Source organism: Lepidochelys kempii, chromosome 11 (assembly GCF_965140285.1).
Source record: "Lepidochelys kempii isolate rLepKem1 chromosome 11, rLepKem1.hap1, whole genome shotgun sequence".
NCBI lineage: Eukaryota > Metazoa > Chordata > Testudines > Cheloniidae > Lepidochelys > Lepidochelys kempii.
In genome coordinates, this window is record NC_136390.1 from 78,130,894 (window position 1) to 78,192,744 (window position 61,851).

General features: G+C 53.8%; 1 protein-coding gene across 2 annotated transcripts; it reads left to right on the forward strand.

Moving 5' to 3' along the window:
• The first annotated feature begins 19,109 nt into the window (after positions 1-19,109).
• SLC19A1 (solute carrier family 19 member 1) lies at positions 19,110-59,725 on the forward strand. 2 transcript variants are annotated; one of them, XM_073306910.2, is made up of 7 exons: positions 19,110-19,262; positions 27,313-27,413; positions 34,874-35,195; positions 50,954-51,698; positions 54,153-54,345; positions 55,447-55,588; positions 57,783-59,725. In XM_073306910.2, exons 3-7 carry the CDS (start codon positions 35,019-35,021, stop codon positions 57,969-57,971), a joined length of 1,446 nt encoding a protein of 481 aa, XP_073163011.1. In that variant the 5' UTR covers positions 19,110-19,262; positions 27,313-27,413; positions 34,874-35,018; the 3' UTR covers positions 57,972-59,725. The 2 variants fall into 2 exon arrangements, with proteins under 2 accessions (XP_073163011.1, XP_073163010.1); XM_073306909.2 differs by lacking the exon at positions 27,313-27,413.
• The last annotated feature ends 2,126 nt before the right edge of the window (positions 59,726-61,851 follow it).

A 61,851-nucleotide genomic window follows, 5' to 3' on the forward strand; every position in this document is an offset into this window, starting at 1 on the left:
GCCTTGGGGGAAGGGGTGGAGAGGTGGCAGGACCTGGGGCAGAGCAGGGGGTTGAGCAGTGAGCACCCCACAGCGTATTGGAAAGTTGGCATCTGTATCTCCAGCCTCGGAGTCAGCGCTGTGCAAGGAGCCGCGTATTAACCTCTGACGAGCCGCATGCGGCCCCGGAGCCCCAGGTCGGCCACCCCTGCCCGAGGGGAAGGAGGCACCAACCTGTCATGTGCGATCAAAGGAGCAGGAAAAGAATCTGGGAATTACCTTCTGTAAAAACTCATCTTTTGTCGAAAACCTGTGGAAAAAGCTGATGCAAGAAGTTGTTGACAGAGGGATAGTCCGCGTCTCTCAGCAGCTCCTTGGGTCACCAGCCGTTGTCAACCAAGGCAGTTGGCAGACTGAAGGCAGGGCAAGAATGCTGAGGCCGAACAGTCTTTGCTGTTGGCATCCGTGACCTCACAATCAACTTAAGCATCAACACACACAGACCCCCCCCACCCAGAGACACACGCACACACAGAAGCTGGTAACATTTACAACATGGAGAGATGCACCCAAAATCTCGAGGACTTTTGATTTGGGGGAGGGCATCATTGGCGCTGACTGCATGGGTGTCCCGAGGCTGGAGCACCCATGGGGAAAAATTAGTGGGTGCTTTGCACCCACCGGCAGCCAAGCTCTGCCATCCCCCAGAGCATCTCCCGCTGACCAACTCCTCCCCCACCCTTCCAGGGCCTTCTGCCCACCACAAAACAGCTGTTTGGCTGCATTCAGGACGCTCCCATTTGGTGGGGGAGGAGCAAAGCCATAACTCACCCAGAGATGTGATTTTATTAAATGGTTCGGAGGCTCAGAAACACGTAGAAAATGTTCCAAGGCCCTGAGCTAGTGAAAGTGCCAATCACCCAGAGAGCAGTGGGAGCGGGTCCAAGATGTAGCAAAGAGGGTTTCCTGCAGGGAGAAGGGAAGCAGGGAGATTGCAGCTCTTTGGGACAGAGACTGTCTGTTTGTTCTGTATGTATGCAGCACCTGGCACAATGGGGCCTGATACCTGAGTAGGGCCTGGACACAGTGCTAATAAAGCAAGGGCATTTGTTGAATTACTGAAGTGCCCTGAGTCCCCTGAGTGGAAAGGTGGCAGGTGAAGCGGGGCAAACCCTAGACAGATGGGATCTGCCCAGCCTGGGGCAGCATGTGCGGGAAGGGGGAGGGGAAAGGCCATTGGGAGTGTTTCCACAGAAGGCAAGAAATCAGGGCACCAGCCCTAGCATGGCTGAGTGAGGCTGTTTCCTGGGATAGATCTCCACAGACAGCATTCGTGGGCAGGCTGGGAGGGATGGCCTGGATTCACTTTGGAGTGGATCCAGTGTAAATGAGACTAGACTTGTCCCAGAAGGGCCCAGATACAACAGTGACAGACAGACACTGTGGGTGGAGCCTGTGAATAAATAAATGAGGTGCATTATAAAACAGTAGGAAAATAATCCCCCTGCTCTGTGACCCCAAGTCTGACCTTGTACCTGTCAATGGGGCATCATCACTGAATGGGGGAGCTGTTAATGAGGCCCCACAGGGATTGGCTGTAGCCCCCTCACGTCTCAACCTTTTAATTAACGATCTGGAAGGAAGTATAAAATCACTGTGGCTAACACAGCTTGGAGGAGTGGTAAATAATGCTGATGATGGGGCCGTTGTATGGAGCAGCCTGGATAGTTTGGTAAATTGGGATTAGTAAAACAAATGCAGCCAAAAGCAAGGCCCTATAGCTGGGAATGGAGACGGGTGGCCGCACCTAGAGCCTCGGGAACGGTAGCCTGGAAAGCAGTGACTAGGAGAAGGATTTACGTGTCACAGAGGACAAAGAGCTGAACACCGACTCCCATTGCTAATGTGATCCTGGGACGTAGAAACAGGGGAGCAGCCTTGGCTTCTTTGTGTATGTAATTAAATCACCTCTTCGTTTCTTTAAGTAGCTGGTTGCTTGTTTGGGGGCTTTTCTGGGGGCGCGGCTTCTGCTTTGGTTTTGTTTTTTTTTAAATTTCCCGCCGGTGAGGGAGGTTGGCTCCTGGTTGTGCAATCGACTCAAAAAAAAAGATTTCAAGGGCTGCTGGCTAGTTCCTCTGCTCAGGAAAGTGCAGCCGGACCATGGCTGCCGGGGACCTAGCTGGGAGCTTGCAGGACGAAGTGACTTGCTCCATCTGCCTGGAGTATTTCACAGACCCGGTGACCATTGAGTGTGGGCAGAACTTCTGCCGGGCCTGCCTCAGCCAGTGCTGGGGGGAGCCGGAGCCAAACTTCTCCTGCCCCCAGTGCAGAGAAAGCGCCCTGCAGAGAGACCTGCGTCCCCACGGGCAGCTGGGGAACCTGGCGGAGCTAGTGAAATGCCTGAGGCTGCAGGCGGGGCCAGAGCCCGAGGGGCAGAGAGTGGGTGACAGGCACCAGGAGGCTCTGAAACTCTCCTGCGAGGAGGATCAGCCCCCCCTTTGCTTGGTGTGTGACTGATCCTGGGCGCACCGCACTCGCACGGTGGTTCCCATGGAGGAGGCTGCCCAGGAGCACAGGGTAGGGAACAGTTATCTGCATGGTTGGAGTTACAGGGGCAGCTTCTCTGCAGCTACAGAGCCCCCCCGTGTGTCTGACCAGCCCTGGGTTAGAGCCAGGGAGCTGCCTAATAATGGGATTGTTGTGCAGTGGGAATTTTTCATAATAGTTTGGATGAATATTGTGTGTGCCTCAGTGTCCCCTATGTGGTGCATGTTTAACACCCACAGACCCCTGTTGTCGTCAGCTGGGATCAAAGAGGGGGACCTGTGGAGCTTAATGGACGAGCCTCTACTGCGTGAGCTAAAAGACCTGTTCTCCTCTCCAAGACTGTAGGAGGTTCACACATCTTTAGTTGGTCTAGGTGCTGCTGAAGGGGGACAGAGCGCCACACCAAGCAGGCATGGGTTACACATGGTTAAGGCTATGAGTTTTTCACAGAGGTTGCAGAAGTCACGGAATCCGTGACTTCCAGAGACCTCTGTGACTTCAGCTCGTAGCTCCAAGCGAGCCCCCACAGCTGCCCAGCCACTGTGAGCGGTGTGGGGACCCCGCAGCTGAACTCCCCGTGGACAGGTCACGGGCTTCTGTGAATTTTTCTTTATTGCCCGTGACCTGCCGTGACTTTTACTAAAAATATCCCTGACAAAATCTTAGCCTTACCCATGGTTAGGTAGGTGAGAGGAGGGCGGAAAGGTGTTACTCGTAGAGACCCAGAGATACAGGCATGAGGGACAGCTGGCTGCCTGGGGCCCCATGCCCATGGAGTGTCCCAGAAGACAATGGCCATTCCAATTGCCTGGACATTTGGCACCAAACAATAAATGACCATGGACGACCCACCCTCCATGGGAAGCCAGCCAAGTGTGCCCAGCTGGAGGACAAAGGACTAGGCTGGGGTTCTAGGTGTGGGCTGCTGGAGGCAGGAGAGCAGCTTGTGGGCTCGGGCGACAGAGGGGACAGAGGGCTCTGGGACTGACCTAGATGGACCTTTCCATTCTCTGTCTTCACTAAGCACTGTCTGCGTTGTGTTCCAGACATGTCAAAAAATAGGGAGAGTCAATTATTTTTTATTCAGGTCCAAATTTCTTGGTCAATGCATTGTCAAGGTCCAGACTTCAGAGAAAATAATACAAAATAATAACAATCATGATCATAATAAAATAATAAAAAGATTTCAGGATCTGCTCAAAAGCATCTGGTGGTCCAGATTTGGCCCACGGTCTGCCTGTTGACTGCCCGTGTAATAACCCCCCTGCTTTTACAGTGCTGGTTGAGAGTCACTCCAGGGTAAGGAAGTGGGGGTACATGGCTCCCTGGGGGCCTACAAGTCTCCCTTGGGTGTCCAACTCAGGTGGACTTGCTGACGTGAAGCAGGGGTGTTGAAGGCTCTGAGATTCAGAGTCAGGAGGCGGTGAAGCCAAGTGACTTTCCTCATTGGAAAAAGTGTGACCTTAAGGGGGTTGCCACACTAAAGAGCTCCTCCCAGGGACTGTTCAAGAGCACCAGACCTATGGCAGGGAAACAGCCTGGAGATGATGGTGCTGGGCCGGAGCGAGCCCGGCCCAGCAGCTCTGCCGGGGAGATACCTTGGAGCTGAGGTCACTTTTTCAGAGGGTTGGAGAAGGGGGACCTGCTCCCACAGCCTCACTCTGCTCAGTGACGATGTTATCGCTGGGCCCAAACCAGTGACCCCAAACCAGCCCCCAGAGCCATTGTCTGTTTGCAGGAGCAAATCCCGACCCGCCTGCAGCATCTGTGGGAGGAGACAGAAGAGCTCCTGGGCCTGAAATCCGACTGGGACAAGGAGAGGGAGAGGCTCCTGGTAGGTGCCCTGCCCTGCCCGGCCGCTTTGCACAGGGGTGTCAGCAACAGCAGCAGGGGGTCTCTGCGCTGCTTGGGGTCTGGGTCATTCAGAAGGTTAAAGGGTTTCCAGGGTCGCTACAGGGAGACAGGTCAGGGCCATTTTAACCAGTGCAGGGCAGACTCTGCTCTCAGGTACCTGGTGTACATCAGGAGTGAGCCCACCGAAGTCAGTGGGGTCAGGGTCAGACTCCTCTGGGACCCTGCTGTTAGTTCCCACTGGGGTCAATGGGTTTACACCAGGGTAGCTGGGAGCAGCCTCTGGCTCTGGCTCTCTCGCGCTGGGAGGGGGGGCGGAGGGAGAGGCCAGTAAAACACTGAACAGGCGCAGATGTGGCAGGGGTCAGGCGGAGCAGGGGGAGACTTTTGCTGATCCCAGGGTTCGAGTGTCAGACGTCCCAGTGATGCCATTGGGCAGTTTGGGAAGCACCATTTGCCACGGCCTGGTCTGCACTTCACTCTGGTGCTGGGACAGTGGTGGGGACGGGCTGGGGGCTGGTGATTTTGGGTCACGTTTTTATACTAGCAAAAGCTCTCATGTAGCCACGGTTACTCTGGCAAAGAGATGGAATGAAACGCTCTGGGGAGCCCGGACAAGGCTTTGTACCATTTCCCAAGACACCCGCTCTCCCCGGGTCCCTGCCCTGCCCCTGCGTCTCTCTGTGCACCCCAGAGGCAGACGGAAGTGGAGCGGCCGCTGGTGGTGTCCAAGTGCGAGGGGCTGCACCAGTTTCTGGCCGAACAGGAGCGCCTCCTCCTGGCCCGGCTGGGAGAGCTGGGCGAGGAGATTGGGAGGAGGAGGGAGGACAATGCCACCCACCTGGGTGAGGAGATTTCCCGGCTCAGCGCCCTGATCACGGAGCTGGAGGGGAAGCGTCAGCAGCCGGTGCTGGAATTGCTGCAGGTGAGACAGTGTCGGATGCACCCAGAGCCCAGTGCAGGGAGGGGACGGCCCCTGAGTCACTCGGGCTGACAGGGTAACTCAGTGCAGGGAGCACGGCCCGGGGCGTCTGCAGGGCCAGGGGCCCAGGGCTGCAGAGAGACAGGAGTTTGGGCTGTCGGGGAGGTGGGGGAGGCTGGTGAAAGGCTGTTCCAGCCCTGGGCTCAGCACAGAGGACCCGGCCGTCCCGTCCCTGCGGAACATCTGGTGTGAACGGGGCTCTGCTCCCTCTAGCACAGCCCTTCAGAGTCTCCACCCCACTGGGGGAGCAGCCTGTGGGGCCGGGCTGGGGGAGCAGAGTGACCCGTCTGGGGCAGGGGGCCGGCTGGGCCATGGCCACTGACTCTCTGCTCTGTCTCTCCTTCCCCTCTGGGGTGTCAGAAGTGCTGTGAGCAGATACACCCGGGCTCCGTCTGCCCCCAGGCCTCGTTGTGCTGGGAAGAGACTCAGAGCCCAGGCAGCAGACCCAGCATCCCGACCGTGGGACGGTCTCACCCTCTGGATCCAGCCCCCCTCCATCCCCATAGCCCTGGGGCTGCTGCCGCTGTGTCTGTGTGACCCACCCTGGGAAGGGGAGTGCCCCACAGCTCTGGGCTGGAGAACCCTCCCTGGGACCAGGCTGGCTTGGGGGATCATTAATGGGGCTGAGAGCCTGTCACCCCGAGGGCCCAGCTAGGACCTGGCCCCAGCTTTGTCATGGCCCAAAGCCTGTCCCGTGTGAGGGGGGCCCAAGGGCCTGTGGGGAAAGAGCTGAGTGTCCCAGCCCAGGCCCTCGTGGGGCAGTGTCCCGGTCCCAGAACCCCCACCCCACGGGGAGTGACCAGGCCCCTTGGAGGCTGAGAGGAGAAGCTGAGAAGAAGCTGGGCCTGGAGAATGAGCCCCTCGCTCATCCCCGGGAGAAGCCCCTCCAGGCCCTTGTAGGGAACGTGGGGCTGGGCCAGGTGTGAGGGGAGCTGGCCCTGCCTGGGCTGGGTTTTCTCTCTGGATGGAGAGAGGCCCCCAGTCTCCAGGCTGGCCCCGGCAGATCGTGCAGGCAGTAAATTCCCTGGGCAGCAGAGGTCACGGCCCCGTTAGCCCTGCCTGTGGCCTAGCTCCCACCCACTCCCCATCTGGCTCTGGGGGTCAGGAACTTAGAGCAAAGGAAGGGGAGGAATAAACACGCTCATGTCTCTGCAGGGATGAGAAGGCCATGTCTCCGCATCCGGTGCCCGAGTCCCGAGCTGGAAAAGAGAATCCGGGATTTCCCTCGAGAGAACAATCTCCAGGAGGCTGTGACGGGATTCCTGGGTAAGGGGCGCTGCTGGGGGTTTCTCTCATTGTATTCGAGCAGGGCAGGGGGAGGGATTTGGCCCAGCAGGTTGGGTTATTATCAGTTCCTGTGTGCCCCTATTACTCGTGGATCAGAGCTTCATTCAGAGCACTGTGACTGCCCAGCCCAGAGGGGCCCAGATCCTGGGAGAGCCCTTGGGGTCCCAGCTTCCCTGGCTGCTCAGAGCAGAGCCCAAAGGGGAAGATTTCAGGAGAGCAGATAATTCATAATCATGAATCTGTGCGCCCAGTGCTGTCTCCTGCTCTCTCCCTGGCTATCTGAGCACAGGGGCTGATGCTCTTGGTTAACAGGAGACATTATCACGGATTCTCAGCCTCCCTGACTGACACCAGCTGAGCATCAGGGCCCTAGTGTTTAAGCACTTTGGGCCACACTTTCAATGGTATTTAGGTGTCTGGTGGGAACCTCCAAAGCACGTAACTCCTATGGACTTGCGTAACCTGCTTCAGCCCTTTTGAAAATCCCATTCTCCAGGCTGTTTCCCTGCCATAGGTCTGGTGCTCTTGAACAGTCCCTGGGAGGAGCTCTTTAGTGTGGCAACCCCTTAAGGTCACACCTTGATTATCATGCACATTGTCACTTTGGATGAGCTATTACCAGCAGGATAGTGAGTTTGTGTGTGTGTGGTTTTTGGGAGGGGGGTGAGGGGGTGAGAGAACCTGGATTTGTGCAGGAAATGGCCCAACTTGATTATCATGCACATTGTGTCGAGAGTTGTCACTTTGGATGGGCTATCACCAGCAGGAGAGTGAATTTGTGTGGGGGGGTGGAGGGTGAGAAAACCTGGATTTGTGCTGGAAATGGCCCAACTTGATGATCACTTTAGATAAGCTATTACCAGCAGGACAGTGGGGTGGGAGGAGGTATTGTTTCATATTCTCTGTGTGTATATAAAGTCTGCTGCAGTTTCCACGGTATGCATCCGATGAAGTGAGCTGTAGCTCACGAAAGCTCATGCTCAAATAAATTGGTGAGTCTCTAAGGTGCCACAAGTCCTCCTTTTCTTTTTGCGAATACAGACTAACTCGGCTGTTACTCTGAAACCTGTCATTATGCAAGGCACTGCATTTAGCCGTATGGAGTGGAAATCTATCAACTGCATGAAAAAACTTGTACAGATACAGACAGACAGACATCATCTTCCTTTCCAAATGCAAACAGATGGACATCGTACCAAAAGGACTGAAGGTAAAAAATCCATTACAATCTACATACCACACAGACTATGCGGACAGCTTGTGCCCCACGCTCTCAAAGAAACTGCGGAATCACCTGATCAACATCCTCTACAGCAAACAGGGAAAGATTAAGAATGAGCTCTCAAAAATGGATACTCTCATAAAAAACCAACCTTCCACACAAACTTCCTCGTGGCTGGATTTTACTAAAACTAGACAAGCCATTTACAGCGCACACTTTGCTTCTCTACAAAAGAAAAAGGACACTAAACTTTCTAAACTACTACATGCTACAAGGGGCCACAGCAATGGTTCCCTCAACCCACCTAGGAATATTGTTAATCTATCCAACTATACTCTCAGCCCAGCAGAAGCAGCTGTCCTATCTCGGGGCCTCTCCTTCTGCCCCTCCACCCCCACGAACATGATACAGTTCTTTGGTGACCTAGAATCTTATTTTCGACGTCTCCGACTCAAGGAATATTTCCAAAATACCTCTGAACAACATACTAATCCACAGAGGTCTCCCTACCAACACTACAGAAAGAGGGATTCTAGGTGGACTCCACCTGAAAGTCGAAACAGCAGACTGGACTTCTACATAGAGTGCTTCCGCCGACGTGCACGGGCTGAAATTGTGGAAAAGCAGCATCACTTGCCCCATAACCTCAGCCATGCGGAACGCAATGCCATCCACAGCCTCAGAAACAACTCTGACATCATAATCAAAAAGGCTGACAAAGGAGGTGCTGTTGTCATCATGAATAGGTCGGAATATGAACAAGAGGCTGCTCGGCAGCTCTCCAACACGAGTTTCTACAAGCCATTACCCTATGATCGCACTGAGAGTTACCAAAAGCAACTACAGCATTTGCTCAAGAAACTTCCTGAAAAAGCGCAAGATCAAATCCGCACAGACACACCCCTGGAACCCCGACCTGGGATATTCTATCTACTACCCAAGATCCATAAACCTGGAAATCCTGGGCGCCCCATCATCTCAGGCATTGGCACCCTGACAGCAGGATTGTCTGGCTATGTAGACTCCCTCCTCAGGCCCTACGCTACCAGCACTCCCAGCTACCTTCGAGACACCACTGACTTCCTGAGGAAACTTTATCTAAAGTGATCTTCAAGTTGGGCCATTTCCAGCACAAATCCAGGTTTTCTCAGCCCCCCACCCCCATACACACACAAACTCACTCTCCTGCTGGTAATAGCTCATCCAAACTGACCACTCTCCAAGTTTAAATCCAAGTTAAACCAGAACATCTGGAGGGGGGTGGGTTGGAAAAAACAAGGGGAAATAGGCTACCTTGCATAATGACTTAGCCACACCCAGTCTCTATTTAAGCCTAAATTAATAGTATCCAATTTGCAAATGAATTCCAATTCAGCAGTTTCTCGCTGGAGTCTGGATTTGAAGTTTTTTTGTTTTAAGATAGCGACCTTCATGTCTGTGATTGCGTGACCAGAGAGATTGAAGTGTTCTCCGACTGGTTTATGAATGTTATAATTCTTGACATCTGATTTGTGTCCATTTATTCTTTTACGTAGAGGCTGTCCAGTTTGACCAATGTACATGGCAGAGGGGCATTGCTGGCACATGATAGCATATATCACATTGGCGGATGTGCAGGTGAACGAGCCTCTGATAGTGTGGCTGATGTGATTAGGCCCTGGGATGGTGTCCCCTGAATAGATATGTGGGCACAGTTGGCAACGGGCTTTGTTGCAAGGATAGGTTCCTGGGTTAGTGGTTCTGTTGTGTGGTATGTGGTTGTTGGTGAGTATTTGCTTCAGGTTGGGGGGCTGTCTGTAGGCAAGGACTGGCCTGTCTCCCAAGTTTTGTGAGAGTGTTGGGTCATCCTTCAGGATAGGTTGTAGATCCTTAATAATGCGTTGGAGGGGTTTTAGTTGGGGGCTGAAGGTGACGGCTAGTGGCGTTCTGTTATTTTCTTTGTTAGGCCTGTCCTGTAGTAGGTAACTTCTGGGAACTCTTCTGGCTCTATCAATCTGTTTCTTTACTTCCGCAGGTGGGTATTGTAGTTGTAAGAAAACTTGACAGAGATCTTGTAGGTGTTTTGTCTCTGTCTGAGGGGTTGGAGCAAATGCGGTTGTATCGCAGAGCTTGGCTGTAGACGATGGATCGTGTGGTGTGGTCAGGGTGAAAGCTGGAGGCATGCAGGTAGGAACAGCGGTCAGTAGGTTTCCGGTATAGGGTGGTGTTTATGTGACCATTGTTTATGAGCACTGTCGTGTCCAGGAAGTGGATCTCTTGTGTGGACTGGACCAGGCTGAGGTTGATGGTGGGATGGAAATTGTTGAAATCATGGTGGAATTCCTCAAGGGCTTCTTTTCCATGGGTCCAGATGATGAAGATGTCATCAATATAGCACAAGTAGAGTAGGGGCTTTAGGGGACGAGAGCTGAGGAAGCGTTGTTCTAAATCAGCCATAAAAATGTTGGCATACTGTGGGGCCATGCGGGTACCCATAGCAGTGCCGCTGATCTGAAGGTATACATTGTCCCCAAATGTAAAATAGTTATGGTTAAGGACAAAGCCACAAAGTTCAGCCACCAGGTTAGCCGTGACATTATCGGGGATAGTGTTCCTGACGGCTTGTAGTCCATCTTTGTGTGGAATGTTGGTGTAGAGGGCTTCTACATCCATAGTGGCCAGGATGGTGTTTTCAGGAAGATCACCGATGGATTGAAGTTTCCTCAGGAAGTCAGTGGTGTCTCGAAGGTAGCTGGGAGTGCTGGTAGAGTAGGGCCTGAGGAGGGAGTCTACATAGCCAGACAATCCTGCTGTCAGGGTGCCAATGCCTGAGATGATGGGGCGCCCAGGATTTCCAGGTTTATGGATCTTGGGTAGTAGATAGAATATCCCAGGTCTGGGTTCCAGGGGTGTGTCTGTGCGGATTTGATCTTGCGCTTTTTCAGGAAGTTTCTTGAGCAAATGCTGTAGTTTCTTTTGGTAACTCTCAGTGGGATCATAGGGTAATGGCTTGTAGAAACTCGTGTTGGAGAGCTGCCGAGCAGCCTCTTGTTCATATTCCGACCTATTCATGATGACAACAGCACCTCCTTTGTCAGCCTTTTTGATTATGATGTCAGAGTTGTTTCTGAGGCTGTGGATGGCATTGCGTTCCGCATGGCTGAGGTTATGGGGCAAGTGATGCTGCTTTTCCACAATTTCAGCCCGTGCACGTCGGCGGAAGCACTCTATGTAGAAGTCCAGTCTGCTGTTTCGACTTTCAGGTGGAGTCCACCTAGAATCCCTCTTTCTGTAGTGTTGGTAGGGAGACCTCTGTGGATTAGTATGTTGTTCAGAGGTATTTTGGAAATATTCCTTGAGTCGGAGACGTCGAAAATAGGATTCTAGGTCACCACCGAACTGTATCATGTTTGTGGGGGTGGAGGGGCAGAAGGAGAGGCCCCGAGATAGGACAGCTGCTTCTGCTGGGCTGAGAGAATAGTTGGATAGATTAACAATATTCCTAGGTGGGTTGAGGGAACCATTGCTGTGGCCCCTTGTAGCATGTAGTAGTTTAGAAAGTTTAGTGTCCTTTTTCTTTTGTAGAGAAGCAAAGTGTGCGCTGTAAATGGCTTGTCTAGTTTTAGTAAAATCCAGCCACAAGGAAGTTTGTGTGGAAGGTTGGTTTTTTATGAGAGTATCCATTTTTGAGAGCTCATTCTTAATCTTTCCCTGTTTGCTGTAGAGGATGTTGATCAGGTGATTCCGCAGTTTCTTTGAGAGCGTGGGGCACAAGCTGTCAGCATAGTCTGTGTGGTATGTAGATTGTAATGGATTTTTTACCTTCAGTCCTTTTGGTACGATGTCCATCTGTTTGCATTTGGAAAGGAAGATGATGTCTGTCTGTCTGTATCTGTACAAGTTTTTTCATGCAGTTGATAGATTTCCACTCCATACGGCTAAATGCAGTGCCTTGCATAATGACAGGTTTCAGAGTAACAGCCGAGTTAGTCTGTATTCGCAAAAAGAAAAGGAGGACTTGTGGCACCTGAGAGACTAACCAATTTATTTGAGCATGAGCTTTCGTGAGCTACAGCTCACTTCATCGGATGCATACCGTGGAAACTGCAGCAGACTTTATATACACACAGAGAATACGAAACAATACCTCCTCCCACCCCACTGTCCTGCTGGTAATAGCTTATCTAAAGTGATCATCAAGTTGGGCCATTTCCAGCACAAATCCAGGTTTTCTCACCCTCCACCCCCCCACACAAATTCACTCTCCTGCTGGTGATAGCCCATCCAAAGTGACAACTCTCGACACAATGTGCATGATAATCAAGTTGGGCCATTTCCTGCACAAATCCAGGTTCTCTCACCCCCTCACCCCCCTCCCAAAAACCACACACACAAACTCACTATCCTGCTGGTAATAGCTCATCCAAAGTGACAATGTGCATGATAATCAAGGTGTGACCTTAAGGGGTTGCCACACTAAAGAGCTCCTCTCAGGGACTGTTCAAGAGCACCAGACCTATGGCAGGGAAACAGCCTGGAGAATGGGATTTTCAAAAGGGCTGAAGCAGGTTACGCAAGTCCATAGGAGTTAGGTGCTTTGGAGGTTCCCACCAGACACCTAAATACCATTGAAAGTGTGGCCCAAAGTGCTTAAACACTAGGGCCCTGAGGCTCAGCTGGTGTCAGTCAGGGAGGCTGAGAATCCGTGATAACGTCTCCTGTTAACCAAGAGCACCCGCCCCTGCGCTCAGATAGCCAGGGAGAGAGCAGGAGACAGCACTGGGCGCACAGATTCATGATTATGAATTATCTGCTCTCCTGAAATCTTCCCCTTTGGGCTCTGCTCTGAGCAGCCAGGGAAGCTGGGACCCCAAGGGCTCTCCCAGGATCTGGGCCCCTCTGGGCTGGGCAGTCACAGTGCTCTGAATGAAGCTCTGATCCACGAGTAATAGGGGCACACAGGAACTGATAATAACCCAACCTGCTGGGCCAAATCCCTCCCCCTGCCCTGCTCAAATACAATGAGAGAAACCCCCAGCAGCGCCCCTTACCCAGGAATCCCGTCACAGCCTCCTGGAGATTGTTCTCTCGAGGGAAATCCCGGATTCTCTTTTCCAGCTCAGGGGACTCGGGCACCGGATGCGGAGACATGGCCTTCTCATCCCTGCAGAGACATGAGCGTGTTTATTCCTCCCATTCCTTTGCTCTAAGTTCCTGCCCCCCAGAGCCAGATGGGGAGTGGGTGGGAGCTGGGCCACAGGCAGGGCTAACGGGGCCGTGACCTCTGCTGCCCAGGGAATTTACTGCCTGCATGATCTGCCGGGGCCGGCCTGGAGACTGGGGGCCTCTCTCCATCCAGAGAGAAAACCCAGCCCAGGCAGGGCCAGCTCCCCTCACACCTGGCCCAGCCCCACGTTCCCCACAAGGGCCTGGAGGGGCTTCTCCCGGGGATGAGCGAGGGGCTCATTCTCCAGGCCCAGCTTCTTCTCAGCTTCTCCTCTCAGCCTCCAAGGGGCCTGGTCACTCCCCGTGGGGTAGGGGTTCTGGGACCGAGACACTGCCCCACGAGGGCCTGGGCTGGGACACTCAGCTCTTTCCCCACGGGCCCTTGGGCCCCCCTCACACGGGACAGGCTTTGGGCCATGACAGAGCTGGGGCCAGGTCTAAATCAACAAAGGGGGTGTCTTTACATCAAGGAGTATTTCAGGCAGGACTTCACGGAGGGTTCCAATAAGAAATGGCGCACCTAAGTTATCGTTCTTATTGGAACAAGGAGGTTAGCCTGGCCTCTGATTGATACATGGCTAGATTTACCTCTCTGCACCTTCTCTGTGAGTGACTGCAGTGTGACCTAGAGGAATGAGTCCCCTAGACAGGGGAGGAGGCAAATGAGTACAAAACAAATCTGGTCTATTTCTTGTTTTGATCCACTCCATCTATCTTTTACATCTTTGGCTGGCAGCAGACGGTGCAGAAGGACTGCATGCCATCCACATCTCATGGCTGCTCGGCAGAAGATGGTACAGTATGACTGCTAGCCATCCTCATCTCTTGCCTGCCCGGCAGAAGATGGTACAGTACGACTGCTAGCAATCCGTATCGCCTGCCTGCTCACCATAAGACGGTTCAATAGGACTGACTGCAGGACTAAAGAGAATGACCTGGTCAAGTCACTCCAAATTTAGTCCCTGCGCCCATGTCTGTCCAGGTGCTCCCAGCCGACGTGGCCAGGAGCACCTCGGACATGACGATGACGGCTACCAGTCGTATTGCACCGTCCGCTGCCAGAAGGCAATGGGTTGCTGCTGCTGTGTAGCAATGCAGTACCACGTCTGCCAGCACCCAGGAGACATACGGTGACGGTGAGCTGAGCGGCTCCAGGCTTGCCGTGGTATGTCGTCTGCACAGGTAACTCAGGAAAAAAGGCGCGAAACCATTGTCTGCCCTTGCTTTCACGGAGGGAGGGAGGGAACGGGGGCCTGACGATATGTGCCCAGAACCACCCGTGACAATGTTTTAGCCCCATCAGGCATTGGGATCTCAACCCAGAATTCCAATGGGCAGCGGAGACTGCGGGAACTGTGGGGTAGCTACCCACAGTGCAACGCTCCGGAAGTCGACGCTTGCCTCGGTCCTGTGGAAGCGCTCCGCCGAGTGAATGCACTTAATGCCCTTAGAGCATTTTCTGTGGGGACACACACACTCGACTATATAAAACCGATTTCTAAAAAACCGACTTCTATAAATTCGACCTTATTCCCTAGTGTAGACATACCCTAAGATAACTGGGGTGCTGGTAGCATAGGGCCTGAGGAGGGAGTCTACATAGCCAAACAATCCTGCTGTCAGGGTGCCAATGCCTGAGATGATGGGGCGCCCAGGATTTCCAGGTTTATGGATCTTGGGTAGCAGATAGAATACCCCTGGTTGGTGTTCTAGGGGTGTGTCTGTTTGGATTTGTTCTCGTGCTTTTTCAGGCGCTTACCCCAGCATGTCAGAGAAGGTGTAGAGTCAAGCTCACTTCATGTGATCGCTATTCCCCCGACTTGCCTTAGTTATGCTAAGCCCTGCAAAGGGCTACTAAATGACTAAATGCAACAAGCAAATATATATAGATAGATAGATAGTCCATCCCAATACTTGGTAGTGGCCTGGACACCCGGCTGGTTGCTAAAATGCCGCTCTACACTGGGACCTAACAATAAAAGAAACAATCCAGTGCAGGTGTCTCCCTGAGGGGAAAACTCTCTTCTATCTGTACACATCAACTTAATCTAATCTGGGACCCACAAACTCAAATGCCTTAATCACAACTCAGGGGTGCCATTTAGGGAGGGCGGTTCAGGCACCCCCCGCTTCATATCACATTTGGGTGAAGTTTGCAGCAGGAGGGAAGATGCTGGTCCTCCCTGCTGCCCTGCTATGGAGTCCCCGCTAGCCAAGTTGCTTGGGATCAGAAGTCTCCCTCCTGATCTGCTGCACAAAGCTGGGCAGGGGCTGATGTTGGGGTGCCCATGTACCTGGTCTCTGCTGAGCTGGGGTGGGGGGATAGGGAGCCTATCTGTGCTGGTGCTCCTGGCTCAGGAGTGGGAGCTGCGGCTGCTGCTGTACTGAGCAAGCATTCAGGCTCCAGAGTGCTTGGCTTGAAGAGAGTGCGCTCACACACTCACAAAGGCACACGCAGTCTTCCACGCATACCTCCCCCTCACACTCACACACTGACAGAGTCTCTCTCATACACGCCCTCGCTCACACGTGGTGGTGGTGTTACTTCTTGGTACTTCCCATCAAAATGTACACAGATTCTTGATCATTTTATTCTTTCAAAGCTCGGTTATTTTAGTTTTTTGACTGGTCTGTGCATTTCATAATTTTATTTCTCTCATGCTTAGTGAGTTTTAAAATGTCTAACCTGTCCTGGCCGGAGTAATTATCAACAATATTTTTATTACCATATTGTGCTTTGTCATTCATCATTTAAAGTGGTACAATCAAATAACAGTATCCTTCTAGAATGGAAATTTAGCTTGTACTCACCTTAGCAGTGCCAGTTTAAGAAAAAATAGCTAAACGCAGAACTTTAGACACTGGGCAGATGAAGGTCGCTTATTTTCAACGTGTAATTTTCATTATCTCTGTAAAATCACTTAAAATTTGTATGAAAATAAACGTGGTTCCAAGTCTGATACTAATAGTAATGATGGGGTCAAAGGTTAGTGAGTTACGTGCATGATGGTGATCGGTAAACGTAAACGCCAGAATAATTAGAAAAATAATTTCCCTTTCTTAATAAAAGAAATTAAATCACATATGTTAAAATTAAATAAATACATTTTTAGCAGAAGGAAAAACAATTGATTAAAAAAGAGTAAATAACGGCACAGAGTCGGACACATCACCTCCATATTGGTGCACAGAACAAATTTCATGTGGTGGGGGTGGGGCCGAGGGGTTTGGAGAGTGGGAGGGGGCTCAGGGCTAGGGCAGAGGGGTTGGGGTGCAGGGGTGTGAGGGCTCAAGCTGGGGGTGCAGGCTCTGGGGTGGGGCTGGGGATGAGGGGGTTGGGGTGCAGGAGGGTGCTCTGTGGCTACGGTGGGGAGAGAGGACCCACCCCCCCCCCGCCGCAGCTCACCTCTGCCTCCTCCCCTGAGTGCGCTGCCGCATCCTGCTTCTCCCCCTCCCTCCCAGCGCTTGCAGCTGTTTCACGTGGCAAGCGCTGGGAGGGAGGAGGAGGAACATGGCGCACTCGGGGGAGAGGCGGGGCCGGGGATTTGGGGAGAGGTCCAATAGGGGCAGGGAGGGGGCAGAGTTAGGGGGGCCAGGGGCGCGGGCACCCATCAGCGCCAACGAAAGTTGGCACCTGTACCCCCAGCTCTCTCTCCCTGCAGCAGCACCTGGGCTGGGGGTGGGGAGAGGTGCCCCGGGGCCGGGCGGGGCCAGTTGCCAACTTTCACGTGGCAAATAAGCACCCTGACGTTCGCAATAAACCAGAATTCAAGCTAATCCCATTTCAAAACAAGCCAATCCCTAAGAACCCCAACACCCTATGTGACTAGATGCCCCCGGCGTGCAGTCTGGGACTGTGGTGGGTTCACTGTGCACCCCAGACTCTCTCCCTACCAGGCTCCTGCTTGCCAGGAGCGGATCAAAAAAAAAGAAGCAACAAGCTACAAGCCAAAAGACTAGCCAACAAGCAACTCACCAGCCAACAAAGCCAAAACAAGGCCAATTTCTGCATCCCCCCTCCCACCCCCCGGTTTGGCATGGCGCTAAACAGGCTGTTGTATGCCCGCGCAGCTACAGGGCATCGAGGATACCGCCCTGCTCGCTGAGCCCTGGGTATGGGCAGTTTCCCCCCGTGGTGCATTGTGCGGGCTGTAGTCTCCCCCAAGACCCCACTCCTCCTGGTGCATTGTGGGGGCTGTAGTTGCACCACGTGGTGCATTGTGGGGGCTGTAGTCTCCCTGCATTTACCCCTGCACGGTGCATTGTGGGGGCTGTAGTCTTCTTGCACACCCCCCTTTTGCAGTGCATTGTGGGGGCTTTAGTCTCCCTGCATTCCCCCTTCTGCACAGTGCATTGTGGGGGCTGTAGTCTTCTTGCGCACCCCTTTCGTGGTGCACTGTGGGGACTGTAGTCTCCCTGCATTTCCCCCCCCCCCGCACACTGCACTGTGGGGGCTGTAGTCTCCCTGCATTTCCCCCCCCCCCCCGCACGGTGCACTGTGGGGGCTGTAGTCTCCCTGCATTTCCCCCCCTCCGCACGGTGCACTGTGGGGGCTGTAGTCTCCCTGCATTCCCCCCCTCACACGGTGCACTGTGGGGGCTGTAATGACAGGTTTCAGAGTAACGGCCGTGTTAGTCTGTATTCGCAAAAAGAAAAGGAGGACTTGTGGCACCTTAGAGACTAACCAATTTATTTGAGCATAAGCTTTCGTGAGCTACAGCTCACTTCATCGGATGCATACTGTGGAAAGTGCAGAAGATCTTTTATACACACAAAGCATGAAAAAATACCTCCCCCCACCCCACTCTCCTGCTGGCAATTGCTTATGTAAAGTGATCACTCTCCTTACAATGTGTATGATAATCAAGGTGGGCCATTTCCAGCACAAATCCAGGGTTTAACAAGAATATCTGGGTGGCGGGGGGAGTGGGGGGTTAGGAAAAAACAAGGGGAAATAGGTTACCTTGCATAATGACTTAGCCACTCCCAGTCTCTATTCAAGCCTAAGTTAGTTGTGTCCAATTTGCAAATGAATTCCAATACAACAGTTTCTCTCTGGAGTCTGGATTTGAAGGTTTTTTTGTTGTAATATCGCAACTTTCATGTCTGTAATCGCGTGACCAGAGAGATTGAAGTGTTCTCCGACTGGTTTATGAATGTTATAATTCTTGACATCTGATTTGTGTCCATTTATTCTTTTACGTAGAGGCTGTCCAGTTTGACCAGCTGTGTTAGTCTGTATTTTTTCATGCTTTGTGTGTATAAAAAGATCTTCTGCACTTTCCACAGTATGCATCCGATGAAGTGAGCTGTAGCTCACGAAAGCTCATGCTCAAATAAATGGGTTAGTCTTTAAGGTGCCACAAGTCCTCCTTTTCTTTTTGTGGGGGCTGTAGTCCCCCTGCATTCCCCCCCCTCCCCGCATGGTGCACTGTGGGGGCTGTAGTCTCCCTGCATCCCCCCCCCCCCGCATGGTGCACTGTGGGGGCTGTAGTCTCCCTGCATTCCCCCCTCACACGGTGCATTGTGGGGGCTGTAGTCCCCCTGCATTCCCCCCCCCGCACGGTGCATTGTGGGGGCTGTAGTCTCCCTGCATCCCCCCCCCCCCCCCGCACGGTGCACTGTGGGGGCTGTAGTCCCCCTGCATCCCCCCCCCCGCACGGTGCATTGTGGGGGCTGTAGTCCCCCTGCGTCCCCCCCCCCCCCGCACGGTGCATTGTGGGGGCTGTAGTCCCCCTGCATCCCCCCCCTGCACGGTGCATTGTGGGGGCTGTAGTCCCCCTGCGTCCCCCCCCCCGCACGGTGCATTGTGGGGGCTGTAGTCCCCCTGCATCCCCCCCCCTGCACGGTGCATTGTGGGGGCTGTAGTCCCCCTGCATCCCCCCCCGCACGGTGCACTGTGGGGGCTGTAGTCCCCCTGCATTTCCCCCCCCCCGCACGGTGCACTGTGGGGGCTGTAGTCTCCCTGCATTTCCCCCCCCCGCACGGTGCACTGTGGGGGCGGTAGTCTTCTTGCGCACCCCTTTCGCGGTGCATTGTGGGGGTGTTGCCCCCCCCCCCCCGGCGGGCAGGTCGTTCTCGTGCCGCAGCGCGTGGCACGGTCCCGGGCGGGCTCCGCGTGACTCTGCAGCCCGCCGGGCCCTGGACGGGGGCCGCCCCTCGGGCGAGGAGCCCGGGGCAGCAGCCCAGGTAGGGCGCGGAGGGGTGGCCCGGGGGCGGGCGGCGGCGTGGGCGCAGCGCCCGCGGTCGGATAAGCGGGAGCTCCGCGCCCGGGGCCGCTTCGTGCTGAGCGGGGATGCCCCGGACTCCGGAATCCAGCGGCCCCGGGTGGGCTCGCTCTCCGCTGGGCGGTGGAGCGCCCCGCTTGGGGGCATCGCCGCCGATCAAGTCCCCGGTGCGCCTGGGTGCCCGCAGCGCCCCCCGGGAGCCGTGCGGCTCAGGGCGAGCGAGGAGTTTGCAGGGGAAAGTCCTTCGCGCCTCCCGGCAGCTGATGCCGGGGGAACAAATAGTGACGGGGATGGAGCGGGGCTCCCCTGGGTTTAAAACGTGCCCCGCTGCAAAAATCCACCCTCGGCTTCATTCCAGTATTTCCTTCCAGTGGGTGGCGTCGCTGCTGTTTAAAAAACCCGAACAAAAGACCTCCCTTTTCTTTTCCGAGATCCTTTCCCTTTCTCCCTTTGGTTTTGGGCGCATTTGAGCAAGTGCCCACGTGAGCCCTGTGTTCCCCAGAGCATGACTCTGCGCTCATTTTAAGATTGCAAGCTTCTGACCGTTGCCATTGTTTTATCCCCGTTTCCATTTCTACATCTCCTCCTTGGCAGCCATTGGATCGTTTCCAGTGTTTGCTCTGGCGCAAATGTCACTTTGATGAAAGGAGGACAGTTCCTTAACTGTGCACGCACATTGTGGAGCTCAGCCAAGCTCTGGGAGTGGGGTTTTACTTGGCACAACCATTAATTTTGGGGTTATTACCGTTTAGGTGAAGTCAATTTGCCAGAGCTCTTTATGGGTTCAGTCCTGCAACTACTTATGCACAAGAACAAGGAGGAGTCCTTGTGGCACTTTAAAGACGAGGGGCTTGTCTATACTGGCAATTAACAGCACTGCAACTTTCTCGCTCAGGGGTGTGAAAAAGCACGCCCCTGAGCCCAGCAAGTTGCAGCATTGTAAAGCACCAGTGTAAACAGTGCCCCCCGCGCTGGGAGCTGTGCCCCTCGTTGAGGTGGTTTTTCTGAGAGCGCTGGGAGAGCCGTCTCCCAGCACTGCGCTGTGACCACACAAGGCACGTTAAAGCGCTGCCGGCGTGGACTAGCCCTAACAAATGTATTTGGGCATAAGCTTTCGTGGGCTAGAACCCACTTCATCAGATGCATGGAGTGGAAAATACAGTAAGCAGAATATATATACAGCACATGCAAAGATGGGAGTTGCCTTACCAAGGGGGGGGGGGGGGGTCAGTGCTCATGAGGCCAATTCAATTAAGGTGGAAGTGGCCTATTCTCAACAGTTGACAAGAAAGGGTGAATATCAAGAGAGGGAAAATTACTTTTGTAGTGCTAACGAGGCCAGTGCAATCAAGGTCTACCTTGGCCATTTCCAGCAGTTGACAGGAAGGTGTGAGTATCAGTAGAGGGAAAATTACTTTTTATAGTGACCTAGTCACTCCCAGTCTTTATTCGGGCCTAATTTGATGGTGTCCAGTTTGCAAATTAATTCCAGTTCTGCAGTTTCATGTTGGAGTCTGTTTTTGAATTTTTTTTGTTGAAGAATTGCCACCTTTAAGTCTGGTTTCAGAGTAACAGCCGTGTTAGTCTGTATTCGCAAAAAGAAAAGGAGGACTTGTGGCACCTTAGAGACTAACCAATTTATTTGAGCATAAGCTTTCGTGAGCTACAGCATCCGATGAAGTGAGCTGTATAGAGACTGTCTTGTTTGGCCAATGTACATGGCAGAGAGATATTGCTGGCACATGATGGCATATATCACATTGGTGCAAGTGAAGGAGCCCCTTCTTGTCAACTGTTGAGAATAGCCCACTTCCAGCTTTAATTGAATTGCCCTCGTTAGCACTGACCCCCCTCCCCCTTGGTAAGGCAACTCTTATCTTTTCATGTGCTGTGTGTATATATATACTGCTTACTGTATTTTTCACTCCATGCATCTGATGAAGTGTGTTTTAGCCCTCGAAAGCTTATGCCCAAATAAATTTGTTAGTCTCTAAGGTGCCACAATAAGGATTCCTCATTGTTTTTGCTGATACAGACTAACACGGCTCCCCCTCTGACACCTGTCATTATGCACAAGAGTAACTTTACTCATTTGAGCAGTCCTAGTGCAGCCAATGGGAGTATTTACATGAGTGAAGTTATTCATGTGTGTGTATAGGATCGGGGCCTACATTCAGAGTACTCTGCTCTGCTTCATGGCTGCAGTTTACCAGAGTAAAACACTGAAGGAATTGAGTTGAATCATTTGAGTCATGTGGGCCTTGAGCTGCTGAGACATAGCGGATGTCTAGAGAGAATGGAAATAAGGGCCTCTCATCTGATTAAATTTGATGGGCCAAAATTCCTGTACACCTGTTTGATCGACAGTGGGCGGCCTGCCTGCAGTAACTTGTTCTCATCTTATGCTGTGATAGCTACCCATTCAAATCCTGCCCAGCTGACCCAGAGCTCTTGGGGGAGAGGGACAGCAGACTGACCCATTGCTCACGGAGGGGTGGGGGGGGATCGGGAGCACACTGACCCATTGCTCAACGGGGGGAGGGAGATCGGGGAGCACACTGACCCATTGCTCGCAGGGGGAAGTGGAGAGCAGACTGACTCATTGCTCACAGGTGGGAGGAGGAGTGGGGAGCAGACAGACCCATTGCTCACAGGCTGGAGGGGGAACAGGGAGCATAGAATCAGAATATCTGGGTTGGAAGGGACCTCAGGAGGTCATCTAGTCCAACCCCCTGCTCAAAGCAGGACCCATCCCCAACTAAATCATCCAAATTTTTTTTTCTATTTGCCCCAGATCCCTAAATGGTCCCGTCAAGGATTGAACTCACAACTCTGGGTTTAGCAAGCCAATGCTCAAACCACTGAGCTATCCCTCCCTGACTGACCCATTGCTCAAGGGGGAGTGGAGCTAACCTGAGCTGCTGGGTTCTTTCTGTTCCCTGTTTCACTCTCCTTCAGCAGCCCTGATTGGCTGCTGTTCCCCTTGAGGAGGTGGGGCAGTGGAGAAGGCAGCTGGGCGGGGGGGTTCCCTGGGCTGGGCTGGAGACCTCAGGGGGTTGAGGTGTGGCAGCTAGGATGGGAATCCCGTCAGGGTGACAGCCTCCTGGCTAGAGCGGGTGCCGCTGTCACCCTGGTGTAGCCATCCCGTGTGGGAAGGGCAATGAACTCTGCTGGCATGAGCCACCGTTACCCTGGGGCTGTCCCAGGGTAACCGTGTCAGCGAGAGTCCCCTGTAACGGAATTAGCTACGCTGGCAGCCAGTCTGCATGCAGAACTGCTGATGAGGAATCTGGGTGAGCTAAACAGCAATAAGCCACTCCAAACCTGAAATGAGCAGCCCCTGGGTATTGACGCTGGTTTTACTTAATCCAGCTGCTGCCACTTGCCGGTGTCGGCAAGGCCTGAGAAACTAAGGCCTGGTTGATGCTAAAAGGTTGGGTCCACATAGCCACGTCGGTCAGGGGTCTGAAACAGCCACCCCCCGAGCGCCGTAGCCACGCCGACCTAGCCCTCCGTGCGGGGGCAGTTCGTTCGATGGAAGAATGCTTCCATCGACCTGGTTGCTGTTGCTTGGGGAGGTGGAGTTCCTACCGTGATGGAGAAACCCCTTCCATTGCCATAGTCTGCATCTGTGCTGCAAAGTTACAGCCAGCAGCTGACGGAGGGACGGCACCACAGTGATGCCACTGGACTGCCTGTTGTGTAGACACAGCCTGAGAAACTTTGTTTCCATGTGTGGTTACTAGACTGTACAGCTAAGCATACCCCCCCGCATCTGCCCTACCCTCACCCACCCAAAGGCAAGTACCCCAAAGTCAGGCATTGCAAAGTTCCGAGTTTCGTAGCACCTAGCTCAGTGAGTCTGCGGGATCTATATTAAGGCCTAGGTGAGGGATTAGCAGACACCTTGCCAGTGTGCCATGTGCACGAATCCTGTGCTGTGGGGACCTTCAGTCTGACTGGCTTTGTTTTTGTTCTCTTGGGTGCTAACTCTTGGGTGCTGACTAATTGTTTCCCGTGCACAGCCTGCACTGGGTTGCACCTTGGAAGTTCTTCAGGGACTGGGGATCAGGGGAAGGAATCCTTCCCTGCAGACTACTGGAGACTGGACCAGTATTTGCCAGAGGCGGAGAATAGGAGGAATGGAGGGGCACCAGTGGCCAAGGCCCACATGATAGCAGGGAAATGATTACATGAGAGGTACCCAGTTGGTCCCAGCAAGTGACCTGCACCCACACGCTGCAGAGGAAGGCACCTCCCCACCCCGCCGCCTCCAAGGCCACTGCCAAATCTGACCTGGGCAAAAATTCCTTCCCAGCCCCACCTATGGCAATCAGGTGGACCTTGAGCATGGGAGCAAGAACCAGCCAGCCACATGCTCGAGAGAGAGAGAATGCTCAGGGCCACCTCAGAGCCCTGGCCCATCCTGTCCAGTGTCCCATCTCCAGCCATGGCCATCCCTGGTACTGCAGAGGAAGGAGAGGGGAAAAGACAAATGGGATACATGGGGGTGGGGAAGGAATCGTGACCTCTGCAGGTGACTGGCTGAAGCACTGAAGCATGTGATTTTAGGAACATCAGATGTTAACCGAACTGGACCCCCGGGCTGCTGAGCCCTGCATCCTACCACCACACGCATCCCTGTCACACAATCACACTCATATATTTGTTGGACTCTCTCTCAAAACTAATTAAATTGTCCCCACAAATCCTGTTCGGAGGCTGTTCCAGAACCGCTGCGCTCCCATGGTTAGAAACCTCTTAATTTCCAGCCTGGATTTGTTCCTGGCCAGTTTATCCCGATCTGTTCTTGCGCCCCATTGCCCGTTAGCTTAAATGGCTCTTCATCCTTGCTGGCATCGCTCTTTGTTAACACATCAGGGGGTGACCCTGTTCGCTCTCAGCCCTTCTCAACCAGAGTGGGTTGCGACTCCGTTTTAATGGGGTCGTCAGGGTTGGCATTAGACTTACTGGGGCCAAAGCCAAAGCCCTCGGGCTTCAGCCCTGGGTGGCGGGGCTCAGGTTACAGGTCCCCTGCTGGGGCTGAATCCCTTGGGCTTCGGCTTTGGCTCCCCACCCAGGGCAGCGGCACTGGGGCAGGCTCGGACTCCGGTCCCCCCTCCTGGGGTTGTGTAGTAATTTTTGTTGTCAGAAGGGGATCGCGCTGCAGTGAAGTTTGAGAACCCCTGGGCAAGGCTAAAGGAGCCACGTTCGTCCCATCTCCTGTCAGAAAGAAGGGCCAGATGGTATTGGTTGGGTCAACAGCTGTATATCTAGGAGTGCTTTCTTAGAACACAAGATGCTGGACACACTTAGTGAAAGAATAAATGCTGAACAAAAGTGTCTCAAACCAAAGCCTCAGTGGGAGAGCCCTGAACGTGCCTGTAGGTTTCTGCTCGAACCTTGATTTGCTTTGTCAGCTCTTCACTAGAGGTTTTGGTCTCCAGCCGCTTACACAGCGTGCAGTTTTGCTTACACAAGTGGTGCCGTGGACTTTGGCCAGATTATCCACGTGTATAAGCATGTGCGGGACAGGGGCCTTTAGGCATAATCTGCAAATGTGATGACCTAAGAAATGCCAGCTGCCTCCCCTTGGCTTCCTTCTCTTTGTTCTTCAGGTTATGAACGTTCCTGTGGTACAGCCAGGAAGCTGGCCACACTCCTCATTTGCATCTCAGCGAGCCTCCTGAATCAGAGAATATCGGGGTTGGAAGGGACCTCAGGAGGTCATCTAGTCCCACCCCCGGCTCAAAGCAGGACCAATCCCCAATTTTTGCCCCAGATCCCTAAATGGTCCCCTCAAGGATTGAACTCACAACCCTGGGTTTCGCAGGCCAATGCTCAAACCACCGAGCTATCCCTCCCCCTGCTGCACAGACTTCTGCATAACTGTGAGCTTCCCACATTCGCTCCGACTGCTCCAGTGATCGTCAGCCTGCTGTTGCTTGGGATGTTCGCCCTTGTGGGCAGTGGCAGCAGAAAGGCCAGCGGTTGGCCTGGGGTCTGAGCATTACCCATCCCCCTTAGGGATGGTTCTCCGAGGACGTCACTGGTGCTGTTACTGCCTGTGCTGAAATGGCTGGTTTGCATCAGGTAACCCACCTATACAGGTCTGACCCATTAAAGAGCAGCGACTCGCCCTCCCTGTCTGGGGAGCTGGTTCCCCTGCGGGTCGGCTGGTAACGAAGGGTTTTCTACACCGCAAAGCTGCACCCTTGAACTGAAGATACAGCTTTAAACTGGTGCCAAAGGCTGTGGGGGTACCCTGAATTCAGTTTAAACCAGGCATACTTCGGCTTAGCTTAGCTCAGTTTGGAACAGGTTTAAGCTAAATTGAAATAAGCCACCCTTGGACTGAAGGCAGAGCGTCCGCTGAAAACCTGATTTACCTTGTATCGGTGCTACTTCTGCCTTTGGGACTGTTCTGAAAGAAGTAACCGTATGGCGGGAGACAGCCAAACGCCAGCCCAGTATCAGCACTGAGAGTCAATGAAAGATAGTCCTAAAAACAATGCATGAGATTTACAAAATACCACACAGCAGGAACAAAGCTATGTGGAGGGCAGCCCCCCGGCTGTTATCTGAGTCATGCACAAGCCTGATCCGCTTACATCTAATAAACAATAGCAGCAGGTCTAAACCCCAGGAAAAGGCCTTGAGATAACAGCAAAACATTCCTCCTCCCCTGTAGCAGGACAGGCCAGCTTCTCAGCTGTGCACTTCACAGGCTGCCGCTTAGGGGAAGGACGGTGGTTTTTCATTGTCATAGAATGTTTTTGCAGCTTTCTTGAGCTCACAGATGGCCAAGAATGGCCTTGCCCAAATGTCAGGGTTTGACCCCGAGTGTTTGTGTGTGTGTTGGGGGCAGACAGAGGGAAGACGTTCTCACCGCCCCATAAGAATGGCTATGCTGGGTCAGATCAATGGTCCATCTAGCCCAGTGTCCTGTCTTCCGACAGTGGCCAATGCCAGGTGCTTCAGAGGGAATGAACAGAACAGGTCATCATCAAGTGATCCATCCCCTGTCATCCACTCCCAGCTTCTGGCAAATAGGCTAGGGACACCCAGAGCATGGGGTTGCATCCCTGACCATCTTGACTAATAGCCAGTGACCTTATCTAGTTGTTTTTTTGAACCCTCTTATAGTTTTCACCTTCACAACATCCCCCTGTAACCAATTCCACAGGTTGATTGTGCGTTGTGTGAAGAAGTACTGCCTTTTGTTTGTGTTAAACCTGCTGCCTATTCGTTTCGTTGGTGACCTCTGGTGCTTGTGTTATGTCAAGGAGTAAATAACCCTCCTTATTCACTTCACACTATCCTTGATTTCATAGGCCTCTTTCATATCCCCCCCTCGGTCGTCTCTTTTCCTAGCTGAAAAGTCCCGATCTTTTTAATCTCTCCTCGTATGGCAGCCATTCCATCCCCCTCATCGTTTTTGTTGCCCTTTTCTGAACCTTTTCCAGTTCTACTGTATTTTTTTTTGAGATGGGGTGACCAGAACTGCCCGCAGTATTCAAGGTGTGGGTGTACCACGGATTTATATATGGACATTATGATATTTTCTGTTTTCTTATCTACCTCTTTCCTAATGGTTCTTAACATTCTGTTAGGTTTTTTGACTGCTGCTGCACATTGAGCTAGTGTTTTCAGAGAACAGCTAATTTAGACCCAGTTATTTTATATGTATAGTTGGGATGATGTTTTCCAATGTGCATCACTTTGCGTTTATCAACACTGAATTTCATCTGCCATTTTGTTGCCCAGTCACCCAGTTTTGAGAGATTCCTTTGTAACTTTTTGCAGTCTGCTTTGGACTTAACTGTCCTGGTAATTTTGTATTGTCTGTGAACTTTGCTACCTCACTGTTTACCCCTTTTTCCAGATTATTTATGAATATGTTGAACAGCACCGGTCTCAGTTGAGACCCCTGAGGGACACCACTATTTACCTCTCTCTGTTCTGAAATCTGACCATTTATTCCTACCCTTTGTTTCCTGTATTTTAACCAGTTACAGATCCATGACAGGACCTACCCTCTTATTCCATGACTGCTTACTTTGCTTAAGAGCCCTTGGTGAGGGACCTTGTAAAAGATTTTCTGAAAGTTCAGGTACGCTATATCCACTGGATCACCCTTGTCCACATGTTTGTTGACCCCTCAAAGAATTTTAGTAGATTGGTGAGGCATGATTTCCCTTTAAAAAACCATGTTGACTCTTTCCCAACAAATCATGTTCATCTCTGTGTGATAATTCTGTTCTCTACTATAGTTTCAACCAATTTTCCTGGTACTGAAGTCAGGCTTACCAGTTTTAATTGCCAGGATCACCTCTGGAGCCTTTTTTAAAAATTGGCATCACATTAGCTATCTTCCAGTCATCAGGTACAGAAGCCGATTTAAATGAGAGGTTACAGACTACAGTGAGTAGTCCTGCAATTTCGCAGTTGAGTTCCTTCAGAACTTTTGGGTGAATCGCCTCTGGTCCTGGTTTCTAATTACCATTTAATTTATCAATTTGTTCCAATTTGCTCCTCTACTGACATGAAAATCTGGGACAGTTCCTCAGATTTGTCACCTAAAATAGAATGGGTCAGGTGTGGAAATCTCCCTGACATCCTCTGCAATGAAGACTGATACAAAGAATTCATTAGCTTCTCTGCAATGGCGTTGTCTTCCCTGAGTTCTCTGCACCACCACTGTCTAGTGGCCTCCCCCCGATTATTTGGCAGGCTTCCTGCTTTTGACATAATTTAAAAAAAATTGCTGTTAGTTTTTCAGTCTTTTGCTAGTTGCTCTTCAGATTCTTTTTTTGCCTGCCTAATTGTCCTTTACCTTCAGTTTATGCTTCTGTTTTTCTCAGTAGGATTTAACTTCCAATTTTTAAAGGATGCCTTTTTGCCTTGGACTGTTTCTTTTACTTTGTTATTTAGCCACGGCGGCACTTATTTGGTCTTCTTACTGTGTTTTTTAATTTGGGGCATACATTTAATTTGAGCCCCCTATTATGGCATTTTAAAAAGCTTCCATGCAGCTTGCAGGCATTTCACTTTTGTGACTGTACCTTTTAATGACTATGTCCATTTAACTAACTAACTAACTAACATTAACTTCCTCTTTCTGAAGTTTAATGCTACTGTGGTATTCCCCCCCCCGCCCGGATATTTAATTTAATTATATTATGGTCACTATTACTGAGGGGTTCACTTGGATCAGATCCTGTACTCCACATCGATCTAAATCAAGAATCGCCTCTCCTCTTGTGGGTTCCAGGACTGACTGCTCCAAGAAGCAGTCATTTAAGGTGTCTAGAAACTTCATCTCTGCCCCCGATCCTGAGGTGACATGTACCCAGTCAATATAGGGATAGTTGAAATCCACCATTATTATTGAGTTTTTTATTTTAATTGCCTCTCTGATCTCCCTGGGCATTTCACAGCCATCTCACCATCCTAGTCAGGTGGTTAGTAGTATATTCTTACTGTTATATTCATATTATTCAAGCATGGAATTACTATCCCTAGAGATTCTGTGTTACAGTTTTTGTGGTATAGGTAAAACGCTCTACAGAACCGTTGAATGTCAAGGTAGATACGGAGAGGAGTTGCTAAGACTGAATGTTGCATGCACATGGATGCAGATTGAAGTGTGTCCATGCTCCTTTCCTAGTTACTCGTGGAGCCCTCAAATGCACCGTGCCTTTAACCCTGGTCTAGAATTGGCTGGAAGAGGGCACCGTAGAGTGAGGTGTGATGCTACGTTCTTTCAGGGACTGACGTCTCTAAAGTGTGCCCAGTCTGTGATGGTGCAGGGACCAAGCCCAGGACCCAGCCTCTATTTCTGCAGCTTGCCACTCTGTGACCAAGCAAGGATGTGGTATGTCAAAAGGATGAGTTTCTGAGCGTGGGGCAGAAGGACCAGCATCCTTTGCTGCCAACTGCGCCTCTGAGCTAGGAGTGAGGGCCTAACTGCCTTGAGAGGGCAGGAGTTAGACAGATAATTGGCCAACGTTCCTCCCTCAGAAGCCAAAGGAATCCCCTCACCAGGAATAAATTGGGCCCCAGAGGTCTGATTTGCCCAGGTTAGGCCCAGCTGCAGTGCTCCAGTTTGTCATTTGTCAGGGATCTGTAGACTTATTGATCAATGAGGAGATAAGTAAGAACTTGCCTCATCTGCTTACTGGTGGAGTTCAGTGTATTTGTGGGGAGCGGGCAGGGCTGTCCGAACCAGATACAGTCAAAAGTTGTCAGTTTTGCCTTAAACCGATGGGTAAAGTTACCTGCATATTGGAAGGGTTTCCTCCCCTGGCCACACTAGGAAATATCTCCAGCACTGCAAGTCCCAGGGAATGCTGGGTGTCTGCTGCAATTGGCAGGTGCATACGGGCTGTTGCGTAGCTAAAGTCTATATTGTAGGGGGATGGTGGTGTCATTTCTCTTTCCCTCTTCCTGGTCCCAGGGGATTTAAGTTGACAAGGGCATGGGATAGGAAGTAAGTTCACAAGTCCTGTTCTGGGCATTATTCCAACTAAGAGCATACTGAGCAGAACACTTACTGAAGAGGTCTGTAGATGCTGAAAGATTTGGACTCCCTTCCTAAGGAATTTACCAATGCCCTTTACTCTGATTCTGAACTGGATGTTGGGATATCTAGTCATCCCGTATTTGTTGAGTGGGTGCGATGAGATTTTTAGCACTAACACTTTACTCACTGAACCCCATTAAGTCTTGCTTTTGCCAACCCACAACTTAGCTAATTCTCACGCACATCCCCAGCAATCTCACTCCATTTCCCCTTTGTCTTGTTTTTTTTAAATCTATCAATTCCAAAAAATTAGTACTAGAGCTGTTTTGATGAAATGATTTTTTCAGAAAATGCCAGTTCATCAAAACCAAAACATGTTGTGAGAAAGGGTCAGTTTGAATCAATTTTCCAACTTGAAAAAATATCCAAAAATTGTCAAAACATTGCAATTTAAACAAAAATTCAATTTTTCTAGTTTGAAATGACTTTTTGTTTTGAAGTCTAGCCAATTATGGTAAAAAAAAAATTATTTATTTTTTGGTTAAATGGCCAAAATCAAAATGAATCATTCCAGTTGACCTGAACCAGTTGGTTTTTTCAGGTTTTTGATTTGGAAAAACTTTCAAGAGTTTGATTTTTCATCCTGAATTGGGATGGGAAATGTTTTTGAAATTTACAGGCACTTACTAAAGAGAACTGCAGATTATAATTCTCTCATGATCTGGGTTTCCTAGCACATCCCTTTGAGGATATCACAACCAAGTGTTCACATTAGCAGGTGATCATCTTTCCTAGCCTGATGTATGACTTGCTTTCTATCATTATAAAGTGATTAGCGAGACAAGGTGGGAGAGGTAATATCTTTTGTTAGACCAACTTCTATTGGTGAAAGAGACCAGCTTTCAAGCTTACACAGACTTCTTTTTCATACGTAAACATCAAAGCTTCTCTTTCACCAACAGAAGTGGGGGCAATACAAGATATTACCCCACCCACCTTGTCTCTCTAATATCCTGGGACCCACATGGCTACAACAACACTGCAAACAATTATAAAGCTACGTCCATTACCTGTTGTTGGGGGATATGTTCTCAGAAAGTGCTCAGTGATGGATCTGGTTCTGAATGATTAGGGTGTTTGCCTGTAAGAAGAGATGTGAATTTTAAGCTGTAAAGCTTTGCAAACAGAAGAATTTTGAGATGATGTGAAAACCTCAACAGAGTGCACAGGCCCCCATGCATCTGCAATTTTTAAAACTAGAGGTTTCAGAAAGAGTTTTTTAAAATCCACGTGCTGAATGGCTTGTAGAGCTGTAATAGGGGGACCAGGTGAAAAGCTCACAGATGAAACTTTGTGTGGGCTTTCACCTGTGACATGATGTGAAAATGGCTCTCCTGGAGGTCCTTTCCTGTTCTGTCCTGGGGGCCATTTGTACTCTGACCTTTGTGTTCTGTGGTGCTGAGCATTTTGTTGTGGCCACTTACAGACCTGCTAGTAGCAGCTGGTAAGGAGATGTGTGTCTGCAGGGATGCTACAGGAGCACCAAGTGGATCATCCTCCAGACGTTGTGAGGTGCACGCTGGGTGCTGTAAATACCATTTGCTCATCATTAGAGCTGATCACAATTTTTTTTTTTCAACAAAAAGTGAATTTTATTTGAAACTAAAACTTCTGCAAGAGGCATTTAGGGGTCCCCCCCCCATTTTCTGGATTTTTGTTTTTGTGTTGTTCCTATCTCCCGTTTTATCACGAAATGCAATAGAATGAATTATGTCTGTGTGGTGGTTTTTTTCACATTTTTTTTGGACATGCTAGCTCTTCAAAACATCCTCACATTTGGAAAACGTTAGTGACAAAAGGAAAAATGGAAAAGTGAAAGGGGAAAATCCCTAACCATCATTCCTTTTCCCCCCACAGGCAACCTTAATACAGCATTTCATAACTTTTGCCACCTTAATAATGTTCTCTGAACACAGTTTTTGTGTGGTGTGTGTGTGTGTGTATATATGTATGGGGGTAGGGATGAGGGGGAGAGAAGATCATTAAAGGGGAAACTAGTTCTTTGCAAATTTGTCTATTGTCCCTTTGACCCTACAGCCAATATGTTACATGGGCAGCTACACTCTGCATGCACACATTAACTTTTAACTTGGATTCGCAGTCTGCGCCAAAGTCAGTCAGATCCCAATAGCATAGGTCCTGGTGCTGGGGGTGCTGCAGCACCCCCTGACTTGAAGTGACTTCCATCACATACAGGGTTTACAGTTTCAGAGGAGCAGCTCGGGTAAGTCTGTATCCGCAAAAAGAAAAGGAGGAGTTGTGGCACCTTAGAGACTAACCCATTTATTTGAGCATGAGCTTTCGTGCCACAAGTCCTCCTTTTCTTTTTAGGGTTTACAGTGTGGTTCAACGGCTCTCAGCATCCCCACTATAAAAATTGTTCCAGCATCCCTGCCCAATAGTTACGGTAGGTGCACAAGTCCGTATCTGCTGTATTCACTGGAAACAAAGGGCCTGTTACATTTACTCTTGAGTCAGTTGAATCCTTTTACTCTCTGTGGAATTAGCTGTCTCATCGTGATGAGTCTGAGGCCAATAGTTTAATAATCTATATTTAGAACCGGCCGAAGGAAAAAACAAGTAAGTTTTTAAAGACCAGGCCTATAAAGTTTAACAGTGGTGTCACTAGTAGGAAGTTATGGAAACGGCGCTACTAACCGACAGACCAGTGGTGAGCTGGAGCCGGTTCATGCGAACTGGTTGTTAAATTTAGAAGCAGTTTTAGAACCGGTTGTTAGGGCTCCCTGAGCTCCCCGCTGGGGAGGCTCCCCTGGCCTGCCTCCCCCCCTCTCGCAGAGCCTCAGGGTGCCTCGCTGCCGGTGCCAGCGCTCTGGACCACTCCTGGGCAGCTCTGCAGCTCCTGCCGCATTGAGCAGCATGGTAAGTGTGGGGGGGCTGCGAGCTCCAGCAGGCCGCGTGGCATCCAGGCACGCTGCCCTGAGCAGCATAGTAAGGGGGCTGTGGGAGGAGGGGTTGGATAAGGAGCAGGGAGTGGTTGGAGCGGGCGAAGGTTCTGGGGGGGCGGTCAGGGGACAGGGAATGGAGCGGGGTTGGGTAGGCAGTCGCTGCCCCAGAAAGCCAGGCTGGGGCTTGGCTGGGGCAGCCCCCCAGGCCAAGGGGGCCCCGACTCACAGCGCTAGGGGCTGTTGGAGACAGGGCCGGCTCTAGGCACCAGCAAAACAAGCAGGTGCTTGGGGCAGCCCATTTCTAGGGGCGGTATTCCGGCGCCGGCCATGCTGCCCGCTAGAAATGTGCCCCCGCCGCTCCAGCTCGCCTCCGCCTGCTCCCCTGAGCCTGCCGCCACCGCTCCGCTTCTCCCCGCTCCCTCCCAGGCTTGCTGCGCGAAACAGCTGTTTGGCGCGCGGCAAGCCTGGGAGGGAGGGAGGGAGAGAGAAGCCGAGCAGCGGCAATGGTGGAGCAGAGGTGAGCTGGGGCGGGGAGCGGTTCCTCTACCCCCCCCCCCCACCCGTTACTTCCTGCACTCCCCCCCACCCTCGCTCACCTCCGCTTCGCCTGCTCCCCTGAACGCGCTGCCTCCCCCCTCGTTGCTCATGCGGGGGGAAGCCGTAGGAAGCAATGGGGGGGAAATGCGGCACACCCAGGGGAGGAGGCAGGGCCGGGGATTTGGGGAAGGGGTTGGGAAGGGGCGGGGGGGACACAAAAAACCGGGGGCTGCCAAAAATATTTTTGCTTGGGGCGGCAAAGATCCTAGAGCTGGCCCTGGTTGGAGAAGGGGCTCGGTGCTAGAGGGGGGTGCATGGAGCAGCACCGTTTGGGGTGCGCGGGGCTATGGAAGGGCTGCGGGGCCCTGCGTCCTGTCTTGGGGCAGGGGCTGCACTGCGGCTGGTACCTGCACTGCGCAACCATCCGGGCAGCTGCTCCGGGGCCCCGCGGGCAGAGGCTGATCCAATGCCGCCTCGCTCAGCAGCCGCGGCTGAGCTCCATGCTGCTTCCTGCCCAGCCCAGGAAGCGTGACCGGTTGCGCTGGGCAGGGAGATCAGGCATCATGTGACTGGGCACCGTGTAGGGCCGGGGAGCCAGGCCCCTGGCAGCAGCAGCCTCCTCTGCCCCAGGAGCCGGGCAGGGCTGGCTGGTGTCATGGCTGGGGGCTGCCTTGGGCGTGCTGGGGCGTGGCCCCCCCAGTCTCTCCTGCACTGTGGGGCTGTCCGGCTTCCGCCGCTCGGGGGTGCTCACCTCCCACAGTGGGGAGTCGGGCAGAAGGGAGCCGCCGCCCCACATGCCGGGAGCGACCCTACTGATGCAAGGGCTGCAGGACTCCTGCGCCACCAGCAGGCACCTGGGATGGAGAATGGGCCTGGGGAGGGCAGGGGGGCAGGACAGAGCCTGGGGGGACAGGAAGGGGCAGGATAGAGCCTGGGGGGCAGGATGGAGCCTGGGGAAGGTGGGAGGGGGCAGGACAGAGGCACATCCCTTAAATCAGAACTTTTTATAGGGAACTGTTTGTTAAGATTTGGCAGCTCATCACTGCTACAGACTATTTAATAGAGAATGGTAACCATCCCACAGCATTCTACAGTGGGGCTTTGATTCCCTGTTAAATTCAGTGGGACTGGGTCACTGCAACATTCCCATTCCTCTGGCAGAAGTCCCTTTGCCTCCCCTGGAATTCAGCACCTTGGGGGGTAAAACTTTCCAGCTGAGAGAAACAAACCAATCTGCCTGGCTTTTCGGTGGAACAAGTGGGGATTTTCAGGTATTAGCTAAAGAGTGAGGCAAAGGAACAAGCAAACCCCTGTAAACCAGACTTACTGAGGTTTGCGATTTATTTTACTTAGTTCTTAAACATCCTCTGAGAACACCCATCTATTTGTGCTGCCTGCGTCTTCGAAGGAAGTGTGTGTCGGCTTTTTTGTTTTTGTGACTTTGCAGCTAGAAAAAACATATACCAGAGAGAAAGTTCAGGGTATTTGTTTGCAATTATTTTGCAGAGAAATTTGATTTGTTGCCAAACTCTTCTATTTCCACAGAAATTCCAGCAGCAGATCTATGGGTGGGAGATTCTCTCTGCAAGGAGACAGAGAGACTGGCCTGAAAGTGGCTCAGCCTGTCTGACGGCCACCTGGGAAAAGGTCGTTTCCCTCTGATGCACCAGAGAAGGGCGACGGCAGAGCCATGTCTGTCGAGGATGATGGCTCTGTAATGCACCCCCCTGAGTCTGCAGTGGACCAGCGCTGGAAGTTCCTCGTCTTCTACCTCTGCTTTTACGGCTTCATGACCCAGATCAGACCTGGGGAGAGCTTCATCACCCCCTACTTGCTGGGAGCTGACAAGAACTTCACCATGGAAGAGGTGAGTTTGCAGTGTGTGTCTCTCCGCCTCCCCCACCATGCAGCTGCCATGCACCTGGCTCTGGAGAGCAGCAGTCTGCAACATGCGCTCCTTTTGAGCATCTCCTTAAGGGCAAGTTAGGCTCCCGTAAACACTGCTCCTGGGGGGCTGCTACAGGGGCTCACGGAAGTGATTCTCTCTGGCGGATGGGAGAGCAGTACGTGCTGAGATGAAGCAATGAGGGGGAGGTGCTAGTGATGCAAATCTATCTGTGAGGTGGGACAGCACCGGACTGGAGTGAGAGGTACATCCGTCCGGGACAGGTGTGCTCTCTATACCAGCAATTCAGAGCCCTCTCCCCACTGGTAGGCCAGTGTCTGCCCCTTATATCTGTTTGTGTCGTGTGCGCAATTCCTTGTGTTTTTCACACAACCAGACAACGCTCTTCTCAAGCAGCAAGAGCGCCCCAGCGCGTCTGCAGGGGTGGTGGGAGTTCTTCTCCGTCCCTGTGTGCTAGCCGCCCGGCTGGGTTACGGGGTTTGCTCTTAGCTGGATTGCAAGCTACTGCCCCTTTGCATGTGGTTCAAGAGCTCCGAAGGCTGATGGCACCTCGGGGTGAGGGGTCCATCTGGGAGGCTGTCAGTGAAAAGGGGGCTCCTCTCCAGTGTTGTCCAGCGGTGTGAGGGGACACAGCCTGTGCATACATATGCTACACTAGGGTTTGGAGACAGCACCGGTGCCACGTTCTTCACATGAGGCATTCTCAGCCCCGTTGTAAGAGCCGCTACCTCTGGGAGCTCGGTGTGTCTCGCTGAGCCGTGGAAAGGCCACAGGAGGTGCACTCCATACCTGTGCCCACAAACGGAGCTCGCCCCAAGGCCACCCACGGGTGGGGGCTGAGTTAAATTGAGCTGGTTTTTAAATGTGAGAGCTGGGCCAAGGGTAGCCCAAGCTAAGACCCTGTTCCATGTTTAGGGGAGATGCTTGAGACCCCCACGGCCTGATGGATCCTGGGTGAAGATCCTGCTTCCCCACGCTGTCCCGCTGCCCTCCCCATCCCTGAGTCCAGAGCCTTTAGTTCCTGCTGCGTCTGTGCTGTGGCTGCCCAGCCCAGGCAGTGGAAATGAGAAACCCTTCAGACGGGCATGGTCAGAGATGGCAAAGTGCAGCGAGGCACAGCCCTGAGTTACTTGCCTCGCTGACATGCAGGAGAGAGGAGACAGCTGCGCCGGGTTTCTAGGGGAGGTGTCTGAGTCGCTGTGGTTCTGAGAGGCCAGCCCTGGGGCCAGCTGGGATGCTGCCGTGATGGGGGGCAGTCTGAGGTGCACGTTTCACGTATGGCTTGTCAGGGGAGGGAGAGGCTGTAACATCCTCTCTGTGATCAGCCAAAGGGCTCCTCAGCACTGCCCAGTGCTACCATGAGGGATCAGCCCTGGGCCTTGTGCTCAGGGCTCCCGAGGCAGAGCCTGGCGGGAGTGAGAGGGGAGCCCGGCAGAGAGGGCACAGAGAGGGGTGGGTGGGGAGACAGGGATGGGCTGTGGTTTGGAAACACTGGCGACGGCCTGCCACGGCTCCCCCCTGCTGTGTTCTCGTCTGAGTCTGGCAAGACCAGAAAAGTCAGCTGGGAGCTGCGGTACAGAGGAGGCTGCTGTCAGTAGCAGGGAAGAGTGGGTACTTTTCATCCCGCTTTATCCCATTGTTCTGCTGGGCCCACAGCTCCCCCACCTCCCACCCCGTGGGGGTGGTCTGTGTGCCAGACCCTGGCGCTGGATATGGGCACTCCCAGGCTGTGGGGGGAGCATACAGCAGGCTTGGGGACGACATGGTTTCCGGCTGCCTTTCAATCCAGCTGGCCCAGGTGTCATCCCCCAGCATGATCGCTCTGTGGGGTGTTGGGGGGGGTTGGTTTCCTCACTCCTCAACCTAGTTTCCTTTTTTGACAGGGTTACAGGGCTAGTGGGCGGGGGGAGCAGTAGATGTGACGTATTGTGATTTTAGTCAGGCTTTGGATACAGTCCCACGTGATAGTCTCATAGACAAACTAGGGAAATGGGGTCTAGATGAAATTACTGTAAGGCAAGTGCAGAACTGGCTGAAAGACTGTACTGAAAGATCGTTTTCAATGGTTCGCTGACAAACTGGAAGGGCATATTTAGTGGGGTCCCCTGCATACAGTAATAGTCCATATTTTCATTAATGACTTGTATAATGCAGTGGAGAGTATGCTTATGAAATGTGCTGATGACACAAAGCTGCAAAGGGTTGCAAGCTGTTTGGCATACGGGATTAGGATTCAAAATGACCTTGACAAAGTAGAGAATTGGTCTGAAATGAACAAGATGAAATTCAGCAAAGACAAGTGCAAAGTACTTCACTCAGGAAGCAAAAGTCAAATGTACAACTCCGAAGTGGGGAAGAACAGGCTAGGGGTAGTTCTCCGGAAAAGGATCGGGCAGGGCGTGTTAGTGGGTCACAAATTGAATGTGAGTCAATAACATGATGTGGTTGTGAAGAAGGCTAATATCATTCTAAGGTGTAGTAACAGGAATGTTGGATGTAAGACATCGGAAGTAATTGTCCTGTCCTGCTTAGCAGTGGTGAGGTCTTAGCTGGAGAACTGTGTTTAATTCTTAGATTCATGGAGTCTAAGGCCAGAAGAGACCACTGGGACCATCCAGTCTGATGCCCTGTACAGCACAGGCCAGAGACCTGCCCCCAAAATAATTTTTTAGAGCAGATCTTTGATAAAAACATCCAACCTTGATTTAAAAATGGTCAGTGCTGGAGAATCCACCACGACCTCCGGTAAATTGTTCCAATGGTTAATTACGGTCACCATTAAAAATGTATTCCTTTATTTCCAGTTTGAATTTGTCTAGCTTCAGCTTCCAGCCATTGGAACGTGTTAGACCTCTCTCTGCTAGATTGAAGAGCCCATTAATAAATATTTGTTCCCCATGTAGGTGTTTATAGACTGTGATCAAATCATCCCTTAATTTTCTTTTTGTTAAGTGAATAGATCATACTCCTTGAGTGTGTAAGGCAGGTTTCGAATCCTTTCATCATTCTCGTAGCTCTTCTCTGACCCCTCTCCACTTTGTCAAATCCTTCTTGAATTGTGGGCACCAGCACTGGACACAGGATTCCAGCAGCAGTTGCATCAGTGCCAAATGCAGAGGTAAAATAATCTTTCTACTCCTACTCGAGATTCCCCTGTTTAGGCATCCCAGGATCACATTAACTCTTTTGGCCCACTGGGAAATCAAGTTCAACTGATTATCCACCATGACCTCCAAATCTTTTTCAGAGTCCCTACTTCCCAGGATAGAGTCCCCATCCTGTAATTATGGCCGACATTCTTTTTTCCTAGTTTTGTACATTTACAGTTAGCCAAATTAAAATGCTTGTTGTTTGCTTGCGCCCAGTTTACCAAGCAATATAGATATCTGTCAATCAGCGTCCTCCTCTTTATTTACCACTCCTCCAATTTTTGTGTCATCTATAAACTTTATCAGTGATGATTTTATGTTTTTGTTCTAGTCATTGATAAAGATGTTACATAGCATAGGGCTAAGAACTGATTCCTGCATGATCTCATTGGAAACAGACCTGGTCAATGTCGATTCCCTGTTTACAGTTACATTTTTGAGACTTATCAGTTAGCCAGTTTTTCATCCATTCCATGTGTGCCATGTTCATTAAATATTGATCTATATTTTTAATCAGAATGTCACGTGGATCCAAGTAAAATGCCTTACAGAAGTCTTATTATCTCTACATTATTACCTTTATCGATGAAACTTATAATCTCATCTGAAAAAGACATCAGTTTAGTTTGACAGGATCTATTTTCTATAAAGACATGTAGATTTGTATTCATTATATTATCGTCCTTTAGTTCATTATTAATTGAGTCCCATATCAGCAGCTGGATGTCAGGCTGACAGGCCTATAATTACTCAGGTCATCCCAAAAAGAAAAGGAGTACTTGTGATACTAGAGATACTAACGGAATGGAAAGAGTGTTCTCACTGTACTATGAGACTCTGTCATCTGTTTTTTCCCCAAATACAGAACAGAAATATTTATTGAACACTTCTGCCTTTTCTTCATTATTATTGACAATTCTACCATTTCCGTCTAGTAATGGACCAATACCATAGTCAGGATTCTTTTCGTTCCTAATATGTGTTAAAAACTTGTAGGCTCATAGACTTTTAAGGTGAGAAGGGACCGTTGTGATCATCTAGTCTGACCTCCTACACATCTCAGGCCACACAATCTCATGCACCCACTCCTGTAATAGTCCCATAATCTCTGTCTGAGTTACTGAAGTCCTCAAATCATGACTTAAAGACTTCAAGTTACGGCGAATTCACCATTTGAGAATCCACTCTTGTTCAAACCAGCTAGTGACCAGCTCCTCCTTATTGTCCTTAACTCTGTTAGTCATAGAGTTGTCCTGGAGTCCCTTGGCTTCCCGTATCAATTTTCTACAATTCATAATTTCTGCTTTATATTCATTATTATCATCTTCCCCTTTCTTCCATTTGTTTTATATATATAAAAAAATATTTTTTACAGCTGCCTTCATTTCCCTTCTAAACCAGGCAGTTTTTCTAACCAGCACAATCTTCTTCCTCAGTTGTAGGATTAAGACTCATTGGGCATCATTCATTTGCAAATTGGATACAATTAACTTAGGCTTGAATAGAGACTGGGAGTGGCTAAGTCATTATGCAAGGTAACTTATTTCCCCTTGTTTTTTCCTACCCCCCCCCCCCCAAGACGTTCTTGTTAAACCCTGGATTTGTGCTGGAAATGGCCCACCTTGATTATCATACACATTGTAAGGAGAGTGATCACTTTAGATAAGCTATTACCAGCAGGAGAGTGCGGTGGGGGGAGGTATTTTTTCATGCTTTGTGTGTATAAAAAGATCTTCTACACTTTCCACAGTATGCATCTGATGAAGTGAGCTGTAGCTCACGAAGGCTTATGCTCAAATAAATTGGTTAGTTTCTAAGGTGCCACAAGTACTCCTTTTCTTATTGGGCATCTATTAATGTGTTCTTAAATGATTCCCAATTATCCTTTACATTTTTCTGATTAAACTCCTCCTCCCAGCTGATTTGGGTTCATAATTGTTTTCAGCTTTGTGAAATTGGCCCTATTAAATTCTGGGTGTCACATTTTAGGAAAGATGTGGATAAATTGAAAAGTCCAGAGGAGGAGAGCAACAAAAATGAGAAAAGGTTTAGAAAATCTTATCTTTGAGGAAAGGTTAAAAAAAACGGGGCATCTTTAGTCTTGAGAAAAGAAGTCTGAGAGGGGACCTGAGAACATAATGCAAATATACGAAGAGGTGTTATCCAGAGGAGGGTGATCAATTGGCCTCCATGTCCCTTGAAGGTAGGACAAAAAGTATTGGGGATAATTTAGGTTAGATATTAGGAAAAACTTTCCAATTATAAAGGTAGTTAAGCTCTGGAACAGGCTTCTGGGGTGTGTGTGTGTGTGGAATCCCCCTCAGAGGTTTTGAAGAACAGGTTGGACAAACATCTGTCAGGGATAGTCTAGGTTCACTTGGTCCTGCCTCAGTGCAGTGGGCCAGACTAGATGACCTGTTGAGGTCCCTTCCAGCCATACAGTTCTATGGTTCTTATTGGCTTCAGCTCCCAAGAGCAAAGCCTGACTCTATGCTACCTGGCTGGTCTTCCGTGGGAACATCTCCTGGCTGGGCCTGAGCCCGCTTCTGAGGGGCGATGGGGTTCGGCGGGTCTGGGCTGTGTCCTCTCTGGAGGGTGAGGGAGGACGGTGAGTGGCACCCTTGTGTGCAGATGATCTCCTTGCTTGGTGGCTGCCAGCGCTCTAGCCCAGCACTGAGTGTCCCAGAGAGGAGCAGGGAGAGGCCAGGCCGGGTTGGGATTTTGGAGGGGTGATGTGGTTGATGCGGAGGGCAGTTTGGGTCTCGGGATTGCTGGGTGCTCTGCTCCTCTGACCTCACAGGTGCCTTGTGCAGTGCGACTGTTGTCACCAGTGAGCCCCCCACAGATGGCACCCCTGTGCGCTAGGCCCTGTGGGGGCTGTGAGAGCAGGAGTCAGAGCGGGTCCATGAGGATTGGTAGCCTCCTGCCCCGAGTCTCAGAGACCCTTTCCACCACAGAGGTGGCTGGAGATTTCATCTCAGTGCTCCCCTCCGGTTGCCAGCTGATGCCCCTGAGCTAGCGTGTGCCGCTCTCTGTCCTGTGGGACCCCTCTCGCGGGCGGGGTCTCCAGAGCCCCATGCTAAGGGGCTGATCTCCCGTCCTAGGCAGGGGGGACACGGCCATCCAGGTGAGGTGATGGGCCTTGAGCTCGGTGACCAGGAATGTGCCCTGCACTGAGCTGCCAGCATGGCAGGGGCTGGCCTGTGGGGGCAGGTGGGCTGCTCTGTCTCTCACTCAGGCCCCTCTGCAGCTTCCTGACTGGGAAAGTGACTTTAAAAGAGCATCTCGATGGCCAGGGGTCGATCTCGTCTGATTGCTGAGGGGAAGCTGCCCGGCCCACCCCTCCTCGTGCCGTCCCTGCAGCGCGGCCTGGCTTAGTTCACTGGTGCAGGGACAGATCCCCGCTGCACCGAGGAGTGTCACGGGTGAACGGCTAGACAACGCCAGGCAAAACAAGTGTCATGTGACCCGCACAGCCCCTGAGCTAGCGCGAAGGAGACCCTGTGCCCACCCCCTGCTGCCACTGACCGACCCCTGCCGGCCCCTCCCAGAGAGTAATGGGGGCATGTGCTTCCAGGGGCCTTTCGTCGGAGGTTATGCAAACTCCGTGACATAAGTGGGTCAGCATTGTTCCTGCCCCTCTGACCCTGCCCCTGCGGCTGTCGAGGGAGGGGAAGGGGAATGGGCAGTGTGGGGGAGGGCAGCCACGGGTGGGCAGGACCTTGAATCAGCGCAGGCTGAGAGTTCACTTTCTGCACTGTCCCCCAGCTGCCAAGGGGCCAGATGAAGCCCAGCGCCTCCGTGAATCCCGGCTGAATGCTGGGAACGGTCCCCGCACACAGATAAGGAGAGTCCTTCTCTCACCCTTCGTGGCAATGGAGACCCCAACCCCTGCTGGCTGACGGGGCACATGCAGCCGAGCCGGGCGGCATTGGCGAGGAGGGGGACCGCAGCGCCGGCTCCTGGAGACGTTCTCTGCTCAGGACAGTTCACTGTGCCCGCACTGTGCAGCCTCCACGCTGGAGTCGTTACTCTCCGTCCTCGCAGCCCGAATGCAATTCCATGTCACAGCCCTGGAGCGGGAAATGCCAAAGAAACCCACCGCAGGAGCATCGAACCTCAAAAAGGGGAACTGCACAGAAGTAAGGAGACTTGTGAAATGGAAATTGAAAGCAACATGCCAGGGTGAAATGCCAGCAAACGGCATGGAGACTATTAAAAACACCATACTAGAGGCTTACACTAAATCTATACCACACATGAAAAAAACAAACCAGCATGAGGATCAAAAAAATGCCACCATGGCTAAACAGCCGAGTAAAAGAGGCACTTAGAGGCCAAAAGGCCTCTCTACAGCCTGTTTCTTCCCTCTCAGGTGCCTGGCTTTGCACTGGGGGGGGATTTCAGGGTGAGGAGTTGCACAGAAGACCCTGGAAGAGATACTGCAGCCAGTTGAAAAACAGGGAAAAGGATTTGCCCAAATCCAGCAGTATTTTGCATTGTGCTGGGCTTGGGAATGTGTCAACGGACTCATTCCTGTGCTGGAAACATCATGCTTTGGAGGAAATGTTTGTGAAATCGGAATTTTGGAAAAGTGGAGATTTTCAAGATTGAACCTCCCCCATGTGACTAAACTGGAAAATCCAGATTGTCAACACAACCCCCTAGTCATGGAAATCTAAAAAACTCCCTCAACCCTTACAGTGTCCAAGTGTCCATTGTGGGGTTGAAGCTGGACAATTTTTTTGAAAAATAATTTAAAAAAAATTTTTTTTTTCGAAAGTATCTTCCGTTGTCCAAATGCCAGATTTGAACTGTTCTCTTTGGTTTGCAGCACCAACAGACCCATGTGATCCTCTGGATGGTATAATTATCACGCCATAAACGAACCCTGCCCGGCTTTCCTGGTGGCTTAGGTTTTAACCCAATTAATCGCCTTAACAAGGAGCAGTTTCTGCTTCTCTGGAAAGCCTCGGCTGGAGTGCACCTGGCCAAGCGCACGTGGTCTGGCATGGGGGTTACAGTGTGCCAAGGACTGGTGCAGAACACCGCATGGACTAGATCATGTCACCCTTGTGCTCCGTGCTCAGGGCCTCCCTTCTGCCTCGCTTCCCAAGAGGTCAAATTTCAGAGCCATCAGCTGTGGCTTCCTGTGTGAGCAGTTTGGGTATGTGCTGTGGGAGGGGGAAAAACAAGGAGCTTATAAAGAAAGAAACGTGTTTACAAAGGGCTTTTAAAATGTGCCCGTTTTAGTTAACCTTTCTGTGCCCGATGCACGTGCAGAGCCTCGCCAGAGAGGGCAGCAGCAGAGCTCCATGGAAGCAGGCCTGTCTGATGGATGCCCTGGCGCTAGGGCTGGCGAACGCTGCCCTGCCAGTCAGTGCGTTTGCCCGAGCTCTCGGGGATTATACTAACAGTCTTGGGGGATAGGTGTAATACCTGTGACTACATCAGCCGAGATGATCTACTGGTCTCGGCTGCCTGAAAATCAATGGATGCACCTTTAGTTTAGGTAGTGTCTTCCGTGTGAGCCGCAGCCCGAAGTGCTTTGCAGAATCCGCTCGTGGTAGCGTGAGGGGCAGGACGAGGGATGGGAGGCAAGGGGCCTGTGCTGCTGGCCTCGTGGGCCGAGCATGGGATTGCTGCTCTCTCTGACTTGCTCCCCATCCTGGGCAGGGCCGCTCAGAGGGCAGGGAGAGGCTCGTCTGGGGACTCTGCACAGTTATCAGGCCACGGCTGCTCAGCAATCCCGGCCAGCTGGGGAGATTCAGAAGTGTGGGGAAGCAGGGCAGGGGCATCTGGTCTTTCTGAGGACAGGGAGTCTCCCCTACCCTGCTGCCTGCACCTTCCTGCTGGTGGCAGTGGGGAGGGGAGATGATCTCTGGGCACTGTCACTGGTAACGCTGTCCAGCAACTCTCTCCACTCTGGTGACTAGAGGGCTGTGTCCTCTTGTGCCTGCTCTGACTTGCTGGGATGGTGGCTGCTGGCGCCCCTGTGAGGTGTCCAAAGTGGTTTTCTGAATGACTGTGGAGCTTTGTGGGGCTGCAGTCACAGAATCATAGGACTGGAAGGGGCCTTGAGAAGTCATCTAATCCAGTCCCCTGCACTCATGGCAGGGCTAAGTTTTATCAGACCATCTCTGACAGGTGTTTGTCTAACCTGCTCTTAATCTCCAGTGACGGGGATTCGACAACCTCCCTAGGCAATTTATTCCAGTGCTTAACCACTCTGACAAGAAGTTTTTCCTAATGTTCAGCCTAAACCTCCCTTGCTGCAATTTAAGCCCATTGCTTCCTGCTCTGTCCTCAGAGGTTAAGAAGAACAATTCTTCTCCCTCCTCCTTGTAACAACCTTGTATGTACTTGAAAACTGTTATCATGTCCCTCCCCAGTCTTCTCTTTTCCAGACTAAACAAACCCAGTTTTTTCAATCTTCCCTCATAGGTCATGTTTTCTAGACCTTTAATCATTTTTGTTGCTCTTCTCTGGACTTTCTCCAATTTGTCCACATCTTTCCTGAAATGTGGCGCCCAGAACTGGACACAATACTCCAGTTGAGGCCTAATCAGCGCGGAGTACAGCGGAAGAATTACTTCTCGTGTCTTGCTTACAACAATCCTGCTAATACATCCAAGAATGATGGTCACTTTTTTGGCAACATTGTTACACAGTTGACTCATATTTAGGTTGTGATTCACTATGACTCCCAGATCACTTTCCGCAGTACTCCTTTCTAGGCAGTCATTTCCCATTTTGTATGTGTGCAACTGATTGTTCCTTCCTAAGTGGAGTACTTTGCATTTGTCCTTATTGAATTTCATCCTGTTTTCTTCAGACCATTTCTCCAGTTTGTCCAGATCATTTTGAATTGTAATCCTATCCTCCAAAGCACTTGCAACCCCTCCCAGCTTGGTATCGTCCGCAAACTTTGTAAGTGTACTCTCTATGCCATTATCTAAATCATTGATGAAGATATTGAACAGAACTGGACCCAGAACCGATTCCTGCGGGACCCCATTTGTTATGCCCTTCCAGCATGATTGTGAGTCACTGATAATACTCTCTGGGAACGGTTTTCCAGCCAGTTATGCACCCACCTTATGGTAGCTCCATCCAGGTTGCATTTCCCTAGTTTGTTTATGAGAAGGTCATGCGAGAGAGTCTCAAAAGCTTTACTAAAGTCAAGATATACCACGTCTACCGCTTCTCCCCCATCCACAAGGCTTTTCCCACTGGTAGCAAGGTTCTTCTCTGGGGAGTATCCCAGCACGCAGCCTCTGTGGGCTCTCACTGGATGGGTAACACCCAACCCTCTTCTGCAGTGAGAGGCAGTGTGGAGCTGGACACGTGCAGCTGGGAATGCAGTGGCTGTGTAAGAACAAATAGCAGCAGCTTGGCTGGAGAGCGCCCGTGGCTGGGATCTTCACTGTCTCCTGGTAAAGTTACACTCACTTCTGCTGTGCTCTGCCCCATGCCGACTGCTTAGTTACTGGCCTAGGCAGGCAGCTTGGGAATGGCTGGATGAGCACACTAGCCAGAGCCCCTTCTGTTCTTTATTGTGCGAGAGCAGTGCCTGGTGCCTGAGGGAGAACAGGCCGCATTGTGCCAGGAGCTGTACATGCATGCAGGGAGGGGTGGTTTTATAGAGGGGCACTGAGATAGAGAGAGATTGAGGGCAGATTTTCCAGAGGTCACTCCTAGTGCACACATCTGTGTTACTGCGGGGTTTGGGCCATAAGCTGTGAGGGTCCTGTGCTAACATGGACACCGGGAGAGCTGGCGAGGGCCCTTTCCAGGCCCTTTGCTGAGCCCATGCTAGTTAGGGGAACCCTTTGCCTTTCTCTCTAAGCTCTGGAGTTGAAGCTTGCCTGCTGCTGCCCTGCGTCCTGGCTCTGCTGTGCTCCTCCTCTTTGCTGGTGATTACCCAGAAGCCAATGCACCCCTCGTGGCGTTGTGTGGGGAGATCAGGCAGAGAGAGGCCACGAACCAACGAGCCACATGGCCTTCCCCTGGAATCCTCCGCCTCCGCCACCGCTACCAAGATGAGGGGAGACAAAGGGGTGGCTGAAGTGTGTGTTTGCAGCTACAGAGATCTTCACATGAGCCAGGAAGCCTCAGCCCTGAGAGCAGAATGTGCCCCTGGCCTGTGCTTCCCCTCTTTACGGGGGTGCTTCCGCCTCCCTGGACCGCCTCTGCAGGCCACCCAGCTCTCTCCTGGCCTCTAGGAGAGGAGGAGACTTTACACTGCTTAAAATACCAGTGGCAACTCTTCACGTTCCCCCAGGCAAGCCACAGAGCTTAGCCCCGTGTCCTGGGCTCTCAGCCCAGGACTGAGCTCCCTGAGGGCGGAGGGCTCCCTGCCCACACCAGTGCCAGCAGCAGAAACGGTCTCTGGCACACGCAGGCCTGGCAGTCACTCCTTCAGTAGGGGGGCCTGGTGGAAACATTCTGCCTCAAGATTGCTCTCTTCTCCCATGGCTGTGACTCCTTCCCCGTCTGTCGCACCAGTCCTGGCCTCCCCCACTGACAGTGCTGTGTGGTGGCTGTCTGCTGTGCCTGTACCCACCGGGCTGTGGCATGGCGGGCCTTGCCCTGAGGCAGTCTCTGACCCTGCAGAGGAGCTGGGAAGCAGTGGGTGGGCGGGTGCCAGGCATTTCCGTGCTGTGGAGCTCTCTGCACCGCCGGCAGGAACACGGGCTTGGCATGGGAGAGGACTTTGGCTCCGTGCTGGCGTGCCTGGGGGGCGGGCCAGGCTGGGAGCCCCGCGCTGATGATTTTCATGCGAAGGAATGCTGAGCTCCGGGCAAAGGCATCTGCTCAGCACTGGGCCCAGCACAAGGTAGGCTGTTGAATTCACCGAGATAAGGGACCCAGGATTTTATTAAGAGGCTTGGCCTCAGTAATGAGGCTGCGGCGAGCGGGCTGCTGCTGTAACCGTGCTTCTAAGACCCCAAAACTCTTGGTAACTTACTCTTGGCGAGGCGGTGCAGGAAATAACTCCATGGAGACACAGCCATCCGAGCACTAGGTGGCTGGCACAAACCGCACGGTGCAAGAGCGCTTTCACTTTATTTAGTCTCAATCACTTCCACACATCCACAACCGGTTCGTAAAACACCCCAAAATCAATAATTACCGAAGTCTGGAGCTGGCTTCGAGTGGTACAAGGACAGCAGGCCAATTGGCCAGTCTTCCTGTCTGCCGTTGAGTACCCTACGGTGTGCCCACGAAGTGCTTCTGCTGCGTCCACCAGCCCCATACTTTCTCTCCTTGTTTGTTTGGTTTAGTGTAACTATAACATGTCAGTAAAAAAATCTGTTAAACAGTTTCAAAGTTTAAACAAGAGGTTTCCTCAAACCATTAGTTAGATGTGTTTTTGAAGAGTCCGCATGTCTTAAGGGCCCTGAGGAACGCATCCCAAAGGGCAGATACAGATAATCTTCCTGTTTTTCTAAATCACATGCATCAGCAATTTCAACAGAGCTCTTACCACGAAGGACAGTGGGTCACCCCCCTGCTTGGCTGCTTGCTCAGCTATGCTAAGGCTGTTGCAGAGGCCTGCTAAGCGCTATTGATTTAGCTGTTTTTGGCAATAAGGATGCTAACCGATATTCCAGTCATTGGTAGTGGTCCCGGCATTTTGATAGTCTGCCAAGATCTCCCTGTACGAAAGGACACGGTTTTGATTGTGTTACCCGTTTTCCCACTGGCTCCAGCAGAAGCTCTGAGAGTCAGTGTTTGCCCCTGGCTTTCACAGACAGGCCGTGCTGGAATTAACCTGCTGCTCCCCCGCACATTGTGTGGTGCTGGCTGGTCGTCTCCATTTGAAAGGGATCCCACTGCACTCAGTGTGTAGCCTGATCAGTAGAGGGGTGTTACTGGGTGCAAGGTCATCCAGAAGTGCAGCCTAAGCCCTTCCCCAGCTCCCCACTTGTGCCCTGCATCATGTACTTCTATCAACTGAAAGAGGCTCGTGAACGTGCCTGCCTGGTGGGGGGCGGCTTCAGATTCAGGCTGACCACAGGCCCTCCCGCCTACTTCCACCTGAACTGGGGAATGTTTGGTGGGGAGCAGGGCCTGAATCATCCCCCCTTTGGATGTGCCCTGGTGTAGGGAGTGGAGATGCTTCTGTGGCAAAGTGCAGTGTGAGCTGGCTATGGGACAACGGGTTCCTGTGACACTCTGTACCTTGGGGGAGGGCCCTGTGACCCTCCATATTTCTCATTTATATATAATGGTGATCTTGCATATGAAGCACGCCATGTAAGACATCGGGGAAAGGTTATGAGCTGCTGAAAGTCACTGTTCTATCTAAATATGTACATCATTAGAGCATATGAAGTTATGAGATTGTGTAGTATGGTTGTCAGTAAAATGTGGAGTAAGTTGCAGAATCGGCCAGATATTATCTCCCTAGAGACAACAGCGAGGAAAGTAACCAATGTCTGGGCAGGTGACAAATAACCATCAACCACCATTGTTCAGCATGGGAGCTACAGTTCAATGACTCACCAGCATAAGGCCACACCAGGGGTATTGTTCAACCTTGCCTGGGGACTCAGCAATGCCCCCAGACATGCCTGGACTTGAATTCTCCAAGCACATGGACTAAGGCTATAAAACAGAACATAGGGGACCCATGCTTGGCCTTTTCTTCTCCCCGCACTTATGCTGCAAGCAACAAGGACACCGAGAAGACTGAAGACTCCAACAGAAGATACTGGCCCAGGTTTCAAGGGTGAAATCAGTGTATTTTGAACTGCACTATCCAGTGGGGTGAGAAAAGCTGCTTAATTTAGATGTTGCCCAGTCTAATAGGGTGGAGAGTTTAGACTGCGTGTTTATATTTTCTTTAGGTAAGCACTCTGACTTTTTGCCTATCACTTATACTCACTTAACATCTATCTTTTATCGTTAATAAACTTGTTTTACTGTTTATCTTTACCAGTGAGTTTGCCTGCAGTGGCTGGTAAATCTGCTAAGGTTTGGAAAGGCTGGTGTGTATCCACTCTCCATTGATGAAGTAGTGAACCAATTAATAAACTTGCAGTGCACGTTGGTATATTCCTGAGGTACAAGGCTGGGAGATAGGGCGATTTGGCTGGTGCCTTTCTCTGGGTGATTCATGAGTGGCTGTGGGAGCATTCATGCAATCTATACTCCTGGGGGAATTCTGCGCCACTGTGCATGCCCAGAATTTATGTCCCCTGCAGACTTTCTAATGGGGAAGCAAAGGGAAGCCACAAGAGCAGTCATGCGACCCTCCCCAGCAGTATGTTTCGGGTGCCCAGAGCAGCCTGCAGAGAGGTAAATCACTGTGGGGCAGGAGGCGGGACGGGGGAAGACCCGGCTGGTGGCTCCTAGCCTGAGCCGGGCTCAGCTGTTTGGCCTGGCTGGGGCTGGGGAGGATGGGACTTCCTTTTCGCCTGCACAGCATCCAGGGCCAGGTCAGACCCACCCCCAGATTTCTCCCTGGCTGCAGGAGCAGGAAGCTCTGCAAACTCCGCCCCCTACCCCCGCTTCCTGCAGCTATCGCTGCTCAGCTGCAGGGGAAGAGATCCCTATACCCAACCCTCGTGCATACAGACCCACTCATACCCAGACCCTCCTGCTGAGCCCCCTCCCCCCCGATGATCCCCACTCCCCCTGCACCTGGATCTCCACTCCACGAAGCCCCACTCACCCAGCATCTGGACCCTCCCCTTAAACCCCCAACACTCAGACCCCCTGCTAAGCTATATCCCCCCACCCCCCTCCCGCTGAGCCCCAACCACCTTCACCTGGGCCCTCCTGCAGAGTCCCATTACCGTTGCACGCAGAACCCGCCAAGAAGCCCCTGTGCATCTCGATTGCCCCTGCACCCAGATCCTCACCTGGCAGAGTTCTTGGCTGCTGTGCTGGAAGCCCTGGCTGGGTGATGAGGAATTTGGGGTGTTTCTGACTCCAACAGTTTGCTGAAGTGCCCAGCCCTCAGGGCTCCAGAGCAGACCGGCTTCCAAAGCTCAGCTCGTGCAGTCCTGTTGCTAGAGCAGTGGTGCCCAAACTTTTCCTCTTGCGCCCCCCGACCTGTAATAGCATGTGTCTGTGCCCCCACCCCGGGCCCGGCGCCGAGTCCTGGTGGCCGGGAGCTGAAAGCAGGGGCCCGTGGCCGGGGCTGAGGGCCAGGAGCAAAGCTGGGACTCCTGCTCTGCCTGGGGTTTGGGGCCAGGGGTGGGGTTGGGGCAGAGCTGGGGCTCCCTCCCTGCCCCTTTGGGGGGGGCTGGCCCGGGCCCTGCCATGCCCCCCTGGATGTTCTTCCGTGCCCCCACAGAGTTTGGGGACCACTGAGCTAGAGCACTGCAGCGCAGAGCTGTGATGTGTGGGGGGGCTAAAACGAGGTGCCAGGATCCGTATTCAGGCGTCCGGGGTCAGCCTGGTCCCAGCCCCCCAGTCAGAAGGTGGAGCCGCCACCAGCCTGCCCCACGTCCTAGCGTACCTGGCTCTGCAGCCTTCCCGTGGCGATGTGGATGTGAGCGTTGGGGCCCAGAGCGTGCCCGTGTCCTGCTCTCACTGGTTTGCGTTGCCTTGCAGGTGACCAACGAGATCACTCCCGTCCTGTCCTACTCCTACATGGCCGTCCTGGTGCCCATCTTCCTGCTGACGGATTACCTGCGCTACAAGCCGGTGCTGGTGCTTCAGAGCCTGAGCCACATCTCCATCTGGCTGCTGCTGCTCTTCGGCACCGGTATCCTGGCCATGCAGTTCATGGAGTTCTTCTACGGCATCACCATGGCGGCCCGCGTGGCCTACTCCTCCTACATCTTCTCCCTGGTCTCCCCCTCGCAGTACCAGCGCATGGCCAGCTACTCCCGCGCCGCCGTGCTGATGGGGGTCTTCACCAGCTCCGTGCTGGGGCAGCTCTGCGTCACCGTGGGCGGGGTGCCCTTCATGACGCTCAACTATGTCTCGCTGGGGTTCATGCTCTTTGGGCTCGTCCTGACGCTCTTCCTGGAGCAGCCCAAGCGAAGCCTCTTCTTCAACCGGAGTGATGGCCCCTCGCCCTCGGAGCTGGACAGAATGCAACCCGTCGGGGGCAAGCCAGTGCCCCCCGCGCCCTCCCGCTGGCGCAGCTCAGCCCTCTTCCGTATGCTGAGGGAGCTCGGCACCATCGCCAAGCTGCCCCAGCTGCGGCTCTGGTCCCTCTGGTGGATCTTCAACTCTGCCGGCTACTATCTCATGCTCTATTACGTGCAGCTCCTGTGGAATGAGATTTACCCTACCACGGACAACAGGAAGGTCTACAACGGCGGGGTGGACGCTGCCTCAACGCTGCTCGGTACACGGCCCTGTCTGCCTCCGGGGGTCCCCCTCTCTCCCCTGCAGTGCGTGGTGTCCAAAGGGGTCTCGGGGGCTCTTGTAGTGCTACCCGGCAGGGGGACAGAGGGAGGGGCTCTGGAGGCCAAGGGGATTATGAGGCACGAGCCCCACTCTCGGCATGTTCTGAGCCAGGCACTCGTTCCCCAGGAACGCGCCGCATGTGACCTCGCTGAGCTTTCTGAAACAAAAGCTGCTCGGCCCAGGGGATTAGCTCCCAGCTGGATGCGAGTCGCTGCTCACAGCCTGCCTCCCTCACACTGCGTGTCCCAGCCCGGCATGTTTCTGTGCCAGGCAGGCCCCTGCTGGAATGGGAGCGGGCAGGGTCTAGGAGTCCCTGCCAGGCAAAGGTCTTCTCTGCAGCACAGAGCGTCCCATGACTTAGCGGATGAGATGCCAACCCCTGTGTGTATGCTCCGATTTGGGTTTAAGAGCCATTTAAACTTGTCTCTAATTGACGTAAACTAGACCCCAAATTGGTTTAACCCCAAATCAGCATCCACACAAGGGGTTTGCTCCCATTTAACTAAACCAGTTTGTTGTCTCTCCGGTTGTCACATGGGTGCAGCTTGCCCATGTAGCCACGGGCTGAGTGCAGGAGCCCGGCAGACAATCTGCCCCCAGACTGGAGAGCTTCACCTCCGTTTTCATGAGCACTGAGCTCACGATTTAATCTGGCAGCACGGAGGCTGTCTGAGCTGTTGCACTCAGCCGAAGCATGCATGGCATAGCAGCCTGCAGAGGGCACGCCCCGAGTCAGTCCCACAGTTCCAGCTGTAGCCAGAGCTCTGGGGCTGTACCGCGTTGGTTCTGGAGGGTGCCGTGGTAAAGCTGGGCCTGTCCATGCAGCAGCAGGTTGGGAAAACACTTAGCCAGGGGGCATCCCTAGCCACTGAACCTCCTCCCAGGGACTCTCTGAGTCAAAACTCCTGGGTATGCAACAGCTCATGCCTGTTAACCTCATGGCACGTGGGCCATGCTCCTCATGGGACGCATCTGGACTCCGCAGGCAGCTGAGGTGGCTGTGTGCTGCTCCCGAGGGGCATCCCGGGTTGTGAGACACCTTGCCACCACCTGCCCTGAGCAGGAAGCCGTCTTGTCTGTGCCTGTGTAGCAGCCTCTGGACCCACAAGCACTGACTTCCCGGTCTCCGCAGACTCGCCCCCCCGGTGCAGGCTAGTGACAGACACACAGCAAGCCCCGAGTCCTTGGCGCAGCCCCTGTCACTGCCATGCTCAGAAGTGACCAGGTAAGCTGTTCCCGGAGAGACAGCGTGCACCCAGCTTGACTGGCACCGCTCAGGGTCAGGCCTTCAGAACAACTCGGCACGGAGAGCTGGTCAGAGTGACAACAAACAGAAGTTTATTTACGAAGGTTAAAATTTAAGAGCTCCGGTAATAAGAACACCAGGTGACGTGTAAAACAAAGGGGATAACGCTTCTTAGAGTCTCAACTGAACTCTGCCAGGCTAAAGTCCTTGTCTACAGCACCTTCTGCCCCCGAACAACCGCCCCAGAGCACAAGCCCACATGGCCCGCTAGTGTCCTCGGTGAACGATGAGCCAGGGGTCTGAGCCCCTTCTGAAGTGCAGCCCCTCGTAAGGCTCTTCTCCCCCATTGCTTGTCCTCGGGTGAGCTCCCCCTTGCTTTCCCGTCAGCCTGCTTTTCCTGTTCACTTCACATGCCAGTGGGGCTTGCATCATCGCTGTCCATCAGGGAGAGGGGACTAGCCAGGCATGTGTCGGGCACAAGCCCAGGTTGTCCACAGGGCTTTGGGACAAACTTTAAAACATGATTTCAGCACATCCGCATACTTCCTTTGCTAGTGACAGTACATGCATTTCACAATGGCATTAGCCAGCAGTGTGTCAGCACTTGGGCCCTCACAGGACGCTCTGTGGATCAGTCCTAGGAGCGCAGCGTGTTGGGGGCAGTGAGTTTGTCGGTCCGGGAGGAGTTGCTGGCAGAGAAGTGAGTCCTTTGCCGTTTTGCATCGAGGGCTGGCTGAAGGGAGGTGACAGAGAGCGGTGATGGCTGCATGGCAGGCCGCAAGCGCTTAGCGCGGCCCCCCAGACTCCACGCTCACAGCCGTACTGGTGCCTGCCAAGTGAGTGTGTCCCACGGGAAAGGCAGAGCCAGGGCTGTGCTGGACGCGGCAGGGCTGGGAGGGCAGTGCCGTGGCAGAGTGACCGTGAATGCCCTGGGCCTGCTGCTCATTCTCTGGGGCAGACGGGCAGGTGAGCGCTGTGCTTACAGGGGCCCAGCTGCATGCATCTGTTCTTTGCGTGCTGCCATCTCCGTGTGGCCCCGGGTTACTTCCTGTCACCGCGGGACCGAGTGCAGCCAGGCAGGCTCCTGCCCCGGGCACGGGCCTACCCTGCGGGCAGGCTGCAGTCACTGACGCCTTGTCTCCCCAGGTGCCATCACCGCCTTCTCTGCGGGCTACGTGAAGATCCGCTGGGCCCTGTGGTCGGAGCTGGTGATTGGCGGCGTGACGGCCTTCCAGGCGGGGCTGCTCTTGCTGATGAGCACCACCAGCAACATCTGGCTCTGCTACGGGGCCTACATCCTGTTCAGGGGCTCCTACCAGTTCCTGGTGCCTATAGCCATGTGAGTTGGGGGGGTCTCGCTCTGCTGGGTCCCCCACTAGTAACACGGACACAGGTGTATAGTCCTGGCTGCAGCTGGACGCCGGGTCTGCCACGCCCCCCCCGGCAGGCGCGCTGGTATCAGAGTGCAAAGAACGTGGGCTGCGGCGAGGGGCTGGTGGCTGGCCCTGAGCTGCGCCTGGGGGCTGGGCTCCCAGCAGAGGGACAGGGCCAGTGCAGCCGGGGCTTTCCGGTGGGGCCCCTCCGCCCACATCCAGAGAGGCCTGCTGACCCTTGCTCCCCAGGTTGGCGCAGTGCCTACTGGGGTGGGTGTCACAGGGGGTTCGTGTGAGTTGTAGGTGGGACCGTTTCCAGTGATGTACCTCCCAAGCCCCTGGCCCTTGACTGGTCCAGGCCTGGGCTGGTGCAGGTCACGGCCGTGCTGGCAGTGCCATGGAGGCAGCTCGCATGGCACCGGCCTTCTCCAGCCCCTTACAGGCGTGGGCACAACGGCACCACTCCCTGTAGCCCAAAGCACATGGAACCGGAGCCTGCAGGAGTCCCGGGCCCGCAGCACCCCCAAGCACAGCCTCTAGGGCTTAGATGGGCTCGAGCTGCCCTGGTGCGGAGGGGGCAGGTCTGCCTCCCTGAAGGCTGAAGCAGCGGAGAGAAGCCCACTGGGCCACGGGCACTGCACAGTTAGAAGCAGTGCCAGGCTCTGCCAGCCTAGGGCAGGAGGTGGGCATGCCAGGAACGCCACGTGGCGTATTTCCTGTGGGATTTTGGGAGGTGCTGAGTGAGCACAACCTCTCAGACCCAGGGCGCCTTGAGTGCTCCCGTAACTAGGCGCTTGGTAACGCCCACCCTGTGCCTCTCATAGAGATCCCAGCTGGGTCGCACAGGCCCTAGCCAGGAGCTCCCACCCCTGCCCTATAAACAGACGGACATGTCACATGCACGTGGGGACGGATCCCCTCGGCCAGGCCAGGCAGGGCGCTCGTGGCACTGGCTGAGGAGCTGGCCGTACGTTCGCCGCCAGACACAGACGCCCCGTCGGTATTTGTACGGTCGTGGCTTTGCCTTGCCCCGCTGAGTGATTGCTTTCTCCTCGCTTTGATGGCAGTTTCCAGATTGCCACCTCCCTCTCCAAAGAGCTCTGTGCCCTGGTGTTTGGCGTGAACACCTTCTTTGCCACCGTCCTGAAGACCATCATAACCATGATCATATCAGACAAGCGGGGCCTGGGCCTTTCGGTGCATCCGCAGGTAAGGGGGCTGCTCAGCTGCCCCTGGGGAGCCGCGCAGGAGGCCGAGCGGGTCGGGTTGCCCCAGGCTGAGAAGCCTATGGAGGGGCTGGTTGGTAGCTGGGCAGGATAAGGGAACCCCGTGACCACTGTTCCCCCTGAGCTGTGCGCATGTGCACACAGACCCTGAACCCCGTGCACACGGCACGCACAACAATTTGCACAGAAGACATTTTTTGCGCACACGGCCTGTGAAAAATTAGAGGGAACTTTGCCCCCAACAGCCATGAAAGTAGCCCCATGGCGGGCAGGGCAGGGGTGTGACTGGCGATCGGTATTGCTCGCCTGGTTTGCCATCTGGCTCTGCCCTGGCTGGTTACTGCTCCTGTCCGAGACCCGTGTCATGTTTAAACCCCTTTTGCACTTGAGCGGGCCCCTGCCGGATGGCGCTGCCGGCCAAGTTAGCTCATGCCAACGTGTGGGCCCCCAGCCTGGCTTCCTCCCTGCCCCTTCCCCATTGTTAGGGAAGCACCTGCTACCACCTCAGCTGCAAACAACTCCCCCCCCGTGTGCATTCCCGGCTGACGTACCTGTGTGGCATTGAGTCAGCCCAAGAGGGTTAACTTCACCATGTGCCCCATTTTTAAAGAGCCCTAGAGCCCCAGCAAAGCCTTGGAAAGTGCCCTCAGCCCACTGTGCGCGGGGACCAGTGCCCTGGCTGGCTTGGACAGGGAGTGGTTCATGCTTTGCCGGGGAGCCAGGTCTGTGCTTTTCTGCTGCTCACTTTCCCAAATGGGAGCTGAGCCCGAGGGCTGCCGAGTTCCCCAAGCCCTGGGAAATGAACACTTGCTTAGGAGCAACTCACTGGGGAAAAAGGCTGATGGAAAAATAGGGCACCCTTCCAAGGAGGTTGGTGGGTGGACAGGGGCAGAGTTAAGGTTGTTTGGGCCAATTTAATAGCGCTCCTGTCATAGAGCCACCACTCACCTGGAGCACCCTCTAGTGACAGGCCATGGCATGACTAGTGTGCCTGCCTCAGTTTCCTTCCCAGGTAACCCAAGGACTCTACACTAGGCTCTCTTGCCTTGGTAGTACCCCTCCTTGGGGCTGGTTTATTACAAATTTTCCAAAACATAACTCCCCAAACGGTGTAGTTATCAGTCCAGTGTACGTAGTCTTTAAACTCCCATGACGTGACCCCCCACATATCACACGCCAGCATCTTCTGCCTCACCTGGGCTCCTCTGGTGTCCTGCCAGGACACCCCCCAAGCCGTCAGCTGGAGTGCAACCCTGCTGTTCCCAGCGGGACCCAAAGCCTTTCCGGTCAAAGGGGGGGGTTTCACTCCAGCCTCTCATCCTTGCCCGTAAAGCATCCCTCACTCTCCTCAGCCCACTCTCTCGTCTCCTGGGTCCAGCCCTCCATTGTGGGGACAGGGCCAGCCTTAGAGAAAATGGCACCCTAGGCGAAAATGTATTTTGGTGCCCCAGCCCGCGCTGCCTCCCCCCGTCCCCCTATTGCCCCAAGCTCCCTTCCGCGGCCACGCGCCCCAGGCTTGCCCTGCTCCTTGCCTCTTGACCAGGGCGCCCTGGGCGGGGATGTCAGGGGGAAGCTCATCCACTGCTTCCGGGCCTCTGCCCGCAGCTTCAAGCCAGCAGGCACCTTCCTCTGCTGCTCTCCTGGCCTTCCCCGGGAAATGCCTGCATCTCCCTTCTGGCAGCTCTCACCGGTCCCACGCCTGCCCGCCAGGGTCTCTGACACTCAGCCCCCGCCAACCTTTTCGGTCACTCTGGCTGCCCTGCCCTCTTGGCTGGCTGGCAGGGTGCCCCTGTGCTTTGCTGGCAGAGGGCTGCCCCCCAGGCTGGGCCCAGTGGCTGGGGGAGGCCCAGCTCCTGTTCTCAGCGCTGGTGAGCGAGAGCTGCAGCCCACAGGGAACAGCCCGCTTACGGCTGTTCCCTTAGGTTGTGCGCTCGCCATGATTTTCCGCCGCTTTTCCAGGCCCTGGTGCAGCCGGGCCCCCCCCGTCACATCACACAGCAGTTATCAGGGAGCTACGCGGCTACCTGCCGCTGGGTACAGAAAGTGCAGGGAGGGGCACGGGGTCAGCCCTGCCCCCCCAGCTACCGTTAACCTCTTGGTGCCAGCCAGCAAGGCAGGGCTGGGTGACTGGCGGGGGGCAGGCGGTGGGTTTAACCTGGGCGCTCTCTCCCCCCCAGTTCTACGTGTACTTCGCCTACTTCACGCTGCTGGCGGTGGCGTACCTGGGGGCAGCGGTGTGCGAGGCCGTGAGGCGCCGCCGGGGCAAGGTGCCGCAGGAGCCGGCCTTCGCCAAGGAGCTCTGCAGCCCCGCTGAGGAGGCGCCGGGGAAGGAGAGGAGCTCGGAGCCGGGCAGCGTGCACATCTGAGAGAGGAGACGCGAGGGAGCGGCCTGCATGCAGACCCCAGCCCCATCACCGTCCCAGCCAGCAGCCAGCCCTGCCGCGGTCCTCTCACCTTCCTCGCGCTGTCAATGCGCAGCTGAGAAAGCCGGGAGCGCAGGCCAGGGAGGGGCTGCAGGCCTGTCCTAGCTCGTAGGGGCCGCCCATCCCCGGGCTGTGCTCACCCTCGGCCCCCAGGCTGCCACTCCTGCCCACGCCGCCCCTCCCATCACAGCCTCAGCGCCGGCAGAAGCTGCACCGTGCAGACCTGTGTTACGAACGGCCTGTTTGGACAGAACGGCGCCAGCCCGGAGTCCCGTCCCAGCGCCAGGCCTGCTGCTTTGAGTGCCACGGCTCCGTTACTGATGTGGTTCCTGGGCCGGGTTTTCCAGACACTTGTGCATGCGCACACATGCTCATTGGGGGTGACCTGTGCCAAGCTAACCAGGAAATCGGGGGGGCGGGGGAGGGGGCTACACCCAAGATGTTGCTAAGACAAGCCATTGGGGCCCTCTGGTGTCAGCCCTCATGGGTCCTGTGTTCCAGCTTTGCCCCACAAGGGCTAGAAGTGTGCTCTTTGTAGTGAAAGCTGAGGGTCCCGTGTAATCACCTGACTCCAGGCTCTGGGGCTTGGAGCACTGCACCCGATTGCCCCTCCCCCCATGCGCTGCTTCGGCAACGGTCTGAATGGCACCTGTGCAGCCGCTGCAGCTGCTCTTGCCCCAGCCAGCTGCTTCCACCCTAGCTCCCCCAGGCCCCTCTGGCGCTGAATCTGCTGCCGCCCTAGGGGGCCAGCCCTGCCCTCCCCGCACACGGGTCTGTAGCTTTACAGCATGGCCCACAGAGCAGCCTTGCTCTGTGCTACGGGGCTGGAAAGTCCTGGCGTAACCTGGGGCCTTGTGGCATAACTACGGCGCATGCTGCATACGTCCAGGGAGCTTCGACCCAAGCGGGACCGTGGTTGGCTCTCCTTGCCCCCCCCCCCCCCCCCGGGCAGCCGTGGGGACTGGGTCGGGCTGAGCAGGTGATGTGTGCCTGGCATACATCAGCTGACTGTAACAGATGGCCCGGGGGGGGTCCTGTAAGCACAGGGGAGCTGCTGGCAGCCCAGCACAGGGCTAGGGGCCCATTGCTGCCCTTAGACGCTGTGCTCCTCTGGGGCCTGCAGCCTGCACAGTGGTGCAGCGGTGGCCACCGGGGCAGGGCAGCTCAAGACCACAACCCTTCTGTGCTGGGGCGTGGCACACAGCAGCCTGCGTGCCCGCGGCCTGGTGGGCAGTGCTGGCTGGCTGCGCACGCCCACGTGCCCTTGGTGTCTGGGGGAGGTGCCTGGCCAGTAGCAGACACCCCGCTGTGACAATCTGCTGAGGGCCCAGCCTTGTGCGCCATGCCGTTCCCCTTCCCCTGCCCCCAGCCCCAGCCTGGGGGCGTTTTAATACTGCTAAGCTGCCTGCCAGCTCCCAGCCATGCCAGCAAACACTGCAGGGCTCTGCCAAGCCAAACCGTGCCTTAAACTGTGAACCTCCCAACAGCATCTCCCATCGGCGGCCAGCCCCTGGCTGCACACGCTCACGCAGTAGTAAGGTTTTTGCTGCTTTAAAGAGCCCATACACTGAGCCTGCTAGGTTCCTGGGGGCGCACACAGGGCTAAGTGCTACCACGGGTCAGGAATAAAGCTGGACGGTTACACGCAAGCAAAAGTAAAATGACCCCGTGTGGCCTAAAACCCAGTGGACCAACTGAGCCTCTCATTCAGCACCGTGTTTCTCGCCAAGAGGCTGGCCCAGCACAGCTGGCCGGGCTCCCAGGCAGGCCCTGCGCAGAGGGCAAAATGCTCGAGCCTGACATGGCACCCAAAGGTCCGTGACCCTGTGACAAGAGGGGGCCCGGTTCCCGGTGATGTCCCAGCCCCTGCTGCCTTGTAAGTAACTAACACAGCCAAGCCCTAATGCTCCCTTGAGGCTGGAGACAGGGAGGGGTCTGCCTCCCGCCCGCCCGGGCCCTTTCGCCCCGTTGGGTCAGACTTTGACGCGTACTAACAATGAGTAGCCAAGGCCTCAGCCCCGGTTACTACGGATGTTACGCTGACCTCGCTCACCAGCATGCCACGGGCCTTCAGAAGAGAGAGGCCGGATGCCCAGTAAACCAGGCTGTCACCGCGGTGGGTAGATGCCACGCTGTCTGCGCCCCTGCGTGTTCACCTGGAGTCCCTTCGCGGTAACTGCCCCTGCCCTGGCTCTGCCCGCCGCCGGGCTGGGCAGATAAGCCCATGCCCAGCCTGTGTGCGCGACGTGCCCATGGCAGGCCTGACAAGCACAGCAAATCCCTAGGCCTCTCTCTCGTGCCCGCCCACGCTGTGTCACTGGGCCCCGGCACTGCTGAGCCCCAGGGCTTGTGTGGCCAGCAGCCCCCCCCGAGGGCTGGCGCACCTGGGATGGGATGCTGGCTGGAAAGGCCCTGCCTGCCTATCGCCCCTCTCCCCAGGGTGCATTGCTGGCCACCCTGGCAAGGGCAGCTGCCCTTGCCTCATCCGCGTGCCTGGTACCGGCTGAACTCTGAGCTGGCCTCCAGCAGGAAAGGGCCCTGGGGGCTGGGCATAGGTCAGGGTGTCCCAGGAGCCTGGACTCGACCCCTGCCCCCAACACCCTCACTCCCAGCCAGGGCCCGTGTGCCATTGCTCCAGCCCAGCCCCAGCGCAGGGGGTCACCCTGATGAAAGAGGGATCTACCCCCCCCAACGGAGGCCCCTTTCCCTGCACAGCTCCAACCCACCGCCTGCTGCCCCCTCCCAGCTGTACATGCACCCAGGCAGCTGGGCCCCGGCACTGGCCAACAAAGCCTACTGCATGGCCACAGCACCTGGGGCTGGGAGGCCCTGGGCGCTGCTGGGATCCAACACCCTCTTTGGGATTTCAGGGCCTGCCCTTAGCTCCCAGGTGTTCAGCTCCTCACTTTCCTAACCCCTGCTGGTCAGTTGGAGAGAGACTCTGGGTGGCACCGCAGTGCCAGGGGCACCATGGCACTGGGGGCCCAGGGCTCCATCTGGTGCTAGGGCTGCAGGGACCTGGGGTGTCATCTGGCACCATGGCACGAGGGACATGGGGGCTCTGTCCAGTACTGCGGCGCTAGGGGCTGCGGGGAGCCGGGGCTCTGTCCGGCACTAGGGGGCATGGGACCGTCTGGCAGCACAGCATGGGGCTCCATCCGGCACCATGCTGCTTGTGCCCGGCAGCAAAAGGGGAAGCAGCGAGCTGGTGCGGGGCTGGATATAACATCAACACTGACTGCTAGGCCTGCACTCAGTAGTTATTGACATTTCACCTTTCCATGGGGAGCCGCAGCTCGGGCTGGGCTGGGGTCTCGCTGAGTAAGTTCAGGGTCCCTCGACCTGTGGCCATGGAGCCGGGGAATTGGCTCCTAGCACAGCACCCCAGGGGCAGCCCTTGGGCCTCTTCCCGTAGCCAGCCCGAGCCCAGGCAGTGTCCACCTGCACCGCACAGCCTCGGGGGGGTCTCAGCTTCCCGGGCACTCACACGGCCCAAGGAACGCAGAGCCTGGGAGTTGAGGCTTGCCAGTCCCGAGCCAAGGGCCTTGTCACGCCAGCGGCAGGGCTGTGACTGAGGGGCCAATGCAACAGGAAAGCTGGGGCGGGCAGGGGGTGTGTGCGCAAGTTATTAGGCTACTGCCGCATCAGCATCCTGAGGGGTCTCATGGTACCAGCCTAAAGGTGTGGGGAACCCCCCAACCGCCTTCCCATCAACCACGAAACCTGGCTCCACTCCAACAGGAGCCAGACATTTCTCTGAACAAGAGCACCCAGAGTGACCCCAATTAACCACGACTAGGCTTTGCCAAATTCATGGTCCACT

Bases quoted from the DNA above. Each gene is read 5' to 3' on its own strand.
- SLC19A1 (XM_073306910.2), top strand. From the start codon at position 35,019: ATGTCTGTCGAGGATGATGGCTCTGTAATGCACCCCCCTGAGTCTGCA. The intron at 51,699-54,152 runs GTACACGGCCCT...TTGTCTCCCCAG, and splicing joins CGCTGCCTCAACGCTGCTCG to GTGCCATCACCGCCTTCTCT. The intron at 54,346-55,446 runs GTGAGTTGGGGG...CTTTGATGGCAG, and splicing joins TTCCTGGTGCCTATAGCCAT to TTTCCAGATTGCCACCTCCC.